Below are 72,089 nucleotides of genomic sequence, written 5' to 3' on the forward strand. Positions count from 1 at the left end.
CATTGTTCTACATCTACATTAAGACTCCACAAGCCACCCAACGGTGTGTGGCGGAGGGCACTTCACGTGCCTCTGTCATTACCTCCCTTTCCTGTTCCAGTCGCGTATGGTTCGCGGGAAGAACGACTGCCGGAAAGTCTCCGTGCACGCTCGAATCTCTCTAATTTTACATTCGTGATATCCTCGGGAGTTATAAGTAGGGGGAAGCAATATATTCGATACCTCATCCAGAAACGCACCCTCTCGAAACCTGGCGAGCAAGCTACACCGCGATGCAGAGCGCCTCTCTTGCAGAGCCTGATACTGGAGTTTGCTAATCATCTCCGTAACGCTATCACGCTTACCAAATAACACTGTGACGAAACGCGCCGCTCTTCTTTGGATCTTCTCTATCTCCTCCGTCAACCTGACCTGGGACAGATCCCACACTGATGAGCAATACTCAAGTATAGGTGGATGGAGTGTTTTGTAAGCCACCTCCTTTGTTGATGGACTACATTTTCTAAAGACTCTCCCAATGAATCTCAACCTGGTACCCGCCTTACCAACAATTAATTTTATATGATGATTCCACTTCAAATCGTTCCGCATGCACACTCCCAGATATTTTACAGAAGTAACTGCTACCAGTGTTTGTTCCGCTATCGTATAATCGTACAATAAAGGATCCTTCTTTCTATGTATTCGCAATACGTTACATTTGTCTATGTTAAGAGTCAGTTGCCACTCCCTGCACCAAGTGCCCATCCGCTGCAGACCTTCCTGCATTTCGCTATAATTTTCTAATGCTGCAACTTCTCTGTATACTACAGCATGGAACTTCCGACACTATCTACTAGGTCATTTATATATATTGTGAAAAGCAATGGTCCCATAACATTCCCCTGTGGCACGCCAGAGGTTACCTTAACGTCTGTAGACGTCTCTCCATCGAGAACAACATGCTGTGTTGCGTTTGATACTGGGCTTCTACGGTGCTGATACACAGAAAACCAGCCCTGTCAAGTGAAGATATTGTTCTATTCATCTGTGATTTAATCACTTCATCGAGGCACCACGTATGCACTTAGATGACGAATGGGAGAACTTAGGACAACACAACAGATTCTGTTTTGAGAAACATGACTGTAAAATGCGTAGTCTCGTGCCAAATATTAAATCAGACAGGAAAACAATACTTTATAGCTTCCAGTGTAGCAGCTTGTCACATCGCAAATATTTCCTGTTGCTGCAGTTTTTCAGGACTGCTGCATCATAGTGGCAGCATCTGTCGTTCTCACCTTAGCCCATCATATGACATCATATTTATGCTATTATAGCTTCGCTCAATTCAAGTGTAATCAGCATGATTAAATAAATGGGTGCAAGAGCCAGAAATGCTACTCTGTCTCCAGCAGCAAATTCACTTGCATCTAACGCTCATTGATAAAATTAATAAGTTATCTCTAAATCAATCAAATATGAAATGTAAATCCCTGTCAGCGTAAAATGAAGGTCACAGCCAAGACTGACCGCAAAGGTGATTTTTACGTTGGCGATGAGTGGGAAAGGTCTATTTGATACTTGTAGGCGAATGTGTTGTCACTAAGTGACTGTAGAATGACACAGAAGGACCAATATAGAATGTATGTTTGGTAGCTTGTTCTAACTGTACTGAAACGTACGTTCATGCAGATGAGCTGGAAAAATAATCCTCTAATGTTCGAATACGGTATCAGTGGTATGATGCTTATCACAGTTACGTCGATTAAATAGCTATGCGTAACGCTGCAAAGCGATATGTGTGTACCATGTTCGATACCACCATACCGGCGTGTGGTGGCAACGGAATTATGTTTCCGTCAGACGCCGCAGGCAGCCGATCAGCCACTACCTATTTTTATTGTATACCACACTGAAGAGCCAAAGAAACTCGTACACTTGCCTAATATCGTGTAAGGCCCCCGCGAGCATGCACAACTATCGCAACACGACGTGGCATGGAGTCGACTAATGTCTGAAGTAGTGCTGGAAGGCTGTCCATGAATCCGCAAGAGCACGAAAGGATGGAGATCGCATCTGAGCAGCACGATGCGAGGCATCAAAATTATGATCAATAACGTTCATGGACGGCCGGAGTGGCCGAGCGGTTCTAGGCGCTGCAGTCTGGAACCGCACGACTGCTACGGTCACATGTTCGAATCCTGCCTAGGGCATGGATGTGTGTGATGTCCTTAGATTAGCTAGGTTTAAGTAGTTCTAAGTTCTAGGGGACTGATGACCTCAGAAGTTAAGTCCCATAGTGCTCAGAGCCATTTGAAATAACGTTCAGGTGAGTGGAAGTGTTTGAACTCAGAAGAGTGTTCCTGTAGCTATTCTGTCAATTCTTGACGTGTGAATGTCGCATTGTCCTGCTGGAATTGCTCAAATCCGTCAGGATGCATAATGACCAGGGATGAATGCAGGTGATGAAACAGAATGCTTTCGTACGTGTCACCTGTCAGAGTCGTATCTAGACGTAGCAGTGGTCCCATATTACTGCAACTGCACACGTTTCACACCATTAAAGTGCCTCCACCAGCTTGAACAGTCCCCTGCTGACATACAGGGTCCATGGATTCATGAGGTTGTCTCCATACCCGTACATGTCCATCCACTCGATGCAATTTCAAACGAAACTCGTCCGACTAGACAACATGTTTCCAGTCATCAACAGTCCATTGTCGGTGCTGACGGGCCCAGTCTAAGCGTAAAGCTTTGTGTCGTGCAGTCATCAAGGGTACATGAGTGGGCCTTCGGCTCCTAAAGCCCATATCAATGATATTTCGTTGAATGGTTCGCACGCTGACACGTCTTGATGGCCCAGCACTGAAATCTGCAGCAATCTGCGGAATGGTTACACTTCTCACATTGATCCATTCTCTTCAGTCGCCGTTGGTCCCGTTCTTGCAGGATGTTTCTTCGGCCGCAACGACGTGGGAGATTTGATGTTTTACCCGATATTCACGGTATACTCCTGAAATTGTTGTACGGGAAAATCCCCACTTTATCGCTACCTAGGAGATGCTGTGTCCCATCGCGCTTACTATAACACAACTTTCAGACTCACACAAATCTTAATAACCTACCACTGTACGAGTAACCGATCAAAAAACTGCAACAGTCACTTGTTGTCTTATAGAGGCGTTGCCGACCGCAGTGCCGTATTCTACCTATTTAGATATCTCTGTATTTGAAAACGCATGCCCATATCAGTTTCTTTGGCGATTCAGTGTATTAACGAATTGTTAAGTTTTTAATTTATTCCTCTTTTGTTGGTTCATATAAATGGCAGACAAGTACATAATCTTTTAAACCAAATAACGCATTGTACTTCACTGCTATGCTACTTCGTATAAATATTTCCAGATGTGGATTGTTACCATTCTGCATTGTATCTTATGACTGGAGACGACAGCGAGAAACTACCGTATAGACCAGATGGGGGCCAGTGTGACACGCTACAAGCACATACGTACCGTAAGACGCGGCACACGGCAGCATTGACATTATTGTCTCAGTAATGTTGTACCAATTCTTATGCGATGTGTTCGTTGCTCGGTACTGATGGCATTGTAATTAAAATAACACTGCTCGGTTTTCTCATTTTCTATAACAACTCAATATTTCAAATAGATGCAATTTCTATGAACAAAAACAACTCCTGCTTTAAAAAGGTTTATTTAAAAACGAAAATTTTAGCACTGCTTCTGTGGCTAAAATACATTTCGGATTTATACTCGATGATTACTAAAATTAAAACCAGTCAAAGGATAAAATACCTATATATACGCATAGATGGTATTAACAAACATTGGTTAGTTGAACTACACAATGGATGCCCGAAAATTAGCAACGTCCAATGCACTTTGTGTAGCATTTACAAGATCTTCCATAGTGCACACAGTTGGAGGTAATGTGCATTGTGGCTGATGTGATGATGTCTGAATGTCAGCTTCACAGTCACACTTGAGAGAGTCCACCTGGAAGCCCCACCTCTGCAGGTTGCTCTTCGATCTCGTGACACAGCAACACAGGCGATTAAGTGATTTCCAGTTGGACGATTTCTGTATGTGGCCTGGGGGAAGAGCTTCTTGTGGAATCAGCCACTCCTAAAGATGCTTGCATCTGGCCTGCCATCTCTCTTCCCAGTGTTGGTGTGGAGTATCAGCAAGTGCTTCTGTGCTGCGAAGAAAGCTCTTTCTAGGCAGAAGTCTTTGATGTGCCCATTGATGGCCATGTAGTGGGTTAGGTTTGGATGTTAAGGCCTTTTTCATTCCATTTGTTGCTGTTGCGTCCCGTCGGATGTCCGGAGGGGCGATGCTGTTTAAGCAGTGCAGTTTTTCCATGAGTGTGGTGGCTCTCAGACAACCCGTGATGATATGATTTGTCTAATTCAGAGTAACATCAACTTTCTTGGTATGTGTGGATCTGCACCATACCGAATAAGCTTATTCAGCTGCAGAGTAACTTAGGGCTAATGCGGATGTCCACGCTGTATTTGGCTGCGTTCCCCATGTTGTTCCTGTCAGCTTCCTAACAACATTGTTCCTGGCAGCCACTTTTTGCTTTCTTTTTAATCAGTGCTCCTTGTATGTGAGAGCACAGTGCAGAGTAACCCCGAGGTTCTGCTAGCCTGTTTGTCTCTAAGGTGGGAAGCGCAGGACTGGGTCTTTGATGGATTTGGTTTCAGCTGATCTTCCATGTAATAAACATACAATTTTTTCAAGGCATCAGTGAGCTTCTGCTCCTCTCAAATGGTTCGAATTGCTCTGAGCACTATGGGACTGAACTTCTGAGGTCATCAGTCCCCTAGAACTTAGAACTACTTAAACCTAACCAACCTAAGGAGATCACACACATCCATGTCCGAAGCAGGATTCGAAACTGCGACCGTAGCAGTCGCGCGGTTCCGGACTGAAGCGCCTAGAACCGCTCGGCCACCACGGCCGGCCTCAAAGCTATATCCTTGAGCTGTGATTACATGGTCATCTGCATATATGAAGCTTTATGTTCCTTCTGGTAACGGCTGGTCGTTAGTGTATATATTAAACAGAGTGGATGCCAGCACACTGCCCTGTGGCAACACGTTTTTCTGCTGCCTCCATCTGCTTCTTTGTCCTTGACATTCCACAAAATATCTTCGATTCTGTACCACAATGTATGTAGTAATGTAATGCAGTAATGTATGCAATAATAATATTTTAGGTTTCTTCTGACACGATATAAAATAAAGTAAAATTAAAAGAAACACGTGTTATAAAAGACAATAAACAAATACCAATTATTCAGAACGCAAATACCTGTACTACTTTTAAGCGGTCAGTTTCTTCCTTAATTGGAACAGCCAAGGGTATGACTAGCAGTGGTATAATCTAACCTCGGCCATGCATGGTGGCTTGCAGGGTATGTATGCAGAAGTAGACGCAGAAAATTGGAATAATTGCAGGGCACCGAGCGTGGAGGCTGAAATTTCAGCGCTACCTAACCCGGTGCCCAGTAGGGAGTGCGTCTCGCTGACTGCTCGTCCCGCCGGTGACGTCACGAGTGAGGTGGCAGCAAACGGCCGGCTCCCCGCCGCACGCGGCTGGCGTTATTTACGTATTTATTATCCGCCGGCGGCGCGGCTGTCTGCGCAGGGCGGGAAAGCGGGTTAGGGGCGGCTATTTATCTGCGAGGGACTTACCGGCAAGGTGTCCCGGCTAGTATATCTGCCAGGCACAGGCGGCGTATAAGTTGGGGCCGCGAGCCAGTGGGAGAGTGGGGGACGCGACGCCCCTGTAGTGTCTGCCTACGGCCCACTGCTCGCTCCGTTCTGTTCCGTTACTTTCCGCTGTCGGTACTGCCACATGCCGCATCTGAAATTGAAATGAGCCTTCCTCTCCCCTCCCCAGCTACAAAATACAGTTATACGCAACGGTCCTAAGAGTCACGGTTCGCCACGGTTGTGGAAAGGACAACAGCAAGTGTCATTAATCGAGATAAGTCCTCATATCTTCTTCGTACCGATTCGTAAACCATATATCTCGCCACAACCGACATACGGTCAGAAACAGGGTCCATACCAACTGGTGCGGGAGAAAACACTTTTCCTCAGGATGTCCCGTTTATCTTGACCGCCCCATAAAACTCTTTTTCCAGAAGAAAAACGCGATGGTCTTTCAGTAACTAATGCAACACATCTTTTTTCCGAAATCGGGTTGGTTTTATTCAGCATTCCGTACACCACATTCATTCACACCCTTTTGGCTACAGAACGTTATTTTTTAACATAATCTCCGTCCAATGCGACGGTATCTACATCTACTTCTACATGGATACTCAGCAAGTCACATTTATGTGCCTGTCAGAGGTTTCATAAAACCACCTTCACAATTCTCTATTATTCCAACCTCGTATAGCGCGCGGAAAGAATGAACACCTATATCTTTCCGTATGAGCACTGATTTCCCTTATTTTATCGTGGTGATCGTTCCTCGCTATGTAGGTCGATGTCAACAAAATATTTTCGCATTCGGAGGACAAAGTTGGAGACTGGAGTTTCGTGAGAAGATTCCGTTGCAATGAAAAACACCTTTCTTTTAATCATGAGCAGCCCAAATCCTGTATCATTTCTGTGACACTCTATCCTATATTTCGCGATAATACAAAACGTGCTGCCTTTCTTTGAACTTTTTCGATGTACTCCGTCAGTCATATCTGGTAAGGATTCCACACCGCACACCAGTATTCTGAAAGAGAACGGACAAGCGTAGTGTTGGCAGTCTACTTAGTAGACCTGTTACATTTTCTGTGTCCTGCCAATGAAAATGAAACGCAGTCTTTGGTTAGCCTTCCCCACAACATTTTGTATGTGTTCCTTCCAATTTAACTTGTTCGTAAATGTAATACCTAGGTATTTAGTTGAATTTACGGCTTTTAGATTAGACTGATTTATCGTGTAACCGAAGTTTAACGAATTCCTTTTAGCACTCATGTGGATGACCTCACACTTCTCATTATTTAAGGTCAATTGCCACTTTTCGCACCATTCGGATATCTTTTCTAAATCGTTTTGCAGTTTGTTTTGATCTTCTGATGACTTTATTACTCGATAAACGACAGCGTTCAGCGTCATCTGCAAACAACGTAAGACGGCAACTCAGAGTGTCTCCCAAATCGTTTATATAGGTAAGTGGTCTAGGGGTAGCGTCTTTGATTCATAATCAAAACGTCTTCGGTCCCGGGTTCGAAACCCGCTACTGCCTAAATATTGATAAATAATCAGCATTGGCGGCCGAAGACTTCCGGCATAATAAGTCAGCCTCATTCCGCCAACAGCCTTGTCAAAGAGGGCGGAGGAGCGGATAGAGGTTCAGGGCACTCTCTTGTCCTAGGGGTGGGAAATTGCCCCTAAAGGCGGAAGAATCAGCAATGATCAACGACATGAGGATGCAGAAGGCAATGGAAACCACTGCATTAAAGACACGTAACGTGTATCCACAGGACATGTGGCCTGTAATTGAAGAAGTGTCCTTATGATCTCTCCATTGGCAAAAGATTCCGAAATAGTCCCCCATTCGGATCTGCGGGAGGGGACTGCCAAGGGGGAGGTTACCATGAGAAAAAGATTGAATAATCAACGAACGGATAACGTTCTACGATTCGGGGTGTGGAATGTCAGAAGCTTGAACGTGGTAGGGAAACTAGAAAATCTGAAAAGGGAAATGCAAAGCCTCAATCTAGATATAGTAGGGGTCAGTGAAGTGAAGTGGAAGGAAGACAAGGATTTCTGGTCAGATGAGTATCGGGTAATATCAACAGCAGCAGGACATGGTATAACAGGTGTAGGATTCGTTATGAATGGGAAGGTAGGGCAGAGGGTGTGTTACTGTGAACAGTTCAGTGACCGGGTTGTTCTAATCAGAATCGACAGCAGACCAACACCGACAACGATAGTTCAGGTATACATGCCGACGTCGCAAGCTGAAGATGAACAGATAGAGAAAGTGTATGAGGATATTGAAAGGGCAATGCAGTATGTAAAGGGGGACGAAAATCTAATAGTCATGGGCGACTGGAATGCAGTTGTAGGGGAAGGAGTAGAAGAAAAGGTTACAGGAGAATATGGGCTTGGGACAAGGAATGAAAGAGGAGAAAGACTAATTGAGTTCTGTAACAAGTTTCAGCTAGTAATAGCGAATACCCTGTTCAAGAATCACAAGAGGAGGAGGTATACTTGGAAAAGGCCGGGAGATATGGGAAGATTTCAATTAGATTACATCATGGTCAGACAGAGATTCCGAAATCAGATACTGGATTGTAAGGCGTACTCAGGAGCAGATATAGACTCAGATCACAATATAGTAGTGATGAAGAGTAGGCTGAAGTTCAAGACATTAGTCAGGAAGAATCAATACGCAAAGAAGTGGGATACGGAAGTACTAAGGAATGACGAGATACGTTTGAAGTTCTCTAACGCTATAGATACAGCAATAAGGAATAGCGCAGTAGGCAGTACAGTTGAAGAGGAATGGACATCTCTAAAAAGGGCCATCACAGAAGTTGGGAAGGAAAACATAAGTACAAAGAAGGTAGCTGCGAAGAAACCATGGGTAACAGAAGAAATGCTTCAGATGATTGATGAAAGGAGGAAGTACAAACATGTTCCGGGAAAATCAGGAATACAGAAATACAAGTCGCTGAGGAATGAAATAAATAGGAAGTGCAGGGAAGCTATGACGAAATGGCTGCAGGAAAAATGTGAAGACATCGAAAAAGATATGATTGTCGGAAGAACAGACTCAGCATACAGGAAAGTCAAAACAACCTTTGGTGACATTAAAAGCAACAGTGGTAACATTAAGAGTGCAACGGGAATTCCACTGTTAAATGCAGAGGGGAGAGCAGATAGGTGGAAAGAATACATTGAAAGAATCTATGTGGGTGAAGATTTGTCTGATGTGATAGAAGAAGAAACAGCGGTCGATTTAGAAGAGATAGGGGATCCAGTATTAGAATCGGAATTTAAAAGAGCTTTGGAGGACTTACGGTCAAATAAGGCAGAAGGGATGGATACCATTCCATCAGAAATTCTAAAATCATTGGGGGAAGTGGCAACAAAACGACTATTCACGTTGGTGTGTAGAATATATGAGTCTGGCGATATACCATCTGACTTTCGGAAAAGCATCATCCACACAATTCCGAAGACGGCAAGAGCTGACAAGTGCGAGAATAATCGCACAATCAGCTTAACAGCTCATGCATCGAAGCTTCTTACAAGAATAATACACAGAAGAATGGAAATGAAAATTGTAAATGCACTAGGTGACGATCAGTTTGGCTTTACGAAAAGTAAAGGAACGAGAGAGGCAATTCTGACGTTACGGTTAATAATGGAAGCAAGGCAAAAGAAAAATCAGGACACTTTCATAGGATTTGCCGACCTGGAAAAAGCGTTCGACAATATAAAATGGTGCAAGCTGTTCGAAATTCTGAAAATAGTGGGGGTAAGCTATAGGGAGACGCGGGTCATATACAACATGTACAACAACCAAGAGGGAATAATAAGAGTGGACGATCAAGAACGAAGTGCTCGTATTAAGAAGGGTGTAAGACAAGGCTGTAGTCTTTCGCCCCTACTCTTCAATCTGTACATCGAGGAAGCAATGATGGAAATAAAAGAAAGGTTCAGGAGTGGAATTAAAATACAAGGTGAAAGGATATCAATGATACGATTCGCTGATGACATTGCTATCCTGAGTGAAAGTGAAGAAGAATTAAATGATCTGCTGAACGGAATGAACAGTCTAATGAGTACACAGTATGGTTTGAGAGTAAATCGGAGAAATACGAAGGTAATGAGAAGTAGTAGAAATTAGAACAGCGAGAAACTTAACATCAGGATTGATGGTCACGAAGTCAATGAAGTTAAGGAATTCTGCTACCTAGGCAGTAAAATAACCAATGACGGACGGAGCAAGGTGGACATCAAAAGCAGACTCGCTATGGCAAAAAAGGCATTTCTGGCCAAGAGAAGTCTACTAATATCAAATATCGGCCTTAATTTGAGGAAGAAATTTCTGAGGATGTACGTCCGGAGTACAGCATTGTATGGTAGTGAAACATGGACTATGGGAAAACCGGAACAAAAGAGAATCGAAGCATTTGAGATGTGGTACTATAGACGAATGTTGAAAATTACGTGGACTGATAAGGTAAGGAATGAGGAGGTTCTACGCAGAATCGGAGAGGAAAAGAATATGTGGAAAACACTGATAAGGAGAAGGGACAGGATGATAGGACATCTGCTAAGACATGAGGGAATGACTTCCATGGTACCAGAGGGAGCTGTAGAGGACAAAAACTGTAGAGGAAGACAGAGATTGGAATACGTCAAGCAAATAATTGAGGACGTAGGTTGCAAGTGCTACTATGAGATGAAGAGGTTAGCACAGGAAAGGAATTCGTGGCGGGCCGCATCAAACCACTCAGTAGACTGATGACCAAAAGGTAAGGAACAGCAAATGGCCTATAACACTACCTTGGAGAACGCCAGTAATCACTTCTGTTTTACTCGATGACATTCCGTCAATTACTACGAACTGTGACCTCTCTGCCAGGAAATCTCAAATCCTGTCACATAACTAAAATCAAATCGCTCTGAGCACTATGGGACTCAACTGCTGTGGTCATAAGTCCCCTAGAACTTAGAACTACTTAAGCCTAACTAATCTAAGGACAGCACACAACACCCAGCCATCACGAGGCAGAGAAAATCCCTGACCCCGCCGGGAATCGAACCCGGGAACCCGGGCGTGGGAAGCGAGAACGCTACCGCACGACCACGAGATGCGGGCCTGTCACATAACTGAGACGATATTCCATAAGCAAGCAATTTCACTACGAGCCGCTTGTGTGGTACAGTGTCAAAAGCCTTCCGAAAATCCAGAAATACGGAATCGATCTGCAATTCCTTGTCAATAGCACTCAGCACTTCATGTGAATACAGAACTAGTTGTGTTTCACAGGAACAATGTTTTCTGAACACATGTTGACTCTGTGTCAATAGACCGTTTTCTTCGAGGTAATTCATAATGTTCGAACACAATGTATGTTCCAAAATCATGCTGCATATCGACGTCAACGATATGGACCCGTAATTTAGTGGATTAATCCTACTACCTTTCTTGAATATTGGTGTGACCTGTGCAACTTTCCAGTCTTTGGGTACGGATCTTTCGTCGAGCGAACGGTTGTATTTGAATGTTAAGTATGAAGCTAATGCATCAGCATACTCCCAAAAGGAACCTAATTTGTATACTGTCTGGACCAGAAGACTTGCTTTTATTAAGTGATTTAACTTGCTTCACTACTCCAAGGATATTTACTTCTACGCTACCCATGTTGCCAGCTGCTCTCGATTCGAATTCTGGAAAATTTATGTCGTCTTCTTTTGTGAAGGCATTTCGGAAGGCTGTGTTTAGTAACTCTGCTTTGGCAGCATTGTCTTCGATAGTATCTCTCCATTGCTATCGCGCAGAGAAGGTACTGATTTTTTCTTGCCTCTAACATACTTCACATACGACCAGAATATGCCAGGTTTCGAGACATAGTTTCGTTGTGGAAACTGTTATGAGCATCTCGCATTGAGGTCCATGCTAAATTTCGAGCTTCTGTAGAAGATCACCAATCTTGGGGATTTTGCGTCTGTGTAAATTTGGAATGTTTGTTTCGTTGTTTCTGCAACAGTGTTTTAACCCGTTTTATGTACCAAGGAGGATCAGCTCCGTCGTTTGTTAATTTATTTGATACAAATCTCTCAATTGCTGCCGATACTATTTCATTGAATTAAAGCCACATCTGGTCTACTCTTATACTGTTAATTTGGAATGAGTGGAGATTGTCTCTCAGGAAGGAGTCAGGTGAATTTTTATGTGCTTTTTTGAATAGGTATATTTTTGGCTTATTTTTGGAGGATTTGTGGATTACATTATTCAGTCTCGCTACGACAAACCTGTGTTCACTAATCCCTGAATCGGCATTATGCCACATCACTGGGAAGGCCCGTATGCCCGTATGTTACCACACTATACCAGTCTACGTCGGAGCTAGTGTCTTGCTGCACTACTTAATACACGACTTTTGACAAAAAATTGTCGCGATCAGTCTCTAACGCGCAAGTCAATTTCGCCAAGATGGTCCTTCGTTTCTGAACTTATGATAGGCGACGAGGGAAGCAACGGGCACACAAATGGTTCAAATGGCTCTGAGCACTATGGGACTCAACTTCTGAGGTCATTAGTCGCCTAGAATTTAGAACTATTTAAACATAACTAACCTAAGGACATCACACACATCCATGCCCTAGGCAGGATTCGAACCTGCGACCTTAGCAACAGTGCGGTTCTGGACTGAAGCGCCCAGAACGGCTCGGCCGGCGGTATTTTTCTCCGATGCATTTAGGCACCTCTCACATTGCATGTAACCTCCCTCCAAAGTCTGCAACATTTCCTGGACACATTCTTTACCTTGTTTCTGAACAAAAATTTATTCGGGGTGATCAAGATAAATGGAACACCCTGTACCTTACGAAATTCGCCAGAAAAAACTTACTGGTCCAAACACCAGTCACCTCCTTTTAAAGGAGCACACTACACGCTTTTCGAGTCCTATTGTGGTACTAATCGGCCATGTGAGCATCCGCCGATAATATAGATGATGGGAGTGCAATGGTGTTTCAGTTTATGGTTCCGTTCCTCAATCAGTATAAACTGAACCGTTGTAAAATCAATTTCTTGTCTGTCTATCAGCCTGCCTGCAGTGCTGTCTGCCTGTCCGATTGTTAAGACCCCTTTTTTTCTGGAGTGAGTAGACGTACTAAGCTGAATTTTACCGCAGGTACTAAGGTCTATGGTGCCTTGGTATCGCAGAAAAAAGGTAGGTTGTAAGTTAAAATGTTCAAATGTGTGTGAAATCCTATGGGACTTAACTGCTAAGGTCATTAGTCCCTAAGCTTACACACTACTTGACCTAAATTAGCCTAAGGACAAACACACACACCTATGCCCGAGGGAGGACTCGAACCTCCGCCGGGACCAGACGCTCAGTGCATGACTGCAGCGCCCGAGACCGCTCGGCTAGTCCCGCGCGGCTAGGTTGTAGGTCAAGCTCCGGTGTCGTCGATAGTCGATATTGTAACACGTTAACTGCTAAGGTCATTAGTCCCTAAGCTTACACACTACTTGACCTAAATTAGCCTAAGGACAAACACACACACCTATGCCCGAGGGAGGACTCGAACCTCCGCCGGGACCAGACGCTCAGTGCATGACTGCAGCGCCCGAGACCGCTCGGCTAGTCCCGCGCGGCTAGGTTGTAGGTCAAGCTCCGGTGTCGTCGATAGTCGATATTGTAACACGGAGGCCGACCACCGCAAAGATGCTGCACTTCCAAGCAGCATCACCAGTGGCGCCAATCCGGACAAAATGCGAGCCACTCTTTCCGGAGTTGCCAGACGCCACCGCAGCGTACCTGTTATGAAATACGGCCTCTAGGGCCAGGAGAGAGACTTCCGTGTGACATCGTGAATAATAACCGCTTGGTTGCTCTTGTATATAACTCATTAAGCGACCGGCTTCGTAGCTTAGAAGCCACATCATCAGATTACGTCCGTCAAATTACAAAAATTGTGGTCGATTTATGATTGTAATGAATAGCGTGAAACAGAGAAAATTACTTACATGTTGAATAATGACATTAAAGTAGCAACATGAGTAGGACCGAAAATTCCAAGTTTGTGAATAAATAACGCAATTATAGTATCGTAATGTGAGCCGAAAACATGACTCCACGGATTGTCAAGCTTGCCTAAATTTTGTTTCAAAACTATAAGAACCGTCAAGAAATATCCTCCCAATTTAATGCGATAAAAGACCAGTAATGGGCTAGAACACCCAGTCAAAATAAAAATTAATAACAACCACCATGAATCCAAACGGACGACAATAGGCTGAACATAAACGTTGCACCATTATGTACAGGGGCACAATCTATCCGCAGTACCTAAAAATGAAAGTGTAAGAGTATTAACAAAAACCTAAAGACAGAATAAAGACGGTAACTGACGGGGAAATTTGTGTTAAAATTACATACTATAAATACAGCAGACCGCAGTGCGTAGAGATATAGGCCGGAAATTGTTTAGCTATGGACTGAATGATAAGCGGTGTCGATGGCGGAACTTGGATCTGCAGATGTAGTATGTGGCAATTGGCGTGGCAAGATCACATTCGTAGACGAAAAATGTTAGGATCCTGCCCCAGATAACGTAATGGAACAATTACAAGTGACAAAGAACCATGAGCAGAAAATAATTCGATTTTTCTTGTGTTAATTAAGCACCTACTGAAAATAGTACTGGCAAAAAAATCTTCATCAGATTACGACATATAAATTATTTTTTGAACTTGAGCATCTTGTAAGAAAAAAGCAGTAAGTAAACAAAGCATCCATTTTAGTGAACAATGGTAAAATACTGCTTAAATACACTACCGGCCAATAAAATTGCCACACTAAGAAGAAATGCAGATGATAAACGGGTATTCATCGGACAGATATATTATACTAGAACTGACATGTGATTACATTTTCACACAATTTGGGTGTATAGATCTTGAGAAATCAGTACCCAGAACAACCATCTCTGGCTGTAATAACGGCCTTGATACGCCTGGCCATTGAGTCAAACAGGAGTTGCATGGCGTGTACAGGTACAGCTGCCCATGCAGCTTCAACACGATACCACAGTTCATCAAGAGTAGTGACTGGCGTATTGTGACGAGCCAGTTGCTGGGCCAACATTGACCATACGTTTTCAGTTGGTGAGAGATCTGGAGAATGTGCTGACCACAGAACCAGCAACATGCGGTCGTGCATTATCCTGCTGAAATGTAGGGTTTCGTAGGTTCAAATGGTTCTAATGGCTCTGAGCACAATGGGACTTAACTTCTGTGGTCATCAGTCCCCTACAACTTAGAACTACCCAAACCCAACCAACCCAAGGACATCACACACATCCATGCCCGAGGCAGGACTCGAACCTGCGACCGCAGCAGTCCCGTGGTTCCGGACTGCGCGCCTAGAGGTTTCGTAGGGATCGAATGAAGGGTAGAGACACGGGTCGTAACACGTCTGAAATGTAACGTCCACTGTTCAAAGCGCCGTCAATGCGAACAAGAGGTGACCGAGACGTGTAACCAATGGCACCCCATACAAACTACGCCGGGTGATGCGCCAATATGGCGATGACGAATACACGCTTTCAATGTGCGTTCACTGCAATGTCGCCAAACACGGATGTGACCATCATGTTGCTGTAAACAGAACCTCTATTTATCCGAAAAAAATGACGTTTTGCCATTCGTGCACCCAGGTTCGTTGTTGAGTACACTATCGCAGGCGCTCCTGTCTGTGATGCAGCGTCAAGGGAAACCGCAGCCATGGTCTCCGAGATGGTAGTCCATGCTGCTGCAAACGTCGTCGAACTGTTCGTGCAGATGGTTGTTGTCTTGCAAACGTCCCCATCTGTTGACTCAGGGATCGAGACGCGGCTGCACGATCCGTTACAGCCATGCGGATAAGATGTCTGTCATCTCGACTACTAGTGATACGAGGCCGTTGGGATCCAGCACGGCGTTCCGTATTATCCTCCTGAACCCTCCGATGCCATATTCTGCTAACAGTCATTAGATCTCGACCAACGCGAGCAGCAATTTCGCGATACGATAATTCGCAATCGCGATAGGCTACAATCCGACCTTTATCAAAGTCGGAAACGTGATGGTACGCATTTGTCCTCCGTACACGACGCATGACAACAACGTTTCACCAGACAACACCGGTCAACTGCTGTTTGTGTATGAGGAATCGGTTGGAAACTTTCCTCATGTCAGCACGTTGTAGGCGCCGCCACCGGCGCCAAAATTGTGTGAATGCTCTGAAAAGCTAATCATTTGCAAATCACAGCATCTTCTTCCTGTCGGTTAAATTTCGTGTCTGTAGCACGTCATCTTCGTGGTGTAGCAACTTTAATGGCCAGTAGTGTAGTACAGACCTGACAAAAAATATTTTGTTGTAGATCTGCGTGTACGGAAATCTAAACTATAAGCGAGAAAGTAAGGTATACTGAAGCAGTAAAAATACTGAGTCATTGGTTCGGTACTAAACAACCCATCAAGTGTAGGTGTAGACCATTTGCATTGACATTTTCATTTAAGAAATCAAACTTATCGAGAATGTTACAATAACGTAGATCCAATTGTCCATTTAGTGTCTGCTCTGAAACCAATACTTCACTGAGCCGTAGTGGCTCATTTCACTATCGATAACTTTTAACTGGCCCCTCGCCAAGGGTCGCAGTTATCTCTGTCACTCCTAGTCTTCAAAAGCGGCCGCTAGAGTCGCGTCTATAGAGAGAGAAGCATCCGAGGAGCGCAGTCCAGGCTGATAACGGGTAGTTTTCGCAAAGTGAAGAGCCGAAGGCAGCAGTGCTTGGAGAAACGGACACGCCGTGCGGATCAGCGCGACGTTTTTTCAGGGTCGTCGTTCGCTCTTCTTCGCTAGGACGGGGCAGAAGGCGAAGGTCTGTTTTCTTACGTTGTGCGCAACAAGTTGACCAGCTCTGTGCAGGCATTTTGAGCAGATGTTCGTGTTTATGTTCGTCTTCTCATCATTCAAGGCTTACTATCTGACTCTGTGATTCTAGGACTAGAGTACTGCCCGTTCGGCTTTGTGTCTTGTCTTAATCTACTGGTCAGCGTTCTCAAATGTACAAAATGTTCATATGTGTGTGAATTCCTAAGGGATCAAACTGCTGAGTTCATGGTTAATTGATAATGTTGTTATGGTTACTTAATGTACCCAGTTATATCAGTGGCCTGTGTCTTATCTAGTTAAAAAAATTGTTTTTTCTTTACATTATTATGCAAGTGAATCAGATCTTTCTAAGTTTTAATAGTTGTTTTCACGATGTCTTAGAAGTTGGCGGTCTGTCTGGTGTTGCTGTTATGCACCTCTCTTAAGCATGTTGTGAGCCCCAGCTAATGGCAAGACCCTAGCGGGTTGTTTATTATATTCCTTCCGGGAAGAAATTATAGTTTCCTTTCTGTAGTTCTCTATTAGGGAAGCTAATTCCTTAGGGCATATCATCTTATTGGAAACACTGTATGGGTGCAATCATGGTTAAACCATAACTTTGCTTGTAGTATAATCCACGCATACACTTATAATTCGTAATATTATCAGTACTTATTAAGTTGGTGGGAGAGTGAGTCGTGTCGGCGGCTTCTCGCCGCGTGGTCCTGGCTGACATGCGGACGTGCGCACGGCTCTCGAGCATTTCCTAGCTCGGCTTGCTGTTTGTCTGCAGTTCCGCGTCCTCCTTGTCTGTGCTCAAGCTGGGTATCTTACGTTATCTGACTTGCACTGTAAGTGAAATTTTGCTGTGGTTCAAGAGGCCTTCGATAAACGGACTTAACCCAATAAGTTTTCCCATTAATGTTTAATACATATTGTATCTTGTTCTAAGTTTATTGTAAATTTTTCGTTGTAAACCTCTGGGGGACGGGGACGGGGGTGGTCTGCCTAATGTCTTAAAGAAATTTATTTGGAAGTGTTTCAATTATTTTCGTTGGCTGGTTTATTTCAAATGGTTTAATTCAAAAATTAAAAAAAAACAATAATTTTAAGATCTTATTTCTTCAATTTCTTTAACGTTGCTGTTATTATTGTAATTTAACGGCTGTCTGATTCATCATTTTGAACGCCACTAATGGAAAAATTAACTTCAAATTTCTTGCCTGTTTGTCGAAGGGGACCTGCTGTTAAGAAATTGTATAAAAATAAATGTTGTTGTCCAAGGATAAATGACGTTAACTAAGAGGCCCGGTACCTTCCATGTCATTTCGGTGATCCTAGTAATTCCGGACCTATTTCACTCATAATTTTCTCAACAATGTTATTTGTGTTCCCATTATTTTCTTGATGTAAAATGGTCAAGTTTGGGGGCGCATCACTAGCCGTATTCCCTTGTTCCCGAAAAGGACGCTCTGTGCCGATCTATAATCCGAACCGTTAAAATGTTCCTTATGATGATGATGACGTCCCATTCTCCGAGGAGCGTAGGGGACGACGCGGGAGACCCGCACCGCTGTACTAGGCAGGCTCTTAGCGGAGGTCGTTTGCCATGGCCTTCCTTCTACCGGAATGGGGATGATGAAGACACCCAGTCATCTCGAGGCAGGAAAAATACCTGACCCCGTCGGGAATCGAACCCAGGAGCCCGTACGAGGGGAGCGAGAACGCTACCGCAAGACCACGAGCTGCGAACAGATGTTCCTTAAGCCTCATATTAAAACTGCAAGCAGTTTGCCCACTACACCATTTTCAACAATCGTTTCACGCATTCTGTTCAGGCCCTTTGCAGCAAATTTATAACTTGTAGCCGGCCGGAGTGGCCGAGCGGTTAAAGGCGCTACAGTCTGAAACCGCACGACCGCTACGGTCGCAGGTTCGAATCCTGCCTCGGGCGTGGATGTGTGTGATGTCCTTAGGTTAGTTAGGTTTAAGTAGTTCTAAGTTCTAGGGGACTTATGACTACAGCAGTTGAGTCCCATAGTGCTCAGAGCCATTTGAACCATTTATAACTTGTAGATCCCACTTCATTAGGGATAAAAAAGGAAGGTTCGATATGTTTTTCCCTTATGGCTATCAGCCAGTCGAATGCCTACGGTTGTCCTTCATTCAAGATAGCGCTGTGTGAGTTCCGGCTTGGGCTATGTGTCCAGTGAGTACGGAGTCGACAGTTCATCACTCTGCCGAGCTACTAACATTTGTGTTTAGAGAGTGTGTTAATTTGTGTCCTACATATAAGTGCTGACTGTGCTGACACATTCAGACTTAGAAATACAGAGTCGGCATTTGACGCAGCTCTCTGTCTGCGGCTGTTTCTTGTCTATCAAGAGTTCTAATTTTATATACCGTTCCACGTATGCATACTCCAGTCACATCAGCGCGAAGGAAGTGCTGTGCATCAATTCTCGCAGTCAGTTTTAAACCATCATACAAATAATTGCTCCCATATAATGCCATATTCTTTATTTTAATGGAATTAAGTAATAACTGGAAAAATGTGCTTTGTTTTTAATAGACTGTGATTTGTTTGCTCTTGGTGATGGAACAAAGACATTTTATTTGCTGCTTGTCGCTTAATAAATAGAACACAAATGATGTGAATCTTGTGTAACTTTGCTGTCCTACCCATTCGCAGCTTATAATTATGCGAAATATCATCATTGTAGCTACTATCCTCACGGGGTCCAGCAGCCGGAGAGGTCTCCAACCGATTTACCCATTTATTTTAAACGAGATCAATTCACAATCAACGTTTCCTTTCCTGTAACAACAATAATGCTTAAGGTCAGAGAGGGTGGAAGGGGAAGAGGGGTCGAGGGGGAACAGGAAATGGACAGGGTGAGGGGGAAGGAGGAGTTCGACAAAGAAGGGGAAGAGGGAGAGAAGGAGGGAAAGATGGATAAAGAGAGGGTGGTGGAGATGAACGAAGAGGAAGGAGGAGCAAAAGGTGGACAAAGAGGGGTGTGGAAGGAGGAGCTGGACACAGAGAGGGACGAGAAGGAAGTTAGGACGTGTATTCAGGTCCTGCACTTATTTAGCAATAGCGAGGAATTGCCTGTCTCCCCAGTCTGTTATGTCTTTTTTGAAGGTGAGATGTTTGTTCAAGTGAATTTGGAGATGTTTGGCGGATTCCGTCCAAGGAATGTCTTCATTGAGTAAAAGCAGAGGTGTCTGTGAATCGTGCTTCTCTCTTCTATAATAATTTCTTGAGTTTTGCTCACATTTATTGTGAGCCGTCTTTCTGTAACCTATTATGCAAGCAATATTTGAATTTATAGGAGTTAGTCATGAATTTTCGTTACATTTTTGTCGGTGTATTACACGCTATATAATCGCCAAAAGAAGCTGTGTTAACTGCTTGTCAAATAACGTTTTGCATCAGCCTTGTTCCCAGAACTCATGCAGATGGACGTTGACTGTGGATATTGTATCACGGACACAGTCCCTCTGACTGTTCAAAGATGACACTAAACCGCCCAAAGAAGCCGGCCGCGGTGGTCTCGCGGTTCTAGGCGCGCAGTCCGGAACCGCGCGACTGCTACGGTCGCAGGTTCGAATCCTGCCTCGGGCATTGATGTGTGTGATGTCCTTAGGTTAGTTAGGTTTAAGTAGTTCTAAGTTCTAGGGGACTGATGACCACAGCTGTTAAGTCCCATAGTGCTCAGAGCCATTTGAACCAACCATTTGAACCGCCCAAAGATGTAAACAACCATGCGTGAGCAGCGCCTAGTAGATGGAGGGAGTCCGACAGCCGATCACTTCCAGTAATTCCACCAGGAAGGAGGTACACGGTTTGTGCTGTCTGTAGCTCAACCATGCCTAGACGCTCAATACCGCGGTTCGATCGCCAGGAAGGGCTCTCATCAAGGGAAGTGTCCAGACGTCTCGGAGTGAACCAAAGCGGTGTTGTTCGGACATGGAGGAGATGCAGAGGTACAGGAACTGTCGATGACAAGCCACGCTCAGCCGCCCAAGGGGTACTACTGCAGCTGATAACTGCTACCTACGGATTATGGTTCGGTGGAATCCTGACAGCAAAGCCGCTATGTTGAATAATGCATTTCATGCAGCCACAGGACGTCGTGTTAGGACTCAAACTGTGCGCAATAGGCTGCACGATGCACAACTTCACTCCCGACGTCCATGGTGAGGTCTATCTTTGCAACCACGAAACCATGCAGCGCAGTATAGATGGGCCCAACAACATGCCGAATGGACCGCTCAGGATTGGCATCAAGTTCTCTTCACCGATGAGTGCCACATATGCCTATAAGCAGACAATGGTCGGAGACTTGTTTCGAGGCAACCCGGTCAAGCTGAACGCCTTAGACACTCTGTCCAGAGAGTGCAGCAAGGTGGAGATTCCCTTTTGTTTCGGGGTGGCATTATGTGGGACCGACGTATGCCGCTAGTGGTCATGGAAGGCGTCGTAACGGCTGTACGATACGTGAATGCCATCCTCCTACCGACAGTGCAACCATATCGGCAGCATATTGGCGAGGCATTCGTCTTCATGGCCGACAATTCGCGCCCCAATCGTGCACATCTTGTGAATGACTTCCTTCAGGATAACGACACCACTCGACCAGAGTGGCCAGCATGTTTTCCAGACACGAACCCCATAGATCATAACTGGGATAGATTGAAAAGGGCTGTTTAGGGACGGCGTGATCCACCAACCACTCTGAGGGATCTACGCCGAATCGCCGTTGAGGAGTGGGAGAATCTGGACCGACAGTTGCTTGAAGAACTTGTGGATAGTACGCCACGTCGAATACAGGCATACGTCAATGCAAGAGGACGTGCTACTGGGTATTAGAGGTACCGGTATGTACAGCAATGTTGACCACCACCACTGAAGGTCTCGCTGTATGGTGATACAATATGCAATGTGTGGTTTTCATGAGCAATAAAAAGGGCATAAATGATGTTTATGTTGGTCTCTATTCCAATTTTCTGTACAGGTTTCGGAACCGAGGTGATGCAAAACTTTTTTTGATATATATCTATATATATAAAATTCTCGTGTCACAGTGTTAGTTGCTGTACTCCTCTGAAACGGCTCGATCGATTCTGATGAAATTTTACATATTCGGTAGGTTTGAGAATAGGTCGTAATCTATTTTCCATACCCCTAAGTGATAAGGGTGTTCCTCCCCAAAAAATTTTTTCTTGTTTCTTGGACAGAACTTTTTTTGGTGTGGCATTAATAAATACAACAACCCTAAAGTTTCACCTTTCTACAGCCAACCCCTATTTTTTAACATCAATTTTATTAATTTAATAATTTTCAACCCCAGTCGATAACTTATGAATTATCACTTGATCAATGGCTCGATCGATTCTGATGTACCCTTACTTGTATATTCCGTACGTCTGAGAATTTGTCGTAATCTATTTTTCATACCCCTAAGTGATAAGGTTGGTCCACCTCCAAAAACTTTTTCTTATTTTCTATACAGAACAAATTTTTTTAATTTTTTTTTACGATTTGGCATTAAAAAATGCACCCAACCCTAAATTTTCACCCTTCTATTTCCAACCCCTATTTATAATAGCGATTTTAGTTATTTAATAATTTTCAACCCTGGTCGATAACTGATCAATTATCACTTTATCAGTTACCCCCGCCAGGTGTCTACCGGTTATGGTCTTTCACTATTCGATAGATAGGTAATTGATAAAAACGTACCAAAAGCAACGACTTGAATATCCCTCTTTGAATCGACGTAACTAGACCGAAAAGTTTAACTAAGTAGCATGCGTCATTCGCCAAACAGACATTTAGGCCTAGCGCACACGCATCGATTTTTATCGTACAGAAATATATCGTACGACCAAGTTCCTGTGCTCTCCTTTGCCTCTAAAAGAATTTAATTGTACAATATTTTTACGTGCGATAGAAATCGATGCGTGTGAGCTTGGCCTTACTCATAATACTGGCGAACACGTTTCTATACGAAATTGCCGCTATGTTTGTATGCTCATGGACGAGCCGTGTATCAGATGTAATTGTTAAATCTGCGCGATGTACCGTAGAAACGCTAGAACTAATAGTGGCCGATACTGCCGGACTTTCCCTAAGCTTTTTCTCACTCCGTACACAGTTTTAGGCCATTATTATAAGCAACAAATAAAGATCGTGACACCGCCGATCGAATTTTAGCTGATGAAACTAATAAAATACTGCGTGAAACGATATTGGTACAGTTCAACGCTCTGCAGGGTTTGCAGTTGGAAAACTAGGCGTGGTAAAGTTATGTTGGGCTTGGGTGTGAAGCCAAGTAATGAGCGCTGCACGTAGGGCGCTAAGGAAGACGATGTAAACTAATAGAGAGAGACAGGGTCATGGTTCAAATGGCTGTGAGCACTATGGGACTTAACATCAGAGATCATCAGTGCCCTAGACTTAGAACTACTTAAACCTAACTAACCTAAGGACATGACACACATCCAAGCCCAAGGCAGGATTCGAACCTGCGACCGTAGCAGCAGCGCGGTTCCGGACTGAAGCGTCTAGCACCGCTCGGCCACAACGGCCGGTAGACAGAGTAATGGCGTGAGGTTTGCTGATCATCGAATGTATGGAACTGAGGATTTGAACGACTCACGTACTAACTGTTAACGGAAAAGGTGTGTTAAGGTGGAATAAAGAATGTGTATTTCCAAGTGGTTGAAGCTGTGGCGACTTTACGAGCTATTTATGAGCGTTGAGTAGTTGCTGTGTGATCTGTAAATTACGGGTGAATGTGCTTTTTTACTGAATTACGATGACGAATGAGTGGCTAGTTAATATACTTTTATGGAGCCGTAACACATACAAAACTTGTTATGTGTCTTTCTGTTTAACAAAGTATCGCTTCCCTAGAATAACGAATGGATACTGAGCATTCGAACAAATGTGACAAAAAATTAGTGAACTGCAGTAAATTTAAAATATTAGTCCCACACGGATACTTCTTCTTATATTGCTCAGGATTTATTTATACTTTTCAGAAAAGCAAACTGATTAAAATTATTTTATCACCCATGTGCGTCAATAATCATTTTAATGCTGATTCGTGTAGAATCAATAAAACTGACATGAAAGCTTAGCAAAATAAGTACGCTCACCTTCTCGACACGTTAAGAGATGAGAAAACATCTTTGCACATTGAGTAAAAATGAACAAATTAATGTAAGGGTGTACGCCACAAGAACCAATACACAGGTTAACGACTTCCTTATGTAACAGAAGCAAAATTATTTACTTAGAAGAAAATTTGAAGGCGAAATTATTTGGAGCGTTGTTATACAGGGTGATTTCAAAAGACGCATCAAGGCCTTAAATTAATGCATTTCTGAAGGTATGATAAAGCACATTTTCAAGATTCTTACACATCAGTACAAATACTCCGCTCGCTTTGAGTTGCACGACAAACCCCTATGTAATAATCAAGGTCGATGCATGCACGTTCTTGCACAGCGGTGGCCAAACTTTCAGCTCGCGGGCCATACCTAGGCCCGCCTGCCTTAGCGCTCAGCCTCTCTTCACATTCCTCCAGCTGCCACGCTGCACTGTCGGAGCACGAGGAGAGGGAAGAGAGAAAACAGCGAACACGCCACATTTAAATGGCAGTACAGTCGTCGTGCATGCGACTTGATCTTATATTTCACATCTCTTAACAGCGCAGATCACAAACAGAACAAATTATCCGTGTTAATTAACTATTTTTGACGCGTTGATGACATAATATAATGTTATCTGGTACACACTATTGACACACCGACAGACGCAGACGATTTCACACAGTTTCGCAGTCTTGCCACGTCATCGTGACTTATTTAGTTTCATAAGCGATAAAAGGTCTTTCGCACAAATACGTCGCTCGAAATATTGTAGCAGCATTATGCAGACTCGGAAAATGTACCTGAGAAAAGAAATGCAGTGGTCGTGGACAATTTTAAACTAAAAAGATTTGTAACTAAAACTAAAACTGTCCTGCAAGTCAATCAATTTCGTCTTCACATAAACAGGGGCGCTTTCAACTGTAACGGCAAACCGTCTCGAAAACAGACGTAAAACTGAGAGTGTCCTCAAAACATTTGTAATACTATCGATGTAATTCTTGCAAGGCCACAATGAATTCTTCAAACCTCGTGCTTTCTTTAAGGCCAGTGTGCTTAGAGAACTGGATTGTCTTTGTCAGAATGGGTCCCTTCTACAGTGCAATTTTCTTATTAAATGCATCCCATCAAATCAGAAAGAAGTTACCTTGCAGTGCCTCACCGTCGGTAGTGTACAGTCAAATCCGCTTAAAATTCGAAGTCTGCGGTCCGTTTCGGATGTTTTAATTTTCGTTCCTCTCTCCTTGTCCTTCATAAATTCAACAATAGCCAGATTTAAATCGAAAAATCGTTCCAGGTATGCCCCTTATCTTAACCAATGTAATTTGCAGTAATATGTGAAGTCTCCATACTCTTCGTTCATCTACATCGGAAACTGTTGCAGCTGAAAATGATGAGATTACTTTCACTGTTATTATATGTCGTTAACTTCATACAATTTGGCAAACTTGCCATCAACCAGACAATTTAACCAAAGGGTCACAAATGTCTGATTTAGGGTGTGTAATGCAACACGTGCGGTTCAATCCCTAGACGAGTTTGAACCAAGACATTACGACGAAGGGGAACCGCATGTGAGGCTGAACATCTTTGGGATGTTAACTCACACTCCGGAAATTCTTCATTTCCGCGTTAGAGCTCGTTTTATACTTCTCTTCATAGTCATATTAAACGCAGGAAACACGCAGAAATAAAATGCACCAGCATTACATGAAACGTTTTCCTACATGAAATGCTCAAAATATCCTCTTGGTCACAGTATGAAAAACTTTCTTAAATGAAATGTTCAAAACGATAGGACATGCTCATCAAACCGGCTCCTGATTGAATTCTTGATGTGGTGATATATCTGTGGGGAATAATATCAGTGAAGATTTTCTGTGGGCGTTTTGGCCAGCGTTTCTGGTAAATGTTTATTAGAGCCTCGTACTCTTCTGCCTTGGCTGAAAGGAGAAAGCTACGATGCTTTCGTAGATAATACTCTGCCTATTCTAATACATGTTCCTGAGCAATGCTACGGTTCGCGTTGGTGCTGTTTGTAAGTTTCCGCCCTCTGTTGGAGGCCAGACCGCATCGTTTAGTTGACATGGTTGCGGTTGTTTGTCTTCTTCTCGTGTTGGTTCAAATCGCTCTGAGCACTATGGGACTCAACGTCTGAGGTCATTAGTCCCCTAGAACTTAGAACTAGTTAAACCTAACTAAGGACAACACACACATCCATGCCCGAGGCAGGGTTCGAACCTGCGACCGTAGCGGTCGTGCGGTTCCAGACTGCAGCGCCTAGAACCGCACGGCCACTTCGGCCGGCTCTTCTCGTGTTGACTGGGGCCACTTGGATTCGGTAACGTTGCCTGTCCGCTAGTGGCAGCAGCGGTGGTTATCGATATGTAGTAACTGTGGTCCTGTCTTCGGGGCGACATCGTGTTTCTTCCAGGTCGTGCCAGTGTGCAGCTCGGTTGGGGACTCAGGAGGGGCCAGGTCCGCGCATTGCGCGAACACGCCGGGACCGCTGGCGGCGCGCATGGACTGCCAGATCGAAGGCCTGTGAACGCGAGGGTGCACGACCTCGTCGTAAACAGGATCCTGCAAGCTTTAATTTGAATGCTTTTGGATTCAAGTAGAGAAACCTCCACCATTGTGAGATCTTGCGATTCTCCCGTGACTTGGGTTCGTGTTACTGCTTGTAGTGTTGCCGAGGTGAAGAGCAGCGAGTCGAGCGCTTGGGGAAGGCGGATCTGATCAGCTTTCCTGGACTTCTAATTACTATTTATTGTGTTCAGTTTGTTACTATTTGTTAAGTTCAACCAGCGGTATGTTTAATGCCCCAGTTACCTGCAGTAACGGCAGTGTACGGCAGTGTACGTTTCCTCGCCTTGCCACTGCTGCCCGGTGAGGCATGTAGTTTTGACAGCTTTCTTGATTGTAGGTTGGTTGACGATCCTTCTAGTCTGGTGGTAGTGTTTCCTTTCTCGTTCCAGGCGCTCTAAGCGCAGTATTCTGCGGGCGAAATCCAGACTGCCAGTTCCGGCTTTTTGCGTATTTTTACATCTTTGCGTTTGGTTTATTGGACGTCACGTAGCCTCAGCAAGATTATCATTAGTTATTCGTTAGACTGCCACTAGTATGAGTTACCATCTTGTGAAGTGAATGCAACTCTTGGCTGCCTATCTCATCACTCGCGAAAGTGTTTGGTTCAAATGGCTCTGAGCACTTTGTGACTTAACATCTGAGGTCATCAGTCCCCTAGAACTTACAAGGGAACCTCCCCATCGCACCCTCCTCAGTTTTAGTTATAAGTTGGCACAGTGGATAGGCCTTGAAAAACTGAACACAGATCAATCGAGAAAACAGGAAGAAGTTGTGTGGAAGCATGAAAAAAATAAGCAAAATATACAAACCGAGTAGTCTATGCACAAGATATGCAACAACAAGGAGGAGACCATGGTTCAAGTCTTCCTTCGAGTGAAAAATTTAATTTTTTATTTTCAGACAGTTATTATCTGTCCGTCCGTCCGTTTGATGCGATCACTTTTTTGGGAGTGATCATCTCATCCACAAGAAAACCTAAATCGGGCAAGGTAGAAGAATCTTTCTACCCATTCGTCAAGTGTACAAGTTAGGCGGGTCGACAACATATGCCGTCACCAGTGTCGTATAGAATATATCAAACGTGTTTTCCTGTGGAGGAATCGGTTGACCTATGACCTTGCGATCAAACTTTTTCGGTTCCCATTGGATAGGCACGTCCTTTCCTCTACTAATCGCACGGTTTAGCGGTGCGGTCACAAAACACAGACACTAAACTTATTACAGCGAACAGAGACGTCAATGAACGAACGGGCAGATAATAATTGTCTGAAAATAAAAAAATAAACTTTTCACTCGAGGGATGACTTGAACCAAGAACCTTCCAAGAACGGGTTCGATTCCCGGCGGGGTCAGGGATTTTCTCTGCCTCGTGATGGCTGGGTGTTGTGTGCTGTCCTTAGGTTTGTTAGGTTTAAGTAGTTCTAAGTTCTAGGGGACTGATGACCGTAGATGTTAAGTCCCATAGTGCTCCGAGCCATTTGAACCATTTGGACCACGCTTACCACGGGACCACGGCGCTCCTTAACACATACTTTCCTTGATGTTGCTTACCTTGCACATGGACAACTCAGTTTGTATATTTTGTTTGTTTTTTTCATTCTTCCACACAACTTCTTCCTGTTTTCTCGATTGATCTGTGTTCAGTTTTTTAAGGCCTATCCACTGTGCCAACTTATAACTAAATCTCAGGGGGGTGCGATGGGGAGGTTCCCTTGTTAGAACTACTCTAAACCTAACCAACCTAAGGACGTCGCACACATCCATGCCCAAGGCAGGATTCAAACCTGCGACCATAGTGGTCGTGCGGTTTCAGACTGAAGCGCCTAGAACCGCTCTGTAAGAGCGGGCGGCTTCGAAAGTGTTTTTTGCCGGACCTACTCAGAGGTAGATTCCTGGTAAACCGTGATTGGCCCTTGTGTCCTGTTATTGGATTTGCTGTTTTATTGCATGTTTTTAATTTTTTTATATAATTGCCATTCTTGGCGCTACAGCAGGTTTAAATAATTGTGCTACCAAGTTTACCATCATTCTGTCTCACCTGTCTGGTGATCAGATGCATGTCCTTTTAAATTAACCTTTTCTGTTGTATTTGTTGTTTTACTCCATGTTTTTTTTTAATTTTTTATATAATTGCAATTCTTGTCGTTACAGCAGGTTTAAATGGTCGTGCTACCAAGTTTACCATCATTTTGACTCACCCGTTTTATGATCAGTTGCCAGTCTCTTTAAATTAACCTTTGCTATTGCACTGCTGTTTTACAGTGTGTTTGTTAAATTTTTATAATTGACGTTCTTGGCGTTAAAGGCCTTCAGCCGTTACTGGTTACTTGCCTCAAAATTCTAATTGAGATCACATTGGCTTGTTTTTAAAACATTCTTTGCTGCGTCTGTATTTTATGTCCATTTGGTAAATTGTAAGGCTCTGAAAGCCCTATTAATTACACAGTTGTTTATTCTTTCGTTAATAACGTGTGATACCTTTATCTATTGCTGAGTCTGGAATTACCGTTTAATATAAATGTCTGTAATTGCATAAGGAAACCAACAGTAACTGATTACGCCCCCGTCCACAATCGTAACCGAATCCTGCCTTCCTTGGCGACAAGGTTTCAGTTCCTTTACGAGTGTGACAAATCATTGTGCAGAACTCCTCTCAACCCATTGTTGATGTCCGTAGGCTCCTAACAAGACATTCTGTCACCGGTGAGCCAATACTTAGGTCTCCACGCCCTCCCGGGTTAACCCAATATTTCTGGTGGCATTTGAAAGTCCTCGTATACAAAATCAGGGAACAATATGTGCAGGGTCTTCATGCCCGTACTACTGAAGGCTGTGAAACAAACCGGAATTCTCGAGGGACAAATTAGAGCACCAGAGATTAGTTGTGTCGGCAAGTTGATGCATATATTCCTGCTCACGAAAGATATTTCTAACATGCCATTTACGAAAGTGTTTCATACAATAACCAAGAGAGTATTTTGAACACTTCATGTAAGAAAACGTTTCATGTACTGCTGGCACAATCTGTTTCCTGTGTTTCCCATCTTTAATGTGATTATGAATAGAAGTACAAATTGAGCTATAGCATGGAAATAAAGCGTTTCTGGATTACGTCCATAAAGGATATTTTCTTCCTCTGTGGATGATTAATTTTTTCTAAACGTTTGATCATCCCTTTTTGTTACATCCTTTATGTCTATTAAAAGATTACCGAGTGCAGTTACGTGAAATTTACTTTATATTCTGGATTTGATAATCAAAAGCGTGAAATGTTTTTAGAAATTATTTATTGGAACTCTGTCGTTTGGCGGTAATGTTGTAAGAAAACTGGGCCTATTTTTCTCCTTTGTTTAATCTCAGTTCTTTCGTGAAAATCAAGAATGATAATAACGAATAGATTGAAAAATCAGCCAACCAGTTGCAAATACAATTTTATTATCCCTTGACCACGGTTGCGATATCCGTAAAAATATCTTCTTCAGAAGTATTGGCCTTATTACATCATATGATGCAATATACGTCACAAGGTAAAATATTTGCTAAGTTACATGTAACATATGTCAGACACTAGTTACACAGTTGCCATTTCGCAGCTATGTTTATGATTTTGAGAATAGTAATGATACTGTTGACTTCAATTTACTTTAAAACTGCAAGACAGATACTGCCTTCACGTAGTTTGGAAACAGTTGGTTTGGTGTTTTGCTGAGTATGAAAAGAAATGAAGTTTACTTTCATTCTAATTGCACTCCGAAAAGTTATCTGACTTCGAGAAAAATAAATGCGTGTAGCTTGTAATGAATGCAATATGCAAATATTAATCACACATAAAATGGCTTTTAAAATAATCGCAGACCAAACAATAAGCCTTTCATCCAAAATGAAGGAGGATGTTCAGATAACGTAGACGTCAACGCTTTATATTATATTTTATGCTCTAATGAACTCTCAGTCAACACAACTCACATTTAGTAATACAGCTCACCGACAGCGATCACACGAAAGACCTAATCTCCAACAAGACCTAATCGTAAGAGAATAAGAGTGCAAGCGAGAGCCAGAAACAAGAGAGCTTTCCATATTCGCACAAGTCCTTTGATAATATTTTAACGGTGTTATCTTCGCGTAATTTTTCTCTCTGTAGTAGTGACAAGGTTCATGCATCGTTGCATTACGTAGATGTTTTAATTTGTAAAATTAAATATTGCTTCACTGAAGCGTACCAGACGTCGTTATTTAGTAATTATTTCACTTGATATTAGGGAAAAGTCCCTAAGTCTGGTCTGGCTGTGGTGCCGCAATACCAACCCTAGCTTTTGTGTTATTAATTATGTTTTTGTATCGTCTTTAATTATTGCCTGTCCCATGGTTTTTAAATATTAATTGCTCTTTGAATGTCGAAATTGATTCGCTGACTGAAAACTATTTGGCATCAACTGTATTAGGTATACATGTGCTACCGATCAGTGATACATGAAAATTTATGACGGACCTGGACTGAAACTCAGATTTCCCGCTTATTGCGTGCGGTCGCATTATCAACTTCGGCTATCGGCGCACGCTCCCCGGCCTGACCTAAACCTCCCTATGTCACCCTGTCTACAGCCTTATGCCACAGCCCATAGTATTCATCACATAATGCTCGTCAACATTATTAACTGGATTCTCGCGCCAGGAGGAATGAGACTACGAAGATTCAAGACCAAAGCAGTTACCATCGTATGCCCATCTAGGCTTGAAACACTTACTTGCATGTTTGAAAGAAGAGACATTGTCCACGATTCACAACTGCAACGAAATATTTCGAATTTTATTCGCTGACAGCAGCTGTGTTAGGTTTATATCTCCTATCTAATACAGCTGATGTCAATGAAATCGCAGTCAGCAAATACATTTCGATACATTTCTTTATAACTATGAATCGTCGTGTTATAGTTTCTTACAAACATGCAAGTAAATCTCTAAACACCATTTGTAAATACAGGGTGTTTCAAAAATGACCGGTATATTTGAAACGCCAATAAAAACTAAACGAGCAGCGATAGAAATACACCGTTTTTTGCAATTCGCTTGGGACAACAGTACATTTTCAGGCGGACAAACTTTCGAAATTACAGTAGTTACAATTTTCAACAACAGATGGCGCTGCGGTCTGGGAAACTCTATAGTACGATATTTTCCACATATCCACCATGCGTAGCAATAATATGGCGTAGTCTCTGAACGAAATTACCCGAAACCTTTGACAACGTGTCTGGCGGAATGGCTTCACATGCAGATGAGATGTACTGCTTCAGCTGTTCAATTGTTTCTGGATTCTGGCGGTACACCTGGTCTTTCAAGTGTCACAGAAAGAAGTCACAGGGGTTCATGTCTGGCGAATAGGGAGGCCAATCCACGCCGCCTCCTGTATGTTTCAGATAGCCCAAAGCAATCACACGATCATCGAAATATTCATTCAGGAAATTAAAGACGTCGGCCGTGCGATGTGGCCGGGCACCATCTTGCATAAACCACGAGGTGTTCGCAGTGTCGTCTAAGGCAGTTTGTACCGCCACAAATTCACGAAGAATGTCCAGATAGCGTGATGCAGTAATAGTTTCGGATCTGAAAAATGGGCCAATGATTCCTTTGGAAGAAATGGCGGCCCAGACCAGTACTTTTTGAGGATGCAGGGACGATGGGACTGCAACATGGGGCTTTTCGGTTCCCCATATGCGCCAGTTCTGTTTATTGACGAAGCCGTCCAGGTAAAAATAAGCTTCGTCAGTAAACCAAATGCTGCCCACATGCATATCGCCGTCATCAATCCTGTGCACTATATCGTTAGCGAATGTCTCTCGTGCAGCAATGGTAGCGGCGCTGAGGGGTTGCCGCGTTTGAATTTTGTATGGATAGAGGTGTAAACTCTGGCGCATGAGACGATACGTGGACGTTGGCGTCATTTGGACCGCAGCTGCAACACGGCGAACGGAAACCCGAGGCCGCTGTTGGATCACCTGCTGCACTAGCTGCGCGTTGCCCTCTGTGGTTGCCGTACGCGGTCGCCCTACCTTTCCAGCACGTTCATCCGTCACGTTCCCAGTCCGTTGAAATTTTTCAAACAGATCCTTTATTGTATCGCTTTTCGGTCCTTTGGTTACATTAAACTTCCGTTGAAAACTTCGTCTTGTTGCAACAACACTGTGTTCTAGGCGGTGGAATTCCAATACCAGAAAAATCCTCTGTTCTAAGGAATAAACCATGTTGTCTACAGCACACTTGCACGTTGTGAACAGCACACGGTTACAGCAGAAAGACGACGTACAGAATGGCGCACCCACAGACTGCGTTGTCTTCTATATCTTTCACAACACGTGCAGCGCCATCTGTTGTTGAAAATTGTAACTACTGTAATTTCGAAAGTTTGTCCGCCTGAAAATGTACTGTTGTCCCAAGCATATTGCAACAAACGGTGTATTTCTATCGCTGCTCGTTTAGTTTTTATTGGCGTTTCAGATATACCGGTCATTTTTGAAACACCCTGTATTTATTCAGAGCTCTGAATGTGTAATCTATTATGTATAATCAGAAGCTGTCTGTTTTCATATTCTTATTACTGTTTATGTTTTGTCATTTAATTTTTAAGAGAGTTATTTTTGATGTTATAGTTACCATGTACGGACAGTTTGCTCCGCGACATCGTCTCACCAGGCTGAGTCTGTATCCAGTCCTGCTGACAGAGGCGTCTCCTAATTGTAAACTGATATCTATATGCAGACTGAAGTGACAAATTAAAATTTGAACTGGCACAGTGGCAGAGCACTACTACCTCCTTAATCCAAACTCCAGTTCACGTCTCAGCAACTTGATATCCCCCATACACTTGAACAGCATTGCAGAGGTTCTCCAGTTGTACTGGAAGACCACCTCAGCATCGAACGAAACGGAGGGGCCTGCGTGAGACCCAGTCATAGGTGAATGTATGAGACTGTTTGGTTCCAGAGGCCTTTTTAAGTGTGAAACGCTTTTACGTATACATGCAGACTGAAGTGATGAATGAAAAGTTGTACCATTGTCGGAATTCGAAAGAGAGTCTCCTGCTCAGTATCTAGAAGCACTAACCATTGCACACTGGGTTTTCACAGTTGGAGGGACTATCCTAGCAAGGCTCCCTCCTCAATACAAATTCTGATTCACGCCTCAGCCCACTTTGTATTCCCTCTTAACTCGAACAGCGTTGCAGAGGCTCTCAAACTGTAAACAAAATACGTAAACTGCCTGCCGTAATGAAGGTTGCTCTATATTTTTTAAGTGCTGGCGTGTCACATGATTAATGCCTTGTATTTCTTGTATTCATTGTAAAGCGTCACAGAAATAAACTTGTGCAGAAATTTTATTGTGGTGTAGCAATGGCTTCATAACTAAAATAATTTTTTTTTGGTGGGGGGGAGGGATAGTTTCTTCGAGTGACTACTTGCACTGCCAGCTCCTCGCTTTCAGCCTGTCACACAGTACCCTGCGTGCCTTTTCCATCCTCCGTATCAAGGGGCGAGGGGTGTACTTTATGCCCACCTTTTGAGAATATTGTTATCTAGTAATTCACCTTATATTTTAAATTTTTGAAAAAGTGTTTATTTTTTAATGATTTCTTATACCAGATTTTGTAACTGTTTTGAATTTTTCAGTTAAACGTAATCCAAAAATTTGTCTCAGTAATAAACGTGACTTTTCGCAACAAATGTCACATTCATAGTTTCGAATTCAGGACCCTTCTCAAACATCTATATAGTTTTAAAAAATATGCTGTGAATGAAATTTGACGAAAATTAACGAAACTTGTGTTTTTTACAATTTTTTGTGCTGAAAATAAAGTTCGTTTTTCTCTGGGTATACATTACGGAAAATGCGCTGGTGCTGCTAAGATGGTGCTAAAAGATATTTTCAGGTTCTGGGTCCTTGTTATACATCAGCAGCTGCTTAAAAAGTATGCTGTTAGTAAAAGTTGACAGTTAATTAATAGCTTTTTAATTTCTTTTGTTGTGAGGGAAACGTAGTCTGTAACCACGTCGGTAATACGCGTTATGGAAATAACGGGCGATGAAAAAAGTCATTATAAATTTGAAAACTGAATAAATTGCGGTTCAAATGGGTCAAATGGCTCTGAGCACTATGGGACTTAACATCTATGGTCATCAGTCCCCTAGAACTTAGAACTACTTAATCCTAACTAACCTAAGGACAGCACATAACACCCAGCCATCACGAGGCAGAGAAAATCCCTGACCCCGCCGGGAATCGAACCCGGGCGTGGGAAGCGAGAACGCTACCGCAGGACCACGAGATGCGGGCGAATAAATTGCGGAATAATGTAGATAGAGAGGTACAAATTGACACACATGCTTCTAATGACATGGGGTTTTATTTGAACCAAAAAAATACAAACGTTCAAGAAATGTCCGACAGATGGCGCTTCATCTGATCAGAATAGTAATAATTTGCATAACAAAGTAAGACAAAGCAAAGATGATGTTCTTTACAGGAAATATGTCCACCATCATTCCTCAACAATAGCTGTAGTCGAGGAGTAATGTTGTGAACAGCACTGTAAAGCATGTACGGAGTTATGGTGAGGCATTGGCGTCGGATGTTGTCTCTCAGCATCCCTTGACATGTCAGTCGATCACGATACACTTGCGACTTCAGGTAACCCCTAAGCCAATAAACGCACGGACTGAGGTCTGGGAACCTGGTAGGCCAAGCATGACATAAATGGGGTGGGGGCTGAGCACACGATCATCACCAAACGACGCTCGCAAGAGCTCTTTCACGCATCTAGCAATTTTTTTTTGTTCTAATAAATCCCCATGTCATTCCAAGCATGTGTGTCAATTTTTACCTCTCTGTCTACATTATCACGTGGTTTATAAAGTTTTCAAATTTATACTGACTTTTTGATCACCCGGTGCTTTGATTTTGTTGGGCAGACAACATTAGTTAGCTTGACGAGAGTGCTGTGGGTCAAGATGAGGCACAGCAGCGCTTGTCTCGTAGCGCAGTGTACGAGCAGAGAAGCGCCATTCGGTGGCAGGAAGACCGCAGGTCGTGCGCAGTGCAGACGGGCGGCCGACGCTCCGGTTTTTGCCTGCTGGGCGGTCGGGCACTTTCCTGGCCGAGGGGTCGCAGTTTGTCAGCGCTCGCCCGCAAATAACTGCCGGCCACTTTTTGTGCCCGCCTCGTCGCTGTTACCCGTTTTGTTTCCTCCCCCGTATAGGACGCGCCGGTTAAATTATTATTTCCAAAACTGTGACCGACGCGTGAGCTGGACGCGCAAAAAAAGAAGGAAATGTCGTCTCGACCAGAGCGCGCCGAACATTCGCCGCGAACGGGAAGGAAGGGGAGCAGACGAGGGGTGGACGGGACGGACAAACACAGAAATAAAGCCGCCCACCGCTATATTTTAAGGGAGCTAATTCTGTCGCTCTTATCGCCGCGGTCGCCGGCCGCCGTGTGCGGCGCGCGCCCGCCCCGAGTTCAGTCGGTTGCATTTAAAAGTCAAAAAGCGTTGCCCGAAATTTACATATTAATAACTGGGTTATGGAAATGCAATTAGGGTAGCGGCTCGGAGTGGAGCGAGAGCTCGTCTGCCGGTGGGCGTGCGTGTGAGCGCGTGTGTGTGTGTGTGCGTGGCCTTTAGGTGAGCGTGTAGCGGTTTAGCTGCGCTCCGGCGCTCTTTCGGTATTCATCCCCCGTCGCTGGGGCAGGCGGGGCGCTGCTTGCGGCTCGGTCGCTGCCGCCTCTTCTGCCCCGCTCACAGAGAGGTGTCTCGTGACATCGTACACCGGCTTCTTACCAATAGCCGAGAATATTTATTTTTTCTAGGCTGTTTCAAAGTGCTTCACAGGTGGCGATCCACCCTGCTGAAACAAAAACAGATGGATAATTTTAATTTCAATCGCATTCATTAATATAAATTTTAGGGCTATTATCTGAAAGCTCTATAAAGAAAGTGCATATTTAATGAGCACAGTAACATACAATACTTTTTATCGGGGGTGTCCTACACGCATCCTGCGGGCCGCATACGATCCAAACCAAATAATAATGAGGCCCAGCGTGGAGTGGCCGCGAGGTTAGAGTCGCCATGCACTGATTGTGCGGCCCCTCCCACCGGAGGTTCGAGTCCTCCCTCGGGTGTGTGTTGTTCTTAGCATCGGTCAGTTCAAGTTAGTGTAAGTAGTGCGTAATGTTGTGGTGGCAGAAGAGCCAACGCCGTGTTACGAATGGAGGGCGAAATGCACGCGATTTAGCTCACGCAGGCTGGCGTGAGGAGGGAAGAACTATACTGACGTGAGGTCTGGAACATGACAAGGAATTAGAATTCAGAAAGCGGACGTAATTAGTTTGATACTTAACTTTAATCCATTAATGATGATCGTCGCTCTTGACGGTACAGGATTCACAATATTATCTGTTCGGAAAACATTCACAGTAACTCAATATGGCGCCTTGCTAGGTCGTAGCAAATGACGTAGCTGAAGGCTATGCTAAACTGTCGTTTCTGCAAATGCGAGCGTATCTAGACAGTGAACCATTGCTAGCAAAGTCGGCTGTACAACTGGGGCGAGTGCTAGGGAGTCTCTCTAGACTAGACCTGCCGTGTGGCGGCGCTCGGTCTGCAGCCACTGATAGTGGCGACACGCAGGTCCGACGCATACTAACGGACCGCGGCCGATTTAAAGGCTACAGCCTAGCAAGTGTGGTGTCTGGCGGTGACACCACATGTAAGTCAGGGACCGATGACCTCTGCAGTTTGGTCCCTTAAGAACTCACACACATTTGAACATTTGAATGAGGTCCAAGATGCGAGTTTCCACCACACAATAGAAAAAAATTTCCGTTTTTTCTAAAGCAATTCTAAAGATTGGACGAAATATGTAGCCATAAATTTCGATCTGAAGCCAGAATTTGAAAATCTATTCTAGGATTTCTGGAAAAATAATCCAAATTTTTGTGTTTATGCGACGTCTTTTACAAACTATATATCTGGCAACCAATTAAAGGAAAAATTTTGTTATGTTAGTTTGTTGGACTTTGAGAAACCGTACCCGCCCATAGACAAATATCCCTTGCTGCAAAGTCATGCATTATCTATGTTGTCTTTATCTGTAAACACGTACGTTTGATCAACGCTTAGCCGACCGCAGTGGCCGAACGTTTGTAGGCGCTTCAGTCTTGAACTGCGCGATCGATACTGTCGCAGGTTCGAATCCTGCCTTGGGCATGGATGTGTGTGATGTGGCTCTGAGCACTATGGGACTCAACTGCTGTGGTCATAAGTCCCCTAGAACTTAGAACTACTTAAACCTAACTAACCTAAGGACAGCACACAACACCCAGCCATCACGAGGCAGAGAAAATCCCTGACCCCGCCGGGAATCGAACCCGGGAACCCGGGCGTGGGAAGCGAGAACGCTACCGCACGACAACGAGATGCGGGCGTGTGTGATGTCCTTAGGTTAGTTACGTTTAAGTAGTTCTAAGCTGTTGACCTCAGATGTTAAGTCCCATACTGCTCAGAGCCATTTGTCAACACTTATTTTGAATAGAACACAAAGAGTAAAAATGGGCCAAAATCTCCATTGAACATCTTGAGAACATACTGAGAAATACAGGCCCCTCCGATCGAACCTGATATTAATACATTAGTTTTCCATATTCGAAGTCAAATGCCACCTTAATTGCAAGTAAAATTATTAATGAAATATTATGTATCAAATTACTACGATCTTGTTGTCTGCCCCTGTATCTGAGTGGTCAGCGCGACAGAATGTCAATTCTAAGGGCCCGGGTTCGATTCCCGGCCGGGACGGAGGTTTTCTCCGCTCATGGACTGGGTGTTGTGTTGTTTTAATCATCATCATTTCATCCCCATAGACATGCAAGTCGCCAAAGTGGCGTCAAAGAGAAAGACTTCCACCCGGCGAACGGTCTACCCAAAGGGAGTGCCTAGTCACAAGACATCTACATTTATTACGATTTTGTTTTTTAGAATGAAGAATCATAAGTTAACAAATCCTAAATTACTCAAATGTACACCTCCGGTCGCCTATAATCCTGTCATCCTCCCCTCACACACTCACAACTTTTTTCCAGTGGTTATTGTTAGTGTTAAGAATATTACGTGCGGCCCAAAAATACTGGTCTCTTTCTAATGAGTCAGAGGTACGGTAAGAGATTGGACACATATGCTTGGTACTGTATTATTCTGATTCTGATCACTTCCCCCCTCTACAGTCCCCGATTGTTTAAACAATAAAACTCGCACGTATAAAATTGACTCAAAGTCTGATCAAAAATGAACTAATGTGTTAACAACACAGGTGTGCAAAACTTACGGACAGAAGTAACTGTCCCATGACCTGCCACGACACAATAACTTAACTCGATGAAAAATAGAAAGAACTGCTACAGTATAGCAAAGAAGGTAAGTGAATGAAATACACACTGAGAAGAACAGGAATGACATAATTATATAATTACACAGAAGTCACCGCGATTCATGGTCGTCCCCTGGACATTGCAAAAAGTGCGACATGGCTCGTAAAATGGTACGCTTTGCAACGCACTTACGTGCTGGCCTCAAGGTTTATAATGTGTCCTTATGGTAGTGCGCCCCATTCCTCTGCCAGCGCTCTTGACAACTGCTAGATGCTTATTGATGCATCTGGACGCGCTGCGTTTCGTCACTCCAGCTATAGCACACGTGTTCGATGGGATTTAAGTCAGGGGAACGGGCGGGCCACTCGATTCACCGAATATCCTCTCGTTCCAACAGCTGCTCCACCTGCGGAGTTTGATGCGATCGCGCATTCCCATCCACCTCTCACTATGTGGGCGTACGTCCAACATCGTCGCCTACCACAAGAGCTTGTAACCAACCTTTTGGCCAGTATGGGAGCACGTATGAAGGCATGCACTGCCGATCGTGCGGATCACTCACTACAGTAAGAACTCTGTCCGTCCTTTCGTAGTGTCCCGGGACCCATCATATACACTCCTGGAAATTGAAATAAGAACACCGTGAATTCATTGTCCCAGGAAGGGGAAACTTTATTGACACATTCCTGGGGTCAGATACATCACATGATCACACTGACAGAACCACAGGCACATAGACACAGGCAACAGAGCATGCAAAATGTCGGCACTAGTACAGTGTATATCCACCTTTCGCAGCAATGCAGGCTGCTATTCTACCATGGAGACGATCGTAGAGATGCTGGATGTAGTCCTGTGGAACGGCTTGCCATGCCATTTCCACCTGGCGCCTCAGTTGGACCAGCGTTCGTGCTGGACGTGCAGACCGCGTGAGACGACGCTTCATCCAGTCCCAAACATGCTCAATGGGGGACAGATCCGGATATCTTGCTGGCCAGGGTAGTTGACTTACACCTTCTAGAGCACGTTGGGTGGCACGGGATACATGCGGACGTGCATTGTCCTGTTGGAACAGCAAGTTCCCTTGCCGGTCTAGGAATGGTAGAACGATGGGTTCGATGACGGTTTGGATGTACCGTGCACTATTCAGTGTCCCCTCGACGATCACCAGTGGTGTACGGCCAGTGTAGGAGATCGCTCCCCACACCATGATGCCGGGTGTTGGCCCTGTGTGCCTCGGTCGTAGGCAGTCCTGATTGTGGCGCTCACCTGCACGGCGCCAAACACGCATACGACCATCATTGGCACCAAGGCAGAAGCGACTCTCATCGCTGAAGACGACACGTCTCCATTCGTCCCTCCATTCACGCCTGTCGCGACACCACTGGAGGCGGGCTGCACGATGTTGGGGCGTGAGAGGAAACGGCCTAACGGTGTGCGGGACCGTAGCCCAGCTTCATGGAGACGGTTGCGAATGGTCCTCGCCGATACCCCAGGAGCAACAGTGTCCCTAATTTGCTGGGAAGTGGCGGTGCGGTCCCCTACGGCACTGCGTAGGATCCTACGGTCTTGGCGTGCATCCGTGCGTCGCTGCGGTCCGGTCCCAGGTCGACGGGCACGTGCACCTTCCGCCGACCACTGGCGACAACATCGATGTACTGTGGAGACCTCACGCCCCACGTGTTGAGCAATTCGGCGGTACGTCCACCCGGCCTCCCGCATGCCCACTATACGCCCTCGCTCAAAGTCCGTCAACTGCACATACGGTTCACGTCCACGCTGTCGCGCCATGCTACCAGTGTTAAAGACTGCGATGGAGCTCCGTATGCCACGGCAAACTGGCTGACACTGACGGCGGCGGTGCACAAATGCTGCGCAGCTAGCGCCATTCGACGGCCAACACCGCGGTTCCTGGTGTGTCCGCTGTGCCGTGCGTGTGGTCATTGCTTGTACAGCCCTCTCGCAGTGTCCGGAGCAAGTATGGTGGATCTGACATACCGGTGTCAATGTGTTCTTTTTTCCATTTCCAGGAGTGTATTTTGGTCCCTTCAGTGTAATTACTGTCTTTGAAAGAAAATATAATTTCTGTTATTTTCTGAAATCTGGGTTCGCAGGACAGAGCGGAATGGGGCCAAGATCAGTTACTGTTAGTTGCACAAAACACACAAACTTTAATTTCCTAAAAACACTTAATCACACATGCCCTTAAAAGAATTCAAAAACAATACGACTGGAAGCCCGAACACAAGTAATTAAAATTGCTCTAACACATGCGGCTGGAAGCCTTACATAAAAAAAAAATTACGTAAATACTCGGATGAAGGCCACACACTGAACATAGAGCAAAACGTTCTTAAAAATTAGTTTAAACAAAGAATCTTCAGAATTTTAATTTAAGGCGGCTGAGGGCCTTATCAAAAAAATTTCACATAAAAGCTCGGCTGAAGGCCACGTACTGAACATTGAAGAACTGGAGGCTTAAGGCCTGAATAACCAAGATTTCAAATGGACAAAACCTCCCTTTTTTAAAACGAGTTTTCAAGAAATCAATCTTGAAACCTTAAATTAAGGCCTTATTTTAGAATTAAAAGAAGCTAAATTAATAGAGGGATGAAGGTCTGGCACAGTACTTGGGACTAAGAGAAAATCACAATCTAAAAACCACAGAATAATGGTGCTTGGAAGTGATCCAAGGGTCTGCCTGAGGAGGTAACTGTAACATAAGTTTAGGTGAGACAGGTAGCCAAGAGCACGAGTAAATAATCGAATGGAAACCCGACCCAGGAATGGCTGAAGGTCCGATCAACTACCTAATCAATTCCCTTCCGCCCGCCCAAAGGCACGACAGCGGAAAATTTCATCGAGGACGAAGATACAAGCAGCACTACGTCTTCAAAACTGTAGTCTAAATACATCCAAGGCACAATAACCACTGGAAAATATGAACAACACCAAAGGCTGTCGAACTACTCACGGTACCAGTCAGCATCAACACGGCGAGGAAAAACACACTGCGGTACACTATGCTAATGACCTCGCCGCGGAGACTTCCTCGCTGCTCTGTCCCAACGGACCGACTCCCTACTCCAGTACGCAGACAGCCCTAACATAACTGCGCAGTCGAAATTACACAAGCTAGACACAGATCCACGAAAACACTTCCAGAAGAACTCGAACAACCGTAAAAGCGATCACTGTGAAACAAGAAGAACGAATGACAAGCACACACACAGAAAACCCGAAGCGGTCGGCGAACAAATACACACTCAAGTCATGTGTGTCGGCAACGGTCGGGCGTGTCTTGGCTGTCCGGACCTCACTGTAGCTCTATTCCGACTCCTTGATGTCCGTTCGGAACTCGGACACACGACGACCCGGACACACTGTCTCGGACCCAACCATGCAGAGGGAACACTTACCCATTGGCCACGCGACATCTCTGCACAAGGAAGGAACCGACCCACGTCCGGCAAGATGACCAACTGACGAGGCCCAGAAACGGTCAAAAGAACCAATACACACCGCCCGATGAGACGACAGATCGAATGACCAACCAACGGTCGTTCCCGCTCCAGTCTCCTTCCGTCGGACGGTGCGTGTGTGTCGCCAGCGGTCGTTGAGTAGTGGTTATCCGCACCTCACTGGCGCTCCGTCCCAACTGAACTGTCGACAGACTACGACCCGGAAAAACTAGCGGTCGCTCCAGAGATAGTACGACAGTGCACTTATCGATAAGCGCTGCTGCTACCATTCACGGGCTAGCAAACCAGCGACTTAGTGAGGCCAGTAAATCAAATAAAAAAAGGAGACGGCGGCACCGCAAAGACAAGATGACAAGCAATAAACGGAACGAACGCGAGCCGCGCACGGCTCAGTTTCATTGCGTATTTCCTTCAGTAACTTTATGTCCTATACTGTAGCTGTTTTTTTTGCGTATGCTTCAAGTTTCGTGGAGTTATGTTACTTGGCAGTGAGACATTACACGATAGTTAATGTCGTCCTTAGGCTTTGCACACTCGTGTATTTGTCGTTAACAACGTAAAACTTTTGTAGTTGAAGACACTAAGCAATAATTATATCCGTTCGAGGAGAGTAGTCTGTACAATTTTCACTCTGTTTATGACGTCATATCGCCTCTGCCGTACAATCATAAGATATTGCAGGTACATACAGCGGTATATGTGGATACTGTATGCAAAATGTGTTCCAATAGATTAGCAGTAAATGGGTAATGTATTAATATCCAATATCCGATGTTGAAGTTTTAATGCATGGACGGCAAAATTGTAGCAAGTCATAACCTCATTGTTGTTGTGGTCTTCAGTCCAGAGACTGGTTTGATGCAGCTCTCCATGCTACTCTATCCTGTGCAAGTTTCTTCATTTCCCAGTACCTACTGCAACCTACACCCTTCTGAATCTGTTTAGTGTGTTCATCTCTTGGTTTCCCTCTATGATTTTTACCCTCCGCGCTGCCCTCCAATAATACATTGGTGATCTCTTGATGCCACAGATCCCTTCTTCTAGTCAAGTTGTGCCCCAAATTTCTCTTCTCCCCACTTCTATTCAGTACCTCCTCATTAGTTATGTGGTCTACCCATCTAATCTTCAGCATTCTTCTGTAGCACCACATTCCAATAGCTTCTATTCTCTTTTCGTCCAAACTATTTATCAGCAATGTTTCACTTCCATTCATGGCTACACTCCATACAAATACTTTCAGAAAAGACTTCCTGACACTTAAATCTATACTCGATGTTAACAAATTTCTCTTCTTCAGAAACGCTTTCCTTGCCATTGCCACTCTACATTTTATATCCTCTCTACTTGGACTATCATCAGTCATTTTGCTCCCCAAATAGCAAAACTCCTTTACTACTTTAAGTGTCTTATTTCCTAATCTAATTCCCTCAGCATCACGCGACTAAATTCTACTACATTCCATTATCCTCGTTTTGCTTTTGTTGAAGTTCATCTTATATCCTCCTTTCACGACACTGTCCATTCCGTTCAGCTGCTCTTCCTGGTCCTTTGCTGTCCCTGACAGAATTACAATGTCATCGGCGAACCTCAAAGTTTTTATTTTTTCTCCATGGAATTAAATTACTACTCACAAATTTTCTTTTGTTTCCTTTACTGCTTACTCAATGTACAGATTGAATAACATCGGGGATAGGCTACAACACTGTCTCAACCCCCCCAACCATTGCTTCCCTTTCATGCCCCTCGACTCTTATAACTGCCATCTGGATTCTGTACCAATTGTAAATAGCATTTCATTCTCCGTATTTTACCGCTGCCGCCTTCAGTATTTGAAAGAGAGTATTCCAATCAACATTGTCAAAAGTTTCTCTAAGTCTACAAATGCTAGAAACGTAGCTTTGCCTTCCTTTAATCTATTTTCTAAGATAAGTCGTAGGGTCAGTACTGCCTCACGTGTTCCAAAATTTCTACGTAATCCAAACTGATCTTCCCCGAGGTCGGCTTCTACCAGTTTTTCCATTCTTCTTTAAAGAATTCGTGTTTAGTATTTTGCAGCCGTGGCTTATTAAACTGATAGTTCGGTAATTTTCACATCTGTCAACACCTGCTTCCTTTGGGATTGGAATTATTATATTCTTCTTGAACTCTGAGGGTATTTCGCCTGTCTCATACATCTTGCTCACCAGACGGTAGAGTTTTGTCAGGGCTGGCTCTCCGAAGGCTATCATTAGTTCTAATGGAATGTTGCCTACTCCCGGGGCCTTGCTTCGACTTAGGTCTTTCAGTGCTCTGTCAAACTCTTCACGCAGTATCATATCTCCCATCTCATCTTCATCTACATCCTCTTCGATTTCCATAATATTTCGCCTCAAGAACATCGCCCTTGTATTGGTGACTCGTGGAGATAAAATCTTGGACCTACTGATAACAGACCCGAACTTTTCGACTCTTTGAGCGCAGAACAGGGATTCAGTGATCATAAGGCCGTTGCAGCTTCTCGGAATATGGAAGTAAATAGGAATATAAAAAAAAGGGTGGAAGGTTTATCTGTTTAGCAAGAGTAATAGGAGGCAGATTTCAGACTACCTAACAGATCAAAACGAAAATTTCTGTTCCGACGCTGACAATGTTAGGTGTTTATGGGAAAAGTTCAAGGCACTCGTAAAATGCGTTTTAGACAAGTACGTGCCGAGTAAAGCTGTGAGGGACGGGAGAAACCCACCGTGATTCAACAACAAAGTTAGGAAACTCCTGCGAAAGCAAAGAGAGCTCCACTCCAAGTTTAAACGCAGCCAAAACCTCTCAGACAAACAGAAGCTAAACGGTGTCAAAGTCAGCGTAAGGAGGGCTATGCGTGAACTGTTCAGTGAATTCGAAACTAAAATTCTGTGACCGACTTGACAGAAAATCCTAGGAAGTTCTAGTCTTACGTTAAATCAGTAAGTGGATCAAAACAGCATATCCAGACACTTTGGGATGATAATGGCATTGAAACAGAGGATGACACGCGTAAAGCTGAAATACTCAACACGTTTTTCCAAAGCTGTTTCACAGAGGAAGACCGCACTGCAGTTCCTTCTCTAAATCCTCACACGAACTAAAAAATGGCTGATATCGAAATAATTGTCCAAGGAATAGAAAAACAACTGAAATCACTCAACAGTGGAAAATCCACTGGACTTGACGGGATACCAATTCGATTCTACACAGAGTACGCGAAATAACTTGCCCCCTCCCCCCCCCCCCTTCCAACAGCCGTGTACCGCAAGTCTCCAGAGGAACGAAAGTTTCCAAATGATTGGAAAAGAGCACAGGCAGTTCCAGTTTCCAAGAAGGATCGTCGAGCAGATGCGCAAAACAATAGGCCTATATCTCTGACATCGATCTGTTGTAGAATTTTAGAACATGTTTTTTGCTCGCGTATCATGTCATTTCTGGAAGCCCAGAATCTACTCTGTAGGAATCAACATGGATTCCGGAAAGAGCCTACGGAATATGAGACCAGCTGTGTGGCTGGACTGAAGATTTTTTAGCAAACAGAACACAGCATGTTGTTCTCAATGGAGAGACGTCTATAGACATTAAAGTAACCTCTGGCGTGCCACAGGGGGTTGTTACGGGACCATTGCTTTTCACAATATATATAAATGACCTAGTAGATAGTGTCGGAAGTTCCATGCGGCTTTTCGCGGATGATGCTGTAGTATACAGAGAAGTTGCAGCATTAGAAAATTGCAGCGAAATGCAGGAAGATCTGCAGCGGATAGGCACTTGGTGCAGGGAGTGGAAACTGTCCCTTAACATAGACAAATGTAATGCATTGCGAATACACAGAAAGAAGGATCCTTTATTGTATGATTATATGATAGCAGTTACTTCTGTAAAATATCTGGGGGTTGCGTACGGAGCGATTTGAAGTGGAATGATCATATAAAAGTAATTGTTGGTAAGGCGGGTGCCAGGTAGGGATTCATTGGGAGAGTCCTTAGAAAATGTAGTCCATCAACAAAGGAGGTGGCTTACAAAACACTCGTTCGACCTATACTCGAGTATTACTCATCAGTGTGGAATCCATACCAGATAGGGTTGACAGAGGAGATAGAGAAGATCCAAAGAAGAGCGGCGCTTTTCGTCACAGGGTTATTTGGTAAGCGTGATAGCGTTCCGGAGATGTTTAGCAATTTCAAGTGGCAGACTCTGCAAGAGAGGCGCTCTGCATCGCGGTGTAGCTTGCTGTCCAGGTTTCGAGAGGGTGCGTTTCTGGATGAGGTATCGAATATATTGCTTCCCCCTACTTATAACTCCCGAGGAGAATACGAATGTAAAATGAGAGAGATTCAAGCACGCACGGAGGCTTTCCGGCAGTCGTTCTTCCCGCGAACCATACGCGACTGGAACAGGAAAGGGAGGTAATGACAGTGGCACGTAAAGTGCCCTCCGCCACACACCATTGGGTGGCTTGCGGAGTATAAATGTAGATGTAGATGTGGTCCCTCTATATAGTACTTCCACTTTCCTATTTTCCCTTCTTTGCTTAGAACTGTGTTTCCATCTGAGCTCTTGTATTCACGCAAGTGGTTCCCTTTCCTCCAAAGGTCTCTTTAATTTTCCTGTAGTCAGTATCTATCTTTCCCCTAGTGACATACGCCTCTGCATCCTTACATTTGTCCTCTGGGCAACCCTGCTTGGCAGTCAGCGAGAAAAGTGTAGAAAAGTATTTAAATTATGTGATAATTGTTTGGAAGTCATTAAGCGCACTTATACGAAATAATGTATGAACATTGTCTGGGTAATTTACGCGCACTGAGTTACGCTGCCTCGAGACGAGTAAGTAGTCTCCGACTTTAATGCTTGTCTTAATGTGATAAACTTGTCACATAAGGCTATATCCCTTAATGAGTATATCATGACGGCGACTCATATTTTTAAAGTTGCTTAGTGGTGGTGGTTTTTGGGGGAAGGAGACCAGACAGCGAGGTCATCGGTCTCATCAGATTAGGGAAGGACGGGGAAGGAAGTCGGCCGTGCCCTTTGAAAGGAACCATCTCGGCATTTGCCTGGAGCGATTTAGGGAAATCACGGAAAACCTAAATCAGGATGGCCGGACGCGGGATTGAACCGTCGTCCTCCCGAATGCGAGTCCAGTGTCTAACCACTGCGCCACCTCGCTCGGTACTTGCTAAGTAATTAATTATAGTGTATATCACGTTCTGATTGTCCCTCGAAGCTGTTAGATAGGCTAACCTGCAACTGAGATTGGGTGATCATGTCAGTCTTTTAGTGTTTATTAATTCGTCTCCCTGACCGTAGCGATGTGTTTCTCACGCGAGGACAATGGGAAATACCCATATGACTAAAAGTCCATCGTTAAGGAGTTACTAGTAGTACATGTGGCAGACTAAACAACGTAGATTTAAAAAATATTGCTCAAAACATTCTCCTCCAGCTTCGATGTATGCTCAAAAGCTGTTTTGAGACTGGTTTGATGCGGCCCCGCCACGAATTCCTCTCCTGTGCCAACCTCTACATCTCACTTACAAGGTTATTTTGCTACCTAGGTATTAGGATTCCTTAACATCATCTATTTCGTGACCATCAAACCCGATGTTAAGTTTCTCGCTGTACTTTGCCCTATTCTGCTGTAAACTGCTGGCGTCCATCATATTGGGTCAAATGCATTTTCCAATCTCTCCAACAGAACATCGACATTGGGTACCATAGTTGGAATGCATCAATTAGTTTAAATATTCCCAGAGCTAAAAATCCGTAGGATTCAAATATGATCATTGGGCAGGCCATGCAATTTATCTCCCTCAACCAACCCATCGATCTGCTAACTTGTTATCGAGATTTCGACCAATGATTAGAGTTAAACGGTGGGAAACTATTGTGCATGAACCACATTCGTTGGATAAGGTTCTAAATTACATTATCAGGTAAATAAAAAGATTTTTGAGAAACTGTAGGTACGTTTGTTCAGTAAGACGTTGTGGGAAGACATAAGTATTAATTAAATCATGAGTTATCCCAGCCCACAAGTTTTCACTGAACAAAATACAGTTAGGCAAACTAGAGGACAAATTCCTTTGCCGCCTTTAAAGTAGAATGTGAGCAAAAAATTTACGCGTGAGGTGTGTTGCATAATCAGAGGTTAACTAAGCGGAAACTATGGACTTTTAGACCTACGTTCATTCTTTTATAATGCTTTGGTGTCTGGAACACATCCTGACCTTTATAGACGCCTATTTATAAACACCTTGTATAGTAATGAAGAATGTCAGCTGCAAACATTCTTAATATATGGAGTAGAAATAAAACAAATCTTTGAAAATGTAACTAAATAAATGAACATAAAATAAAAGGAAATTTAAGTAAATAACTTTCAGCTTATATTACTTTGTTACTGGTTGTGTCGTAAAAGAACAAGGTTTGCCATCTAACTACAACTATAGCTACATTTAGACATGTTGGCACTCCACTATAGTACATATACCATACAAGGAACAGATATTTCATATTTCATGTGGGTTGGTTTACAAACGGTCTGAAAAATCAAGACTTAAGAGCATGCGTCGTATGCAAAGAAGTAATCAGCTATACATGTTGAATAAGTCATCAACTTTGCCTTGTTGCAGACAGGAACAGAAACACGTATAGTTGTCCTAATTAGCTTGTCATACAGTCCTCACAACAACGACTTGTAATCAGTTCTTGTGTGTCGATTCATGTTCTCGATTAAATTAGCTTAAAAATGCGTATTACAAGAGTGTTACTCATTTCCGCAAAAAAGCTGTATTTCAGTTTTGTTATAAAACTGTTTTTTACACAAATTCGGCTGGAGCCGTTTTCGCTGATAGATGTGACAGCTTTTTACACCAATTTGCTCAGTCTGTAAAGCTCTAAAACACCTACAAATTTAATCATGTACCGCACAAGCACAAAACGCTAATTTTCATTATTTTCTATCGCTTCTGGTTTTGCAATTTTCAATGCCAGCAGTGCAATTTAGTAAATGAGGTAACGAAACGTAGCGTAGAGGAAACTTACAAAGCATTCTCCTGGCGCGGTAATAATTCTTAAAAAATTACTGGCAATTACCGTAAGGATGAAGCTAACTGTGTAGATATGTAATCTTGCTATCCCGATGTGAAGCAGAAGGCTTCTGCAAAGGAACCGAAATATTAGGAAACAATGAGTTAAATATTAGACACTGAGGTAACCTATCCATCTTCTCAAAATCGGATAGTGTTTAGCTATTTATGTTCCAGAAAAGAAGTTAGGGAAATTTAATAGCATAAATAGCTGCTGGACATTTTTCCCTGAGTGTCAGAACTGATGTTCCGGAGATGTTCACTGCAATCCCAGTTGCCGCTTACAAGATTTTTTGCGGCTCGTCCTGGTTTACGCTGTGAGAGCGGAGTTCTGTTTGTTTATTCCCAAAACGCCTGATCAACTGGTTCGATACTCATGAAATTTAATATCCGCAAATTATTCCACTGGCTGGACGTCCTGCAAATTCTGCCAATTAACATACGGGTGATGCGCAATCAAAACATGGATTTCCGCGTCAGTGCGTGGTGATCCGGCATTGCCCGTCTCTCTCTGCAGTCTGCGGACATAACACCGCCAACCCTGGCTGCGTCGGCCATCGCTGGAGCTTTTCTCCAGCTGTGAAACCAAGTCACTCCGCGTACGGTGTTCTGTCATCTGAAATTACATAACGGTGTCGACAGATGATGCAAAGCTAGTTCCCTCATTAGTGTATCTCCCGACATCTCTTCGACTTGATATACTTTGCTTTAACTCTTAGAACAGAGATATATACAGGCTACGCGCGCACCTATCTCTGCCTTGTTAATGTTTGAAACCAACAACTAAGTCACTTGGGAGGGGGCAAAATCCGAGTTTCCGGCTTTAGGCATTGTGCCAGAGATGGCGAACCATTACATTTTTGTGTGCCTTTTCTTCCCAAAGAGCGGCAGTGTCGTGCCATCAAACTAATCGTAGAACTAAATTTTGATGCCGTATATTATTCTTTTTTACTTGAGTATTTCGTGCGTGTTGAGACATATGATAGCGCATGAGTGCGTGCACATTTTAAGATTTAATAAAATAGAAATTTCGCCTGCACTGATGACTAAAAGACAAAAGGCTAAATACTTCCATATTGATAATCTATATTTGCAACTACAATCAGACCTTTTATACAGCAATCACAAAATAAACCTTTTAGTTCGTGTAAATGAAAGAAAAATTGTGATCCGTTGCAAATGTGATACCAAATAATTTACGTTAGGTACATACTTGTAGCTTTTAGGAGAATGCAAGCTGAACTCTACTCATCAGACAGACGGTTTCTTAGTGAGCCTTTAATGCTATTCGTCTCAGAAAATAATGTCTCACGGGCATAGGTAGATGAAAATGTTGTCAAGATAGCAAACGCCAGCTTCTTTAGACATATTTATAGAACTGAATTCCAAGTTTACGTAATTTTAATGTCGGAATTTTTGCTCGTATTGTATAATAGTCTTTCTAATGCATTTACTTCAAATTATTTTCCTGTTTCGATACCTTTTCGGAGCCCATATTGAACTACACCGAAAATCAATCAACTGCATTTCAATTTCTTCCGTTTCCAGCGGATCAAATTTATCCAAGTCAATACGTAATTAATGTTATTGGTTTCGACAGCTCTTTGAGCTGAGAAAACCTCGCTGAAAATTATCTCACTGAAAAATGTTTTACCAAAGAAAATTCCTCAGTGACTTTTTCTTGCTCTGGTTTACCATGTAAATCCAAATCGCTGGTAATTTCTTTGAAATTTGCGAATACTTTTAGTTTTTCGAAACAATATCGTTATTAAAAACCTGCAGTTTAGTCTCAAAAGCACGAATAAAAATCTATCTCAACAATAACTGTTTTGTTTGTACCTAGGAACTTTACGTTCAGATCACTCAAATGCTGGAACATGGCTCCAAAAATACTAGTAGCATCCATTAACTGTGAATATTGCACGGCGTATCCTCATTTTATGAAAACAGCTTGACTTCTTGCAAACAATCCAGAAATCTTGAAATACCTTGCCATGGCTCAAAATGCGAACATTGTTGTATATCAGCAAGTGATTGTACTCCGGGTTAACTTCATGTAACAAACGCTTCGAAGTTTCTTTTGTTAGAAGCTTGCAACAATATAAGTTTCATTATTTTTGTGACTATGGCCAATTATATAATGAAGGGAAAAGCAACCAACCTTTTGGTAAGGCTTGTTGATGTATGATACAGAGGAATTCAAGAATACAGTATCCAATATGTTTTAGGAATATAACTAATAAAACCTTCTTTTTTCGTCTGTCGTATTGGGAGCACAATCAATCGTTACCGAAACAATCTTAATTGATTCAATTTCTCTCTCAGTAAGCGAATTTTTAACAATCGTACATATATCTGTGCACATAGTGGTTACTAGCAAAGACATTATCGCAATCATTCCACTTTTATGCAATCTTCAACACAACATCGAACAAACACAGCCGAACGAGCAGATTTAGTTACATTTGTACTTTAGTTAAGACAGAGAGAAATATAAGGAGAGGACTCATTTTTGTGTTGCTCTTCTATATTTTCTGACAGGTTTAAGAATCTGTCTTTTAATGTGTTTCTAGATGAAGGAGTCTCTTTGATGTCCTCAGTTATCTTACCTTTGTTTTCAAAACCTTCAAAAAGTGATGGGGCTCAGGCTAAACAGGCTTCTTTCAAATGTTTCTGTCACCAAACGGTTTACCAAGCCGGCAGCTGCAGCCGAGAAACTTGCGGCACTGGTATACCATAACATCCTTCTAACATACTTAATCACAGATGTCAGCTGTCTGTTCGCGTCTTTAATAGCACATTCAATTAATTCCTTTTACACTGCTTCGCTTTTCTGAATTGTTTCATAGTGCTGGTTTGCAGATGATGCTCTACGTACCGCTGTCTAGGAACTTAAAACACAAACCGCATTATTGCCTTTACTAGTCATACCATATTTCTCAGTCCACCAAGTTTGAAATTCTCTTTTACACGTATCTTGCACTTTTGGTTTATTCACAAAACTAGCCATCTTGAATAATACTCAAAAGTCGAGAAATGGTAGTATCTATGTAGCACCAAACGTAAGCTCACAACAGCACAAACAAACAGGTGAACACTGTTTAGCCGCGACATTTTGGCAGACCGAGAGTGAGTGACCATGAGATTATATACCTCACCTAAAACTTCTACGAGTGCGAGGCACTGACAGCGCGTTCACCATGAACATTGGTACTATGTTGTCAAATGCAGACGAACAAATGAATTATTTCTATGAGGTAAGCCTACCGAAATACCTCATTTGATGCCGGGTCCAAATTACAACTGGTTCACCATCTCTGTGCTAGGTGAATTGGAGACGATAGTTACAGCTTTTGTGATTTATAGCTGAAATCAAGCATTATTTTAACAGCTGAACAATTTGTTGTATTAGTATTACACAAGCGGTAGTACTGTTAATCTAATTTCTCCAATATAAATGTGGTGGTTATCATTTTTACATCTGGCCAGGTGAAAGGGTAACAAGTAGTTTGACACATTATAATGACATTTCTTTCCTTTTTACAAACGGCAGGATAACAATTCTTCGGTAAATTCCTATTGCTGGCGCACTGTGAGTCATTTTGTTTACCGCATCCACAAGAACAGAAGACGAAATGTCGGTTTGATAGGAAACATTTGGTTTTCTGACGATTCCTCAACAATACGGGTAAAATTCTGTATCAAACTTTTACCAGAAATTACGTCCATTTCCATCGATAATGTCCAGCTCTTGCACGTAATAAGCGTTTATATTTTGTGACTTTTGCGTAATTCAGCATACATGCCGTAACAATATGAAGATAGGACATCTAATATATTAGAAAAAGATAGTTAGAGATTATCTTCTGTTGTGAACTGGATATAAGTATTCTGCCGTCTCAAAACTTTTGCCATTAATTCAATTCATGAAAATATCTCAGCAAGGATTACGAAATAAATTTTCTGCATAGCTCTGTGTAGTCGTTCGGCTTAAACATCTCCTTTTCAAAGTGAGGCCCCAAACATTCCTTGATACTTCATCGTTGGGAAAACTGTAACCAGTTTTCGGATGACGTAAGAACAGGTTATGCAGCTGAACAAAAAACATAAAAACGCAAGACCTTACAATAAGTGTTTCATAAATTTCCGCATGAATTTTTACGGGGTATCTTCGTACATCCATAGTTGAAATGGAGGACAGTGGGACGTCAGATGGTATCAATTTATATCAAAAATGAAGAAATTCATCCGGCTGTATTTAAGGTGTCGATTTTATTTTGGCAACTAGTTTCAACATTTTAAAAACGTCATCTTCAGGCCCATACACTTGTTGACGTTAACTGTGTGGGGCTGATACTAGAAGTCAGTGGTTACTAGTTACTACCCACCTTCCACACGGAGTACGTCCATACCTCACCACTGACTTCTAGTATCAGCCACACTTTTTTATTTTAAAACAATTTTCCTTTCAGATACATTCGCATTTTGTTGCAACAAAATGCTGTACAATGTTTAACGATTGTAATAAAGAAACGTTTACCGTAAATACTGAAATTAAGCCAAAAACAAACTGAACAGTACGGCAGAAGGTGCCTGAAAATTGATATCTCCATCAGTCATCCGATAAAGATGTTGGTTTGAGTATAATGACTTTATATGCGGTTTATATAATAGATGGTCCAAGGTTTCATTTAATTTCCTCCTTCACCTGTTGGCAGATTATTTTTCTTTATAGCTGTTATTTTCTGTGGATTCTTACCGACTTTTGGGTGACCCTTTTCGTCTTCAACGATTTTGTTTCATTCTGTATGCTTGGTAGTCGTGCACAATTTGTCTCAATTAATACTGGTTAAGTATTGTGGTTTCTGGGCTGCCAATTGTTACAAATATTTTGTGTGTTCATGGAATCACACAGTTTTGGTTTCCTTTTAGAGTGTTAAATTCCACATCTTCTTGTCATTCGGTTACTGGCGTTTCTTTATTTGTACTCGTGGAACAGAGCTCTCCACTTTTTCAAAACTGTTGTTGTTATAGTTTGTTTTTGTATAATTATTTATTAGTCCGTAATCAGACGTACCTACCAGATCGTCTGCTGCCTGCGTTCTTTTTCTATCAGATTGTTGTTACTGACCACTAGGTACCAAAATGCAGTTACCTTTCTTATTTTATGAACATTATCTGCCAAAAAACTGAACTAGCACCAGCTGTGGTGATCTGGCCCATTAGGTTTGGTTCCCCGCTTTTGTATAACTCAGCTGAAACGAAACATACCCCAAAAGGTTTCAGACGTCATTTTATAGGGAGCACAAAATTAACAAAATCAATATTCCGGTACTTGACTGACACTAAACTGTAGCTTGATTCGTAAATTTTTTTATATTCATTAATTTTGTGGCGGCGTTCGTAGCGACAAACAATTCGCTGTAGAAACGGCTTACGAAGTCACCGCCACACTTTTAATAGCGGGCCGACCGGTCCGCTGGAACAGTGAACAGAAAGATGAAAACCCAAACACTCTGATTAAATAAAAGTCGGTACTTATCTTTATTAACGAAGATACAGAAACACAGTAGTGAACTCCGTGTCTACAGAAATCTGTCTAGTTCGAGTCGGAGCGGCTAGGTCAACGTCGGCTGACGACAAACAACAACTCTGCAGCGATGAACACACAACTGACTAGCAAGTACACAATTCGGTGGCGAGTGTACAACTGAGCGGCGAATACAGAACTGTCCTAGCGCTCGCGACTCCAGCGCTTAAGAAACCAGAAGCCAGCGGTGGCGCGCGCAGACTTGCGGCGATTTCCTGTCTCGCTGGCGCTGCTTATGCGGACGGCGTCCGGACTTTGATGCTGCCAACCTTTTGGCAGCGGGCTCGGGTGGCATTACTGGCTAGGATATAACAATTAAAGTGTCATCTTTTGTTACTTTATCAACAAGCTGCTATTGACCTTATTCTTTACCTGTTGCTGCCACTTGTTTAAGAAATGATAACATTACATTCCAGCGTTGACATTCATTTTTTTTCTGTTTCAGAATTTTATTATATACGAGTCTGTGAAGTGTCTTATAATTTAGTACCACGCCTTTAGTGATCAAATACCTGTTTTTCCTACTTAATCCCGATTTTTTAGAGAGAGATTACAATTAAATAATAATACTGCCAATGAAGAACATGGTGTCCAGCCCGTTTTATGCTGTAAATCGAAATTATATATTATATGCCAGTAAACATACATCAACTGATAACAATACCAACAACTTCTTGAAAATCTGTCTCTTGCCTGTTTTGAAGATAAAACAAACAAAAATGTACTCGATTCTGCCACTTTGACACTAACTAAAAATAAATATATTCTTGCCATTTCAGGCCTAAACGCCTGAGTAACCAGGTTTCCCATTTCAAACTAGAGAAAAATGACTACTGTATAACTACAGTATTGAAGATAAATCGCTAGAAACTGCAAATACTATAAAATGTCAGTGTGTTAGTCCTCAGCAACAAAGTGTGATGTGATACTCACAGCTTCCCTCTTTCATTCAATAATACATAGTACAATAAATCATTTTTCAGTGTATTAATACTTCACATAGAATGCTTTAAAAACCTTTTGCGATTTTCATTTTCAATGCCACGCCTTTCATAAGCAAGATAGTGCTAATCGGATGAAACACGTGACGTACCCAATTGTTTTTGGGCCTTCACATTGACCACTGACCATTATGTGCTCATACTGAACCTCTCTGATGCATATAATTCGTCATGCTAAACTCAAATGCTATGCGCCTTCTATGTGTATACGTTTTTATTAGCCGACAGGAAAGCTAAATACTGAGATCCTATTACTGACTTCTTCATTTAGTCCATTCACATGAATCACCTCACGTAAGTATTTGATTTCTTCATCCATTCGATCTCTACAGTGATTACTAATCCATTTTCTTCCATCATTGAGATACGAGGTGCGGCTAGAAAAAAACCGGACTGATGCTGGAAAAAACATTTATTTACAATTATTTACAATTTCATGTTATCTCCTTCAATGTACTCTCCTCCTCGGTCTCTACACCGCTCCATACGAATTTTCCACTGTTCATAGCAATGCTGCAGATCATTTTCGGTAAGTCCATACATTACTTCCGTCGCCTTTTCTTTTACTGCTTCAACAGTCTCAAATCTAGTTCCTTTCAAAGCTGACTTGACTTTAGGGAAAAGAAAAAAGTCACAGGGGGCCAAATCAGGTGAGTAGGGTGGATGATCTTAGATGGGAATGTTGTGTTTTGCCAAAAACGTCTTCACTGACAACGCACTGTGAGCTGGGGCATTGTCTTGGTGAAGGATCCATGACTTTTTTCTCCACAAATCGTTCCGTTTTCTCCGTACTCGCTCACGTAGGGTAGCCAGGACGCTAATGTATTAATGCTGATTCACTGTTTGTCCCTCTGGTACCCAATCAATGTGCACAATCCCTTTGATGTCAAAAAAAAAAAAAAAAAAAATCATCATTGCCTTGAATTTCGATTTTGACATTCGTGCTTTTTTTTGTCGTGGAGAATCAGGAGTTTTCCAATGCATCGATTGGCGTTTAGTTTCGGGATCGTAAGTAAAAAACCACGATTCATCGCAAGTAATAACATTTTGTAAGAGGGTGGGATCACTTTCAATGTTTTCCAGGATGTCAGAACAAATCATTCTTCGGCGTTCCTTCTGTTCAATTGTGAGACACTTTGGAACCATTTTTGAACACACTTTGTTCATGTTGAAACTTTCATGAAGAATCTGCCTAACACTTTCCTTGTCAACTCCTGTTAACTCAGACACTGCTCTGATTGTTAAACGGCGATCTTGTCGAACAAGTTTACCGATTTTTTCAATGTTTGCATCAGTTTTTGCTGACAATGGTCTGCCAGTGCGAGTGTCACCACTGGTGTCTTCGCGGCCATCTTTAAATCGTTTAAACCACTCAAACACTTGTGTTCGCGATAAACAATCATCGCCGTACGCTTGTTGTAACATTACAAACGTTTCACTTGCAGATTTTCCTAGTTTGAAACAAAATTTGACGTTAACACGCTGTTCTTTCTGTACACTCAACATTTTCCGACGCACAGACAAAACGTCAACTACTTAAAACAGACGCCACGGGCAGACTGAGTGCAGGAGGCAGATGAAACTCGAGCAGTAGGCGGAGCGAGAGTCACGTGATAGGCCACGCGACTTTCAGCCTTATTGCATTCGTTTTATTGTTTCACCAGTACTAGTCCGTTTTTTTTCTAGCCACACATCGTACATGTCGGGCGGTAAGATATAGCGGTACAGCGCGTACCTGGAGACCGAGAGGTTCCTGGATGACATCCTGGTCGGACAATGGAAATTTTCAGTCTCCAGTTAACGTTGCATTCACCTCTCAACGGTGTGACGAGTCATCAGGAACAACACGTGATGCAGATTCCACTGTAGGTTCCCTTTGTCCAGTAGGATAACTGGAGTAGATTAGACACACACTGATCGACAAAGTGGTGTACAATTGGATAACCTACACCAGGTAATTGAGGCACACGAAATTATTATAGTCGATGAATTTGACAAACATTTTGATTTATCGAGGGAACCAGTATATCTACGCTCAGAGGAACTACCTGCAAGCGACTAACTGTGGGAATTTTAATCGTTGATCCCCACCTGAATATTCTTTGTCGGGAATTCCACTGCCCAAAGCCCAGCTTTCTGGAAATTCGGCTGGAAAGAAAGATGTCTGTTCTGTAAGAGTGCGCCCAACTGTCAGAAGCTGAGAATGATAACTACGGAAGAAAGTAGCAAAGTCTTTGGCAGAGACCAAGCAATCGCTATAACCCGTTTTGATTTCGACACGAAGTCTGAAGTAATCTTCTCCATTCTGCAAAATACAGTATAAGACAGGTACGCTCCAAACGCTTTGTTAAACATTACGTAGGACTGAAAATATAGATGAACGTAGCCAATTATTACTGCAAAAACATAACACACTTTACCCCATATCCCTAGTGGGTAATACTAAAGTAGCATGGATAGCTGCGTCAAACTGGTCTTCCGAATAAAGATCACAACGACAACAACAACAACAATAACAAAAACCACATCTGAAGATAAGGAAAACATCAACAATGTTTATAGCTGCTTAAATCAAACGTCATTGTAAATGGCGAATAAATTCACTATATAATAACAGCAATTCGTTATTGTTTGGATCTCCTGTGGTGATTAAAATTATCCCCTGGCAGTTAAGGAAGGAAGGTTAGGCATCAACGTCCCTCGAAGCCGGTCGTGATATTGGCAGAGGAAACTCGATTTGATGGTAGTATAAGGAAGAAAATTGGCCGTGTGCTTTTCATATCAACTATCCCAGCATTTGCCTTTGAGCGATCTATGGAAACCAAGGAGGAACATACATCCGGATGACGGGACAAGTATTGCTCACCACCCTCTTTAATATGAGCCCAGTGTGCTTACCACTGTTTCAACTCGCTTGCTTCCAGTGGCGGTGCTCGTCTGTCCATGCTAACATCTGCTCCCTGTTACATGAGATAAAAAGATGTACACGAACACACGATGGGTGGTTCTGGAAGGTATGGCTACTCACAAAGAAACATCACCAGCTTTAATTTGTGGAGACGGAAAAGCGCACTTGCAAGATATTAGACCCAGTATCGATCCTGCTGAAAGTTTGGGCTATATTTCTGATAGCACCAAGTTATGATCGTCTGAATGTACAGTTTTTAAACTTGAAGCGAGCCGTTCATTCGTCACCCACTTTGCCCCTCAGCAGCAGCCTAATGACCGAGTGCTATGTACTGTGCAGTGGAGTGAAAAAGACTTTTGAGAAACACTGTTTTGTGACATCGGTAACATGCTTTATTGACTGGGTAGAAGTGCGCGGTTTCTAACCTGACAAGTGAAATCAATTTCTGTAGCTGATATTTTGCTAGTGTACTTTTTCCTCCATGAAATGTGAGGTCAAGTTTTTTTGACAGCAACCTTTGTTGTCCAGCATTGAAATGATGAGTCAAATGGTGATATGCTACATTTCGTTTCTGCTCTCTCAACCAGTTGATGACGACCCCTGTAATCAACACTTTGTGGCATGACTATTTTTCCCAAATTTATTAAAACATATTTATACAGCTGAAGAATGTTCCTGTTGGACCTCAAAAAAAGGCGAAAATCCTCCTCTTTAATAGGTTCTGACAGAGAAGTGGGGGACCAGTTACCTGTCTTCATTGAGCCTTCCTCACCAAGCATTTTGGCCTCGGAACGTATTTGCACTATTTTGACTCAGAAAATTCTAAATCCGTTTACCTAGTCTCTTATTGTAATGAAGCCTACATACTCAACAGCTTCCTCTGACAGCCACTCTCTCTCTCACTGTCTCCTTCTTCTCCAATTGGCACTTTCTCCAGTCTGTTTCTCCCACTGTCACTGACTCCATACATCCTTCGCTCTGCCTTACCACTGTCTCCTTCTCTACCACTTTCACGTCTCCCTGTCCCACTGCCACTGTCTTTATCCTATTCTTCTTCTCTCCCATTGCCACTGTCTCTTTCTTTCTCACATTGTACTGCCCTTCTCTTCAGCCACCATTGTCTCATTTTCGTACATGCCGTTAGGGATGGTTTCCTCCGGGTCCCCTTGATCTGGAAAATTTAACTCGTCGGTATAGCATCCCAAGCCGAAATATAGTCTCCAATCATCTCTCTTTTTCATTTCTACGTCTCCTCTCTCTTTTGCTCCCATTGGTACTATTCACATCCATCTCCTTCTTTTTTACTGCCACTGGCTCTCACTGATCATCACTCTCTCTTCTGTCTTTGACACACACTGCTATTGTGGTCATCCACCGCTCTTTCTCTCTCTCTCTCTCTATACTACCAGTAAATTAATGCTAAGTGGTTTTATGGTGCACTAATGCTTTCAGATTTGCAATTCTCTAGTGAACAAATGTACGTAGTGGATATAATTACCGACTGTGTAGCCAAGAATCTCCAAAATTCAGATAATCGTTAAAGTCGCAAAAAATTACCAGTTTTTCCATCAATAAATGACAGCAGCATGTTGACATCTTCTGTCATAAAGCAGGAATGAACGTGTGTGTTTCGTTTTCCGACATTTATATTTATAACTAGTGATAATTATAGTAGTAGCTTCCAGTTATAATTGGTGTAGGCAACAGTAAGTGGTGATAGGCGCAATCCTGACACCAGTAATTCAGTAATCAGTAAGCAACTGGCAGTAGGAAATATTTTGTAAATTTGACTACATCAGTAGAGTCGCGAAAAGAAGGATATAAGTATAAATAATGATAAATGTTTGATTTTCGGTCTTTGTCGGACGTCAAAAGCTCTTGCAGTTTGAGCTACATTTCCCACAACTGTCGTCAGTGATCTAATATCACATTTGTTATTGGATTTGTATCGATAACTTCATGACTTCGTATCAGTTCCAGTTTTCCAGATTTCTGGCCTGTTTAACTGCTCTAACGTTCCGCTGCGTTCACATTGTGCCGCTTGCCGTTGCTGGAGAAAGACTCCAGTACGGTACACATTACACCGTGAGTGACAGCGTAATTCTTGTGCAGTGCGTCACGGGATGGTCCGTTATTCCCACAGCAATCTGGAGCCACACGCGGGCCGCCTCCAATTCTCCAGGCCTCGCTATCTCTCTCTGTTCGAACAGAAGCTTTCAGGCGGCCGAGCTTTCACACTGAGTTCTGAACCCATTTCCATTGAGTCACATAATATTAATAGTTCCTGCCGCCTCCCGTGCTCAGTGTTCCGTGAAAGACTTACGAAGAAAACTTCCTATGCTGTGAGCCTAGCAGCGGAAGTCTGTTATGCCAGAAATGTAATTATTGTGACCTATGCGAAATTTTCAAAGTTTCTTCTGTGAGCAGAGTATCTCATTTTGGATTCTATAAGGTCTGAGAAAACCTTCACACGCCAACCACAAACGCGTTTGACTCTAATTGGTTTACAAAGATAGTGTGAAAACTCCAATAATCGCAAGTTCAAATAAGTAAGTTTTCACATTGTCGAACATATCTCTGGCTTGGTGTATTGTCTGATTCTAACATTTCTTTTTTAATCCAGGATTGCTCTCATATTTCCTTTCATTCACATTGCTAAGGTTAGTCTTATTAACGTTATAAGCATTTAAGAATTTACTTTTGTTCTTCAAAACTCCAGTTTCTACCAAAGAAAACGTGCTTTCTTTTTCTTATTATTTACTCATACATTTTTCGGTATTTATTTGTCGTCCTCTGTAAATTGTTTTTATACTGTAAATTATTATACAAAAGTCTGATTACTTTTTTGTTTATAGGTGTCAAACTACAACAGCTGTTTAAGTTTTCACCGATCGCTTTAAGCTGCATTAATTTTAGAGGTTGAGTTGTACTTACTGCACTCGTGTTGCTTATATAAGAGCTCGCAACATGTCATCAGCCAAATATTAATAAAAAGTATTTTTCTTTGCTCAGAAAGTACCGTTCACGGCATTTCGTTTTGTTTTCTGGGAGAATAACACTAGTGATTTTACCTTAACATTTATTGTCGTGCAGTGGAACCTTTGTGTGTTTTGTAGGATGTGATTATACAGTCAAGAAAAATTATATGTGAAGAGACTCATATCTTTTTAACAGAACAACTGTTTTGGAGATCATTCTTAATAGCGGGTCGCACTGTACAATATAGTCTTTACGCTACAGCAACACAAGAATATACGTGGACAAGTTTTGAAGTGCCTAAAATAGGAAAACCATCAAAAGTTTATGTAATACTTTACTAAAGTGAAAATAAGACCTGCAGCTGATCTCCGTAGGTATAGACACAAGTAGCTATTGGTAGAGAAAAGCTGTCGTCAACTCAAAGGTTAATGTGATGGTGGGCCCTACCTTTCTTTAAAATTGCGCAACGTGATTCAACATTACGCGACGCCAGACATAATAGGTTTAAATGTTTGACGAATGCACCATTCAGTAGCAATACTGTTATCGGTACTGTAATCATGTTTTACACTAATAGGCTTACGAATAAGACCTAAGTAGATGGTGGTTAATCAATGACAATACTTTTTGATGTAGCACAGTTAATAAAATTATTTTATTAATACCTCGATCGTTTCTTGATATGACGAGAAGAGGTACATACTGTATTATTCGTGCCTGCACCAAGCATCACTACTCGTTCCTTTTTTGTTTTTCAGCTAGCGAACTGTTTCTGTTGCGTGGAATTAATTTGTGACTTCAAATCCGCAGAGCCTACATTGTACCTACGTAAGTAATGAAAGGACAATTACAAAAGATACTGATTTTCGAATAATTATGAGCACACTGATGAAAATGTTATTATTGTGGAAATAGAATAAGGGCTTATTGATTATGTCTCAGTATTTCTTACGACAATCAAACTGAAATAGAGAATCCAATCTGGTTTATATTAGTAAGGAATATTGAATCTTATCTTTGTTTGTGATTCACACAAGTGAATTAATTGAGTGTAGTCTTTTGCTTTAATAACTATTATTTTAAATCTGAACTTTATCGATTAGACTAGCTTTTAACGCATTATAATGCTCACATTTCAATTACTGTCACTGTTAGGTACTACTCTGCCCACAGACAGCACTCTAGTTTCGTTTAAAACTTACAAAATATATTCACTCGTGCTAAGCGTACTGAGCTTATAATACGTCGTACCTTAACCGCCGGCCGCGGTGGTCTAGCGGTTCTAGGCGCGCAGTCCGGAACCGCGCGACTGCTACGGTCGCAGGTTCGAATCCTGCCTCGGGCATGGATGTGTGTGATGTCCTTAGGTTAGTTAGGTTTAACTAGTTCTAAGTTCTAGGGGACTAATGACCTCAGCAGTTGAGTCCCATAGTGCTCAGAGCCATTTGAACCATTTTGAACCAAAAAAAAAAAAACATAGTCTGGATGGCTGAATTCCCCAGAAGTGGACTCAAGGCCAACGATGCCATACACACATACTGTTTTCTGGTAGATGATGATGATGACGATGATGAAGTCCCATGGGAGGGAAACGATGTGGGAGACCCGCACCGCCGTACTAGGCAAGGTCCTAATGGAGGTGGTTTGCCGTTGCCTTCCTCCGACCGTTATGGCAATAAATGATGATGATGACGACACAACAACAACAACACCCAATCACCTCGGGGCAGATGAAAATCCCTGACCCCGCCGGGAATCGAACCCGAGACCCCGTGCTCGGGAAGCGAGAACGTTATAGCGAGACCGCGAGCTGCGGCCAGCCTGGTAGAAACAATAAAAAAAATTATTTGTCTGTTGCTTAAGGGGCGAATTGTCTGACCTAACTCTTTGCGGTATTTCTAAGCCGTAAATAACAAGCTCAAATTGTCAGTAGCTATACACAGAAACGTAGGGAAGAAGAAGCGCTACTGTTCGCCCATACCTTTCCGCAGTTATCCAGCAGGTGGCCTCCAGCAAAAAACACGCCCGATCAGGGCGGCAGACAATGAGTTTCTTATAATTCTTTTAATTTGCCAACAGCGCTGGACCCGTTTCTCAACAGTCACCGGTCTTTGATCAATTCATGTGATGACTAGTACGCATTACATTTCCTCATTTCACTTCAGATTATTATCTGAGAGGCGCATGCTCATTTGATATTTGCACTTTACTCCACGTGTCTCGAACTGCATTTTCATTTCTGCCGGTGGGTTACCAACCGCAATGGCGAATATGCTTTTTCTTTGGACAGCTCACCTCCAAAAAACGTGTAACATAAAGCACACAATAAGAAATACGTAAAAACCGGTTCGAAACATTAACATTCTTCAGAGCTTCATTTTTCATTGCTTACTACTGTGGTGCGCACAAAAATAATGGCGGTGCTTTGTCTGGACACACTGAAAATTGGTCGTTGCAAACACCACAGTGCTTCGCAATTGGAGATGGTATGCTGTTGCCTCCCTCGGACCTATAAACTGGCTTACACAGCCAGTACAGGGGGACCTACAGTTTAAAATGACCTCTGAATCCCTGAGAAACTTTGACAGGGCTGAAGTAAGTGACAAATGGCAGATGGTAAACCTAGTACTGGCTAGCGATTGTACCAGTGACCTTTATATCCGTAGCTTGGCACTTAACCACTCAGCCACTGACAATCAACAAAAGTAAGAAAAAAGAAGTACTTTTTGTTTTATTGAGCACAGACTTCTAAAATCCAATACCCCTTTCTTCCTAAAGACATCGGATAAAACGCAAGTTTCCCCAAGGAAACATCACGCCGATATCATGTGACGCCGCACCTGGATTTGATAATGGACTCAGATTAGCAATGAAGAGAATTCGTAAGTTTCGTCAGGTATGCTGTATACAGCTGAAGCAACTCATTGGTGATTTGATCTCATAGTTAGCAAATGGCGTGGATGTTGACTGTTACTTTTCAACGACTGCTCTAACCAGAACCAGACATTTTCTAAGGGATTAGGATCGGTCGGCTTAACAGGGAGGTCGAGGTGTGATAGAGTATCTCAGTGCTGGTCGCACTAGGAACGTTTGCAGCCCTGTGTATCCTGGAAGGCGGGAGGGTCCACTGCACGCTCGTCTTGAAATTGTAGAAGGGAGACTGTTCAAATAAGCTTACGGATTTAAATCCATGGTAACCATGTCATGGTACTAAAAACACCCTCAAAATGTCACAAAACCAACTAAGGCTTGAATGAAACCCTGAAAGCGGTGCTGGTCTATGATTTTGTTCATAGTTGTAGTTCAGCAGGTGCAGCATATTCCACCCGAGATAAAAATCAGACGTCAGCTGCACAAGAAAACTTTTACATTGTTTAACCGATTTCGACAGTTTAATCTGTCATCTTCGGTTAAATGGCCTCAAATCATAAGCCAACGTCAAAAATAAGAGTAGGACCATCGTGTCCTGTAAAGGACTGCCAAAAATACATACATAAAGCATAATATCTTAAAAACAAGTATACAAAGACTGAATAGCAGAAGTAAAACAGGTTTGTTAAAACAGACGTAATGCTGAGTCAATAAAACAGAGTGACGTATATGATACGTGCGATGACTGGAAAACGCTTAACTGTTAGGTTTCACATCGTTCATAGCACGTGCGAGAAAAACGAACCGCCAAACTGATCGTATGAATAAAATTGAACACGTTTACATAAAAAGTGGAAGCGCTACTGTACATACAAACTATAATATATTCTGCGACATCTGAAGCGCAGGTGTGCATTAAACCTTATAAAAAGTATATAAAATGTTTAGAAAAGGCAGTGAAGTATAGACCAAGTGTTAAGCAAACAGACTTACAAAAATAGCGTCATTACTATGTAAAAGGATAAACGATGGAAGGTAACTGTATTGTCATTTTATGGTGGCACCATGGTTCAGTGGAACAGCTGCGATACGTTGAACCGACGAGTATCGTGGAGACGACGCCGGCAGCTGCTCGTGAGTTTGCAGAAAACACAAGTTAGTGAGCTGCAGTCGGACTGCGATAGCAGGAAGTGGACACCGGCGGCCCCAGCGCGTGTTTACAACCTGATTTGGTGTGTGGAAACCTGCCTGTTCTGTGAAAGTTTGCGCTTACCTCCGCCATCAGCTGGCGACTGACAGTGTGACCCTTCATATTTGGTGAGATAAAGCTGGTCATACGCCTCGTTCTGTCGTAGGTTCACTCTTTACCTTACAGTATTTGAAAAAAAAAGGAACATCGTTACGCATCGGACCACGCTGCAGAATTCGTCAGCTACTATCCACATTTTGTATTGTTAGGTCGATTGAATACTAGCCGCCTTATGTACCATAGCCTTCTTAGTGGTACTCTACCCCAAATGTCCATTCCATGCAGTTCTTTTAACAGTGTTAACTGGGATACTACAGTATTGGCTATGAGACTGTTGTCAAGAATGAGCTTGGTGCTATAGTACTAAACAAATGAAAATACAAATGTATTAGCAACACAAAAATACATGCAGAGTTCAATTTGTGTTGTCACCGCCAGACACCACACTTGCTAGGTGGTAGCCTTTAAATCGGCCGCGGTCCGTTAGTATACGTCGGACCCACGTGTCGCCACTGTCAGTGATTGCAGACCGAGCGCCGCCACACGGCAGGTCTAGAAAGACTTACTAGCACTCGCCCCAGTCGTACAGCCGACTTTGCAAGGAAAGGTTCACTGACAATTACGCTCTCATTTGCCGAGACGATAGTTAGCATAGCCTTCAGCTACGTCATTTGCTACGACCTAGCAAGGCGCCATAGCATTTGATAATTAATGTTGTGAAGCATGTACAGTAACGAGAGATGTTCTACAATTGTGGATTAAAGTTAAGTATTACATCCACTACGTACTTTATTTGCTACTATACATTCCCTTAACTGTTCCAGACCTCACGTCAATCTACGTAAGCTTAAAAGCGTGCATTTCGGCCTCCTCTAGCAACACGGTGTTGGCTCTTCTGCCAACACTTCACAATTAACCTACGAAAAATGCTCAAAGTGGTTTCCATGATGGTTCTAAGTAAAAATTGTATCTTTTCAAGATTGATTTCCAAATTATGTCGCAAATATTGCAAGTATGTAGGTTTTCAGTTTCTGATTCGGTTCTTTCCTTTCCGGCATCATGAGTCTTGACAGAACTAACCATTTTTTAGTACTCCCTAGACTGAAAAATCTGCAGGTGTGATCACGGAGGCCATTCAGTAACACCCCGTCTGCCAATCCATTCGCCAAAGTTTTCGTTCCGATTGTCTCTCTAAGTAACTACATAATGCGAGTGAGCACCATCTTGTAGCCATATTAACTTACTGGCTTCAGATGATCTTTTTTCCAGTTCTAACAACACTACTTTACCGTTAAAAAAATAAGGCCCGTTTAGCCGACCGTGAAGTTTCTGCTTTTCACGACCTCTGTTCTTACTCCGTACTTTGGCCGGACGAAGTGGCCGTGCGGTTCTAGGCGCTACAGTCTGGAACCGAGCGAGCACTACGGTCGCAGGTTCGAATCTTGCCTCGGGCATGGATGTGTGTGATGTCCTTAGGTTAGTTAGGTTTAATTATTTTTAAGTTCTAGGCGACTGATGACCTCAGAAGTTAAGTCGCATAGTGCTCAGAGCCATTTGAACTCCGTATAAAATGGCTTAAGTAGTGCACCGTTCCTTGTAGAAACGTTTCAATTGTCATGTTGATACACCAACATATCGGACGTCATCATTGCCCGTGTGGACATAGGCACATGGAAACAAGAAAGCTATTTGTCCCAGATATCCATGATGACACATGTTATTGCGTTGATTCCATACAACAGCAGTATTAAGAATCACGCTGAAGAAGTAAGAGGCTTCATGCTGTACAGAACTGCTTGTTAACACGAATGACCTCGATCTTACCAGACGGAGATGGTGAAAAGTTACGGTTCAGAAACACATTAATCTATCCCATGGTATCTGCACTAACTACGTGTTTTCCGCTGCACAGAAATACTGTCCCTGCTAGTTGTGCGAAACCTCAACATACAAGAACCTCGCCATTGTTCCTCACCTAAAATTCCTCTCTGGATGATAATAAAATTCAGCTAAAGCTTCTGTTTGGAAGTGTACCTGCAGACCGTAATCCCAAAAAGGCAAAGAATATTTATTTTCTTCTGTGTCACGAATTTATGGAGGGTCAGCTCGTAATGGTCTCATAAAAGTTTGATTTTATGATTGTGGCTGTACACAGGGTGTGAGACATAGCTGTATACTGCAAATATATAGATCGTAACAGCGGAGCGAAATAGTCACCATGTAATAATGCATAGAGCAACGAATATTCTGCAGTAACGTAATTGCTCGTATCTTACGTCTCTGCCGACTGAATGAGTCGACAAAGATTTTTTATAAATAACGATACAGATTTCAAATGGCTCTGAGCACTATGGGACTTAACATCTATGGTCATCAGTCCCCTAGAACTTAGAACTACTTAAACCTAACTAACCTAAGGATATCACACAACACTCAGTCATCACGAGCCAGAGAAACTCCCTGACCCCGCCGGGAATCGAACCCGGGCGTGTGAAGCGAGAACGCTACCGTACGACCACGAGCTGCGGACGATACGGATTTAGAGAGTTCTTTAACAGAAGTTTCAGTAAACTTATGTATGCTAAAGGTCACTATGAAATGCTTCCTGAAAGCCGGCCGGAGTGGCCGTGCGGTTCTAGGCGCTACAGTCTGGAGCCGAGCCACCGCTACGGTCGCATGTTCGAATCCTGCCTCGAGCATGGATGTGTGTGATATCCTTAGGTTAGGTTTAATTAGTTCTAAGTTCTAGGCGACTGATGACCTGAGAAGTTAAGTCGCATAGTGCTCAGAGCCATTTGAACCATTTTGCTTCCTGAAATAAAAGAACAACTTGTCAAATATGAGATTAGAATCTGGCCACGGATGGTAGTTTGAGTCCTGTTATGTTATATTTACGTAGCAGTGGAAGAAGGCTACGGCCTTTCTTTGCGAAATGGTTCACTTCAAGTGCTGGCAAGCATTCTATCATTGTGCTAATTCTTCCAAGATCTTTATAATGCCGTTAAAAGAATAATAAAACATTCTGCTAAAAATTTTGTTGCATCAGTATACATCTGAACAAAAAGCGAATCTTGACGATAGTGCAATTCGCCTGACCTATTCTATCACTTTCTGAAAATCTTGTTCTGCTACTTGAGATACGCCAAACTGAGGCCGCGGAACACATGCGCTCCCAGTCAAGTGTTCGTAGAGTCCGCGGTTGTCAGCCGTATTTTACGATAGTGTGCATCTGCCATCTAACAGCCGAATCCAAAAACTTCGACTAACGTTTTCTTGAGAGTGTTATTTTCCTGCTCAGTAACAAGCAAAATACTTAATGATGTGATTATACTGAAGTGACAAAAGTCATGGGACAGCGATAAACATATCTACAGATGATGGTAGTATCGCGTACACAATGTATAAAGGAGCAAAAAGGGCAGCGCATTGGCGGAACTGTCATTTGTACTCAGGTAATTCATGTGGAAAGGTTTCCAACGTGATTATGTCCGCACGAAGGGAATTAACAGAACCCGGAATGGTAGCTGCAGTTAGACGCACAGGACATTCCATTTCGGATATCGTTAGGGAATTCAATACCCGCTAGCGCGCTGCTTCCTGGACTCGGGTAGGCGCGCCGGCCCCGGATCGAATCCGCCCGGCGGATTAACGACGAGGGCCGGTGTGCCGGTCAGCCTGGATGTAGTTTCTAGGCGGTTTTCCACATCCCGCTACGTGAATACCGGGCTGGTCCCCACGTTCTGCCTCAGTTACGCGCGTCGCAGGCATTTGAAACATGTCCGCACTATTTCACGATTACACTAGACGCTCACAGTTGGGGTATACTGATTCCGTCCTGGGAGGTACGGGGTGGCGGCAGGAAGGGCATCCGGCCATCCGTAACACTAACATTTGCAAATCCGTTGTAACCACGCCGACCCTGAGATCGCTGTGGGACTATGGCATAAGCGAAAGAAAGAAATATCGTTAGGGAATTCAGTATTCCCAGATCCACTGTGTCGAGAGTGTGCCGAGAATACCATGATCAGGCATTACCTCTGATCACGGGCTACGCAGTCGCGGACGATCTTCACGTAACGACCGAGAGCAGCGGCATTTTCGTCAGTGCTAACAGACAAGCAACACTGCTTGAAATAACCGCAGAAATCCGTGTGAAACGTACGACGAACGTATCCGTTAGGACAGTGCGGGGAAATATGGTGTTAATGGGCTATGGCAGTAGAAGACCGACGCTTTTGCTAACAGCATGATATCGCCCGCAATGCCTCACCTGGGATCGTGGCAATATGGGTTGGACACTAGAGGACTGGAAAACCATGACCTGGACAGATAAGTCCAGATTTCAGTTGCAAATGAGTCCCGATTTCAGTTGGTAAGAGTTGATAGTAGTGTTCGAGTATGGTGCAGACCCCAAGAAGCCATGGACCCAAATTTTCAACAAGGCAATGCGCAACCTAACGTTGGTTCCGCGGGGTGTGTTTACATGAAATGGATTCGGTTCTCTGGTCCAACTGAATCGGCCAGTGACTGGAAATGGTTATGTTCGGCTACTGTGAGACCATTTGCAGCCATTCATGGACTTCATGTTCCCATGGCAAAGCGCCATGTCACCGGGCCACAATTGTCCTGGTTTGAAAAACATTCTGGACGTTTCATAATCGAGAGGTCGATTCGTGAGCAAAATTCTGCAGCGGCAGAAGCGCTTTCATAATTATGGGCCGTTACTGAGGCAGCATGGCTCAATATTTCTGCAGAGCACTTCCAAAGACTTGTTGAGTCCATGTCACGTCGAATTGCTGCGCTACGTCGGGCAGAAGGATATCCGACAAGATATTAGGAGGTATGCCATGACTTTTTTCATCTTAGTGCAGCTTTGAATGAAGTTGTTTATTTGGCAGATTTTCAACTGACTTTTTACCTCAGGGACAGACGCGTAAGTAGCGCAGCCACTGCAAGGCTGGATGGTGTAAGAGGAGGAATGTTTTACTGTTTGTCTTCCACTACTGACTACTCACCAGCTTGTGGGTGTGAAGTAACGGGCGAGTTGCGGCCCTCTGGAAATATTCGGCCAAGCGGCAAGGCCGAGCTCGCCAGCAAACATATGGCGGCGAACGTTAGCCGGACGAGAGGGGTAGCCCCAGCGCATGGTCAGTCCGCGTGGCTGGGAATTCCATGGTGACGCTGTGTCAATGAAAGAGACTTGTATGCCGAGAGCCCCAAAGATGGCAGACGTCGTGAAACCATAATGGCAGACATGTCACAGTTCGTATGGAAATTAATAGTAGCCAGATGAATCATGATACCTCAAAAAGAAACATATACATTACTTTTATTTGCAAGACGATTCTGATGGTGTAATCAGATTTTCAACATCTTTATTAGTCTAAAGTTTAGTATCTGACGGTAAATTATACAAGTAACACCCAACAACGAATTTCTAAAATCTAAACACTTATTCCGATTTCGTCGATCGCCGTGTCTTTAGAAAGCTATTAATGTAAACCTAAATTGGTATGAATTACAGGCATGTAACGTGAGTAGTACATAAGTTATTTGAGGTCAAACTGGCCGATTTCTATCGATCGCGTCAGGCCATAAGTACTCCACAGTTGCGCGAAAAAACGGTAACAGCATGCTTATAAATATATTTATTCATCTATGCCTTCGTTTATATCTGATACATATACTATTCATGAAGAAATTGGTTAAATATTTACTGTGTTTTGTTCAAAATTTGTGTGAAATCTTATGGAACTTAACTTCTAAGGTCATCCGTCCCTAAGCTTACACACTACTTAACCTAAATTATCCGAAGGACAAACACACACACACACACACACACACACACACACACACACACACACACACCCATGCCCGAGGGAGGACTCGAACCTCCGCCGGGATCTTACTGTGTTTCAGAAAGCACAGAGACATCAGGCTACTGGCCTACCTTTTGCTCTATTCCTTTGATATATGATTATTTAATTTGTTTATGTATCTAATAATGTGTATTAGAGCGTGTTTGCCAGCCGTAGTGGCCGAGCGGTTCTAGGCGCTACAGCCTGGAACCGCGCGACCTCTACGGTTGCAGGTTCGAATCCTGCTTCGGG

Source organism: Schistocerca americana, chromosome 7 (assembly GCF_021461395.2).
Source record: "Schistocerca americana isolate TAMUIC-IGC-003095 chromosome 7, iqSchAmer2.1, whole genome shotgun sequence".
Taxonomy (NCBI): domain Eukaryota; kingdom Metazoa; phylum Arthropoda; class Insecta; order Orthoptera; family Acrididae; genus Schistocerca; species Schistocerca americana.